This window comes from Balearica regulorum, chromosome 5 (assembly GCF_011004875.1).
Source record: "Balearica regulorum gibbericeps isolate bBalReg1 chromosome 5, bBalReg1.pri, whole genome shotgun sequence".
Classification (NCBI taxonomy): domain Eukaryota; kingdom Metazoa; phylum Chordata; class Aves; order Gruiformes; family Gruidae; genus Balearica; species Balearica regulorum.
The window spans coordinates 59,613,227-59,675,391 of NC_046188.1; the positions used below are offsets into that span (position 1 = coordinate 59,613,227).

A 62,165-nucleotide genomic window follows, 5' to 3' on the forward strand; every position below is an offset into this window, starting at 1 on the left:
TGCATTTTGGCCTGGATAGTAATCAGGGGAAACTGAAGGAGCAATATCTACACTAAAATAAGTCAATTAAAAGCATTTTTAAGTGATACAGTAGGTACCTATACTTCTTGTCTGCTTAAAATTTACTTTGATGACTGAATTTCTTTTTTCTTTCTCCTGATACTCTGAGATATTTACATTTTAAGAAGAAATTAAATTATTAATTATGGAGATAGGACAGTGAAAGTGAGTGCACATTAAGTGTACAAAAAGTGCAAGAATGTGTATTGTAGGGAGAGAGAAAAAGCAGGGAGCGTATCTTTCATTGATTTTAGTGACGATATTGCGAAGACATACCTGTTGTTCAAGCGATTATAGTATTTTGTAATGCAGAGAGCACTTCTATTGATGGTGCTACATTTGGCTCTCAATTTTTTTATCCACTCCATACAAACACAATGACACCTTATGTATTTCAAAGCAGTTGTTGGAAAATCAGCCTCAACTGCCCTTCATTTGAAGTGCCAGATGACTTTTGTAGCATCCATCTCAAAGCGACACTTTACGTGGTCTCTAATAAGTTAATCTGTTTGTGTAGAATTTCAATGCAATGTTGTCTTTTGTCTAGTTTGACTAATGCTTTCAGAGAAGCAGATAAGTGTTGAGCAGGAGCCCTCAAAGGAAGAAGATAAGGTGAGGAAATCCAACAGGCATAGATATGTAAGGAGGAGGAGAGATAGTGGAGGCAAAAGAAAAAGAAAGAACACCCAAACTCAAGGGCAATATTGAAAATCCTCTAGCATATGCGCCAAAAAGCATTGATTTTCTTAACTGACATGAATATGCAATAGATTTTTCCCAAGAGAGGAAGACAGCACCGTTTCCTTCCGTAGCATTCAGAATAGTCAGAGTTAAACCCTTATAAAGCAAGTTCACCATGGAATGATATTCATGCTAGGGTATCCCCGTCTTCTGCTCATCATCCTGAAAGTGGACTTTGAACTTTAAGCTGCTGTAGACTAAGCCAAGGGTAAGACACAAGTTCACCGTTGGATTCTGTCACAACAGATCATCATGGCATCATTGACTTTGCAGAATTTAAATAATTCTAAAACTTTTATGTACTAAAGAGTAGCAGTCTGAACTGCAGAAGTTAGAGGAATGAAAGAATGAGAAAACAGAATACTGTAACTCATGTTAACAAGTAGATGGTGGAGTGGAACGCCTGTCTCTCACTGGGCATCTGCACTGATAGGACAAAACCAGCAGCCTATGGACCGAACAAAGGAAACTGTAATCTGACTGTAAATGCACTGAGTGGTCAATTGAGTGAAGCCATTCTGATTAGAAGGGAGCATTTGAGATCTGCATTCTACTATATTACAAAACTGCCCTCTTATTTTAAAGAGGAAGAGGAAATACAATGTATCATGGAAAGTAACTAAACCCCATTACTTTAGAATAGTTGGAAATGTTAGTTTAATTCCAGTAGCAGCTCATATCTCTGAAAGAATATCTACTTGCTCATAATAATTAATGCAGTTCCTATCTACCTCTTGGCCTGGGGAGTTCACAAGAAAAAAATATTTAATGAAATTGTTTTAGAAATTCTGAGAAAACTGGATCCAGAATTTTACATATGCTGTGGGAAACTTTAGTAATATGCATACTGAAAGATACCACATTGTACCTGGTTTAGAGTACAAGGTAAGTAGTACAAGAAAAATGCTCTTTACCTCGCCTGGTGATCATAAGTCATTGACATCTTATATATAATATAAAGTAAAGTAGCAAATTGGTGACCGGAAGAGCTAAAATGCTGTAGAAATAACAAAATATTTGAAGATGCATTTTAGACCTGTGAGTTCAGAAAAATGAGTGTATTGGAATACCTATTGTGTGAGATATTGGCACACTTATCTATCAGAGCTAGTGCCACCTTTTTTGTTGATACATTTATCGTTTTGTAGTAGTTATGATGGCATTAACTATATGTTCCTAAACTCAACTGTGAAACTGCAGTTCTCAATTGCCAGCAGACAGGTTGAGTCTCCCAGATTTTTTATGTAGCTTTTACTTTCTCAAACCAAATATTTACTTGCAATTTTGATTTCTAATTCATAATATCTAAAATACAGAGTTGTAGACTGAAGTGGAAGTAATTTTCTTAATCTATAGCTATGATTTTACTGTAGTATAATGGTAATGCTTCACAGTCTTGTTAGAACCATTTCTATGTTACTACTTGTTTCAGTTACCTAAGCAATTTTTAAGTTATTTGTATCTTGTTTTCAATATGTATATAAATATTTTCCTCTTAAATTGCAGAAAAGCTCTGGTGGATCATAGAGTGTTTGTAATACATTCTGAAGTTCTAGGCTAAATTTTTCTTACTCATAAATATTCTTTTATGTTAGCAATTTTAAGTTTTCACAAAACTCTTGATAACAAAGACTGTGTTAGGTGCTGTTTACTTGTGGGAGAGGAGAGGGTAAAGGAATACATGAAACTGTAATTCCATCATTTCCATGTGAAGGGCTCATCCATCAAGTAAAATACTCTGCATGATGATTTTTGCAGCTGATGGGACTATATGCCAAATGTCATAGGAACAACAACAAAATATTGAATATATTGTATCAAGGCACCTATTGCTTTCTGGACAAGTCATTTTATTTGGGAATCAGAATAGTGGTTACTAGTTTCTACGAAGAATACCGGAAAGCTATAGATATGGATACAAGTGACACAGCTGTTTGTCCCATTCTTGCTGTGTTGTGCCACAGTGTGGTGAACAATGTTAGCTGCGGCTGCTGTGGATTTGGTTCATAAAGCAATTAGTCTAAGTTTCAACTTCTCCCTAACTCTTTTTCAGCATGAACAGCATGTGTAAACCTATTCACTCATGTCCAGATTTGATTTTGGTGAGCTAGGGTTCTAGGTATTTAGGAGACTCGCACAAGGGTCTTATTTGTATTTTAGGTATCAGAACACTTTCAAAACACAGTCCTTTGGATTACTGCTTGCCCGTTCTCCATTTCTGTGTGTCAGAGATGTAGTGAGGGTATATAAATTTCAGGCTTGTGAGGCATTTGGATACTATGGTAATAAAAGATTGTTAAAACCAACCAACCAAACCACCCCAAACAAACAAAAAACACCAAACAATCCTCCAAACAAACCCCACCACCACCAAACACCCCACCACCCCCACCAAACAAAAAATCACCTCCACCCCTCAACAACACACACCCACTTGACTTAAAAATCTTCAGTGGATACTAGGTTTGAATATAATGTCATGCTTGGGAAACACAATGGGACTTCAAGTGGGTGAAACACTGTGCAGTAGATCGTAGGATCATAGAATAATTCAGGTTTGAAGGTACATCAGGAGGTCTCTAGTCCAGTCTGCTGCTGGTCAGACATCATCAGACCCGGTTGTTCAAATTTGCAGATTTAAAAACCTCCAAGGGTAGACCTTAGGTAAACTGTTCCAATGCTTGATTGCTTTCATGATGAGAGAGTTTTTCTTCTTCATATATCCAGTCAGAGTCACTCTTGCTTTGGATTATACCTGTTGACTTGTTCTCCTGCTGTGCATCCCTTTGAAGAGCTTGGCTCCTCTTCTTGATGACCTCTTAATAGGTATATGTTGTGGTTTAACCGCGCTGGGAACTCTATCCCTGCCCAAACCAGCACAGTATGACTGGTGTTGAAATTATGTGAACTGTTTGACTTAACAAGTTTAAAATGATAATTTTAGGTGATTCAATTTGGAGAGCACAGTGCTTAAGGGAGCAGAGAAAGGAAATATGTCATAGAATGGTTTGGGTTGGAAGGAAATTGGTCAAGTAACTAATTTTGAACATTTCTGCTACTGTCTGTGTCTTTCTAGAGGAAGGATAAAGGTCACATGTTGCAAAAAATTGGTGGAAATACGAGCTGGGAGAACACTGATCTTTCTTTACTACCTAAACTGAAAACAAGCAACAGAGCAGCCAACACTAGTATTGATCCTAATAGTTTTTTCAGAAACGCCTTCAAACCATGGCAAACTCACACCAGGTGAGCATTAAAGAGCTGACAAATAAGGTTTTCTAGTGCCATTTTTTGTTTGTTGTTTCAATGTTCTTATTGCAGCACGATGTTTTACCAACTGCATGTTACTCCCTGGTGTGCTGACCACCCCTCAGGCCATGCTTTGTCTTCCTCTGAATAAGCTCTGCCAAGTTAATAGTGTACAAGTATTTGTACACTGAGATAATGGGTGTATATATACACTAATCCAGTGTTCAGTAGACTTCTGGGTGCAGTTGATGGGGACTCAACCTTTTTTTTTAATGAAAAATATATTGCAATCCTAATTTGAAGCTGGATCAAATAAATGAGACTGAGGGTTTACAGCTACAATCTCTAAGCATTGCTGGGCTATTATGTCTACTGACTTCTGTGATTAGTATCATTAGATTTCAGACTTTCAGGAACACGCAGAGTATATTTAAAGAACACTACAGAGTCTGTAGAAATATTGAGAATCTTTATAAAGAAGATGTAAATGATCTCAGAAACTTAGGGCTTTTTAATCTTCTTTACCTTCGTTTTGAAACATAAAATATTGTAGCCTTGCTTCAGTTGAAAATGATGTGGAGGAGCATGTTTTCAAATATATTGAAGATGTCATAAATAATCTGTAGGCTGAAGCATTGACACTGCTTAATTTCTGTAAAGAACTTAACGTTTGTCACACATTTTTAAATATGCATAGCTGATGTGTGGATAGAGTTTTCATTGGTGCCCAGTAACAGCACAAGAGGTGATGGGCACAAACTGAGACACAGGAGGCTCCACCACAACATAAGGAAAAACCTTTTTATTGTGAGGGTGGCCAAGCACTGGCACAGTTTTCCCAGAGAGGTTGTAGAGTCTCCATCATTAGAGATATTCAAGAGCTGCCTGGATGTGGTCCTGGGCAGCCAGCTCTAGGTGGCCCTGCTTGGGCAGGGTGCAGATGACCTCCAGAGGTTCTGGCCAACCTCAGTCGGTCTGTGATTCTGTGATCAGCTGTATCATGCTTCTTCATTCAGTCAAATATAATTCCACTTTCACTATTTCTGTGTTGGGATGAAACCAACTGACGTGGTTTAGCCCCAGCCGGCAGCTGAGTGCCATGCGCCGCTCGCTCACCGGGATGGAGAGGAGAACGGAAAAACAACGGCAAAGCCTCGAGGGTTGGGATGAGGGCGGTTTACTGGGACAGCAAGGGAGAGGGAAACAATCAACAACAGTGCTGATAACAGATAGTAACAATGGGTGGTAACAGACAACGATTTACCGATCCGACCGACCCGACGCTCAGCCCGTCCCGGAGCCACGCCGAGCCCGCCCCTGCCCGACTGGCCCCCTTTTATGGTGAGCGTGACGTCACATGGCATGGAGTAGCCCCTGGCCAGCTTGGGTCACCTGTCCTGGCTCCTTGGGAAGTTAACTCTAGCCTTGCCAGAACCAGGACACCAACCTTAGTGAAATATTTCTTCTGAGAGAAACATATTTTTTTTCATAGCTCTATAGAATTGCAGGAACAAAATAATATTTTATGCTCTCTACTTTAAGAACTGAGAGTACTGAAGTTTAGCCATTTACACATAAATATTTTAACACTTTCTTTCCTACTGTTATTCAATAACAAAACCTTTCCCTTGAGCATGACATATCTTAAGTTAATAAAAGAAGAGAGTAGGGACTTAGGTAGGCAAAGCTTATTGGTTATTTGAAATCTATCCAATTTCAAGTGGAATGGAAGACAGGGAGATAGCATCTAAGAAAAAAACTGCGGAGATCTGACACACTGATCTGCCATTAGATTTTAAATGGTTAAAGTATATAAACACTTCTATTAATTGAAACTGTCAAATAAAAGTCATGGCAATATGTGATGTTGAAAGAAGTACAAGGACAAGTCTGTTTAAACGCAAGCAACAGAATCACTAAAATGAAGGAAAGCAGCTTGAAAATTAAACAAACTCTTGAAATACTATTTTTGCTGTGAGACAAAGGTAGAAAGGATGCTATGAGAGTTCAAGTTGTGGCTCAAAACAGGGTTGGTTTTTTTTCTTCTTTTTAAAGACAACAGGGAGAGAAGAGTTATGGAGGTCAATCTAATGTGAAAAGACCTCTCAGTTTAAAAAAGTCAGTTTTTAATGGAGGAATAACTGGGAAAAAAAAAAAAAAAACAAGCCCTACACCTCAACTAGGAAAAATTTAAACCAAAAATATGGGAAAAGCATTTAGTGAGCTTTTCTTTTACTGTATCTGGCACCACTCAGTCCAGCTGTGACTTTGCAGCACGCCTTTTTTTATTTCATCTCTAAAATGTAAACATACAGAGATGTTTTTTCTTTTGCATTTTATGACTGAGATTCCAATGCTGGCCATTAGCACAGAGTGATTTTTAGCAAAGGAGAAAAGTGATGGTTTTGAGTACCATCTGCAAGTTGCCAAAGCTAACATGCAGTTGGATCTAGCCAATAGGAACAGGAAAAAAAAGTTAGATTTTTCTGAACAGTTCATGTTTAATATTTAAGGTGTAAATCTGAAAAAATAATGATGGTAGCTTTCATCTAACAATTGATAAGTATTTGCTACCACATTTTCTCTAATTTTAATTCATGGGTTCTGCAAAATTCTCAGAAATAAACTTCCAAAGAACGAACATTTCTTGCATGTAGATCATTAGTGGTCTTTAGCTCTCTCTGTAAAGCTGTTAGGTTTAGACTGTGTCCAAACAAGTAGTTCTGTTGAACTTGAACTTCAAAATGCCTAGCCCACTTAAAACTTAAATTCCTGCTCTTACATTCTAATTTTGTGGGAAACTAGATTCGCATGCAAAGCCAAACTTCTAGCACTCCATTTTATGTGGAGCCAAAAGAACATTAAAAAATAGCCAAGAATTAAGTCTTGAGCAGAAGTCCCTACTTTCAAAGCCCTCTGCTTCATCTTACATGTCACCCAGACTCCTAGCTGCACTTAGTGTTGTCCTGATCTCTGCATGGCGATACAGTGCAAGCTACCTGTCACTTTTCAGCTGCTTACAGCTCTTTTACCCTTTTTAACTTGTTCAAAGTGGAACCAAAAATGCAAATGCTTCCAAAACTTCCTCTCTCCAACTGAACCCACAGATTCCTGATGATGAACAGTAGGTTTCTTGTCACTACAATATTATCTAATCTTCAGAGGGTAGCTGGAGAGACCAGGAGCTTGCCACACCACTAAATTGTCTGCTAGAAGCATGACATGTTTTTTCATATCTTTATATTGCCATTTATCACTAAGAATACAGTATTTTTTTTTAAAAAAAGTATAATATATGGAGCAAGGAGTACATAGGGAGAAGAATTTTTTTGTAATCTTAATGAGAAGTCCTTAGATATTCTTGAAGTAGTTAAGAAAAAAGATGGAATCTGGGGAATAGAAAGTTTGTTATGCTTCTTGATGATGTTGTTACTGATGAGCTGAGCTTAGAATAGCACGCTGTGCAGGTACAATGTTGCTGTTAGCATCGCAAAATTGTGAGTTCTGCCAACAAGCTTAATACATGATTTTCTGACGCTAACAATAACATTGTGTGAATATTAATTTAGTGAGCTTGAAAAGTGAAAGCTAGCTCAAATCCTGTATGGCTTATGTGTACATCTCTCCACTGCCTTGTTCAGAGTAAGTTTCTCAAGATGATTTCAGATACAGTCTGCATGACTATCCAAGAGTGACCTGGCTCAGTTTTCCAGAAAGTGTTCTTGCTCGATTGATTTAATTTGAATTATGTACTAATTCCTGATATTTTAACTTGTGCAGCCAAAACGTAATTGAAGCAGGAGGAATTAAGCCAGATAGATAGATTTTTACCTCTGATACTTAGCTATTTAGCTGGAATCAGAATGTCTCTCTCACATTCAGGAGCAGCAGGAAAGACCCTTGAATAACATCCAAATACCAGAGTAGTTACATTTTGGGTAGTGACATGCTTCTATGTTGCTTTTGACAGCGACTTAAATGGAGGATGAGTAAGCTGTCCAGGTTTTCAATAAATTCTGATCAGATACCACAGGTAGAAATGGAGTTTGATGTGTAATCTAAAGTATGTGGATTCTTCCTAAACAGTACACCAAAGATCATTATTGACCAATGTCATATATGCCCTACAGCAGTTAACACACAGTATATTTCTGTAATCAGCACCTTCATGGGATATAAGACAGAGCACTGAAAAAAGTTGAAAATGTGTATTACTGCTAATTGAAGTAAGAGTGGATTTTGAAAGTTGGAGTGCTTTTCCTGTTTTGTTTGAAGGAGAACTCGTGGAACAGCTTCTTAGTGCCACTTTGGAATATTGCTTTAGTACTCACAAAGACTTTCACTTGCAACCAGTCCTTTTGCAACACTTCAAAGAAGAAGAGTCACAGAACAGCTGAATACTAAGGGAAGGTAGCGGTTCCTTTTAGGTGAGATTTGAGATCAAGGTTAGCCTTTTGTGTATTGCCTGACAGTTGAATGAAAAGCCTTTAGTTACTGATCCAGTAATAGCTTTTGTTCCCCAAAGACAAAACTTGAGTTTTATTTATGGGCTATAATCTTTGGTACCTCTGCACTTTGTTACCTAATAAAAGAAATTGTAATCCCATCACTGAAAGCAGTAGAAAAATAATCTTCTCAACATTTGTTAAAAATAATTGTATTTTTTTATAACTGCAAATTACTTTTTTTTTTTTTTTTTAAATCCTCAATACTCTTCAAAAGCCATGGTTTCCTTATTGGTGATTTATTCCAAAAGCTTTTATCTACTTAAAAAAGGATATTTCATATGTGACAAAAGAAAATTTTGTTGAGAAGGCTATTTTCTCTAACAAATAATACTTGTTTCTAATGGCTGAAGTTGTCTTGGATAGAAATAAAATTTAACAATCTATAACAAGATCACATTGATTTATTAGAAACTCTGTTAGCTTTCAAAATAGAAAATCTGTAGATTTCTATGTGCTGTTTCCTGAAAAGCCCGTCTTTAATTCCAGAAAACTATATTACCGTTTGAAACAGCATGTCTGTTGAAGGGGAGCTAACATGGTCAATCCATTGCGCTGTGCTAGTGAGTTTAGTGATGCTAATATAATATGACAAGCAAAGTATTCAGAGAAAATACTAGGCTGTTATGTTTTAAAAGTGAGGCTCTGAGACTAGCCTTCCTTAATTGTTAATCTGAATCATGTTTCTCTCTCAGCCCCTGTGCTTTACTAAATTTCCTCCCACCTCCATACTGACAGTGTCATTAAAGTGATCTCTACAATGAAACCTTTTGCATATGCACTGCTCTGTACCTGACCAGATGCCTTAATGATGCATGATCTATGCTCTTATATGAGAAAAGCTGTTCATCATTCCTGAAAAGTCATTCTCTTCTTTGATTAATTCTCCTAATGAGGTTCATGCTTTGTCTTACTTCATTGTGTCATATATTCCAAAAATAGTTTAGACATTGAAACAACTCTCATAATAAATTATTTGCAAGTCCCTAAGCAAAGGTGGAGAAAAGAAATCCACTGCACTAAACCTATTGTGAGTACACCATTAGAGGCTGGCAAAACCAACAGCGTTAGGGCAGCTGCTCATCTTACAGTGCAAGTTCATTAGTATAATGGCTAAGTACTTATATAGCATTAGCTGTATGAAGATGCAAGGATCAGTGAAATAGGAGAGGCAAAGAAACTAATTTAAAGAAATACATTAGAAGAAAGTAAATTTTTTTAAAGTCCTTGCATGCTCATTATGTAAAGTTGGTATAGATGGTTCCCTCTTTGATCAATAACATTTGCCAAATTGGAAGTGGAGTGTAGAGGTAACAAAGGGAACTCATATTGGTCTAGAGATGCAAAGATAATTATTAGTTAGTTAGGGTGTTAAGGGTTTTTAAAGTGGTATGAAGACTAATGGAAATTTTAAATGGATTTTTCAAGTGATGTAGTGTGCAATAAAAGTCAATTAAAGCTTAATGACACACTGGCCAAAAAAAAATAATCCTTTTATTCCTTCCCCCCGCCTCCGGAAACTAAAAAGCAATGATCAGAAAGGTGAGAAGTTGACAAGACAATAGAAGGAAATATATTGCAATACACTGTGATGTGCTACAGAAATAGGAATTGCCTCAGGCTAACCTGGCTGTCAGACTAAATGCAAAAAAAAACCCCAAAAAACAAAACCCAAAAACCAACCAACCCCAAAACCACAAACATTGTTCCCCCCAGCCCCCAGATTCCTAAAACACTTACGGTTTGTTCTCCAGTGCTCTTCACATGACAATTTTGGGTATATATCTAGCCTTAAGACATGGTGAGACAACAGAGGCTTGAGCAACCATATCTGTAATTATCATTAACATTTGTAATTATTAGTATCCATAGTAGGACTATAAGAATGTGGAATTTTGAATCTTTTCAGACAATGGTCCCAATAGGTCCTTGAGGTAAGTGAGTATTTTGATGTGCAGCAATATTGAGTTATTCAGTGTGGAGGTTTGCTTAACCTGTAATGAAAGTATTATTATTATTTATATTTATTAAGTATAAATGATAACCTAGATTCATCCTATTCAGAACCTTCCTAAAATCTGATTGCTGTGTTTACTAATGATGGTTTAAGACTGTCGTCACTGTATTTCCTAAATATGCATTGAGCATTGAAAAGGCTATGTAATCAGAATGATGGTGCTTCATTCATATTTTGAAGACAAGTAAATAAAGTGGTCCTAATTTAATTTTGATAGAAAAGGACTGCAAAACATAGACTGCATTTTGCTAATGAAACAGCAGCAATAGCCTCGGAAGACTAGTCTGGACTTTAACTGGACATTTTATCCCATGGATAATCCTTTGTTACATGTTAGGAATGGATACAAGAGGAGTGAATGAAAGATCATATGATACGAATTATAATTTGCATGAATGGGTTGTTTCGTATTCTGAAGACAAATTTAGTGGTTATGAAAGAAGCTACTAGGGCAAACAGTAACACTGAAGTATAATTATATGTATCTTATAAATTTTTTGTGTCCTGTTTTACATATGTATTTCTTGTCACAGAGGAACAGCCAATATAATTAACTTCTGCTGTTGAGAGAGCTTAAGCTCTCAGGATCTAGAAGTTTGATCTTTGGTACTTGAAAATCTTGATGAGTAAGCCTGCTCAACGGGCTGTCTCCGATAGCTCCTTGTAAAATATTTGTTGAAAAACCAAACAGTATCAGAGACAATCTTTCTTGACAGCAGCCTGGGATTAATAGGTTATCTTTGGAGAAGAAAATGTTAGAAAAAGGTTTCTGGTTTGAGAGATACACACTTCATTGGAGTGTTTTTAGGTTCACAAAGCAAGAATCGTTACCATTTACAGAATCAGTGTATTTCTCTGCAGTTTCTTAGACTGTTATGCTTACTACTTCATAAAAAGTATATTCCTGAGATGAGCAGTTTTATACTTTTCGTAATGGGAAAGAAAGCAGATGAATAAGCTGTGATTGAAAAGGCAGGCAGTGTCTGTTAGTATCTTTTAATCCCATCTTCATTTGCATGCTCAGTCTCACTTTTTTAAGTTCTTCATAGTCATGAGAAGGGCTTAGAGGTTTACATGTATATACCTGTACTGGTGTACCATTTCATCTTCTGTAAGCAAAAAGACCAAATCCTGTGTAAACATGTATTGGGTCTTCACACAACAAATCATGTAAATATGGCCAACATGCATGCACCCTGTGGGAATTTCAGGGTAGATTCTAGACTGACTTGTTCCTATGTATATGCTGAAACTACATCATTACATATTCCCTTCAAAAAGATCTTACATGCAGAGTAGGTTTTTTGTTTATTTTCCATGGAAAAATCCTGACCCTTCTTATAGAAAGGATTTTAAAATGCTTTAGGAAGTCCTTCAGATGTTCCAGAGCAGTATAAAACAGGCTTGAAAATGTTCTATATGTGGTGTTCTTAGGAATGAACTGTCTAAAGAAAAAATTAGAGGGTTTTATTACATACTGAAATTAAAAGCTTCAAAAAATTAGTTTTGGTATTCCCTCAGTATCCAGGAGATGATTCCCCGAAGTTAATATTAATTAAAACAAAATTAATGAAAACTATAAATTTTCTAACTTTCAAGAGAGACAAAACTTTAAAGCCTGTTATTACAAAAACTGATAAGATTCTGCACTTTAAGAAAATATGTTCAGAGTTTTTCCCAATGGTAACCTAATACAATTGTTTTTCATCACTTGGAAGAGTCATTTTGGCAACAATCATTGCCTTTGATTAGTAATACATTGTTTTACACAAATAAGCAATCTACTAGGAACTTTTTGACATATAGGAACAGTCTAATCATTTTTGCAGAAGATAAGAGAAAATTATTACCAGATGCCACTGGCCAGTGCTATTGGGATTTAATGTAAAAATCCCATAAAGCTTTTATGTTATTCTAGAGTTCCTTACATCATCCGATTGCTACCCCGGCGACTGTATTCTGTTTGCATTATGGAAACCATAATACTGTCACAGAAACTGAGGCCTCAGTCATCACCTGAAAAGGTCTGAGTAGTTTTATTTTACTATATGTAAAAAAAATCGTGTCAAAAGGTGTCAAAAGGTGTCAAAAAACCTGAGAAAGTAAGTTCTCTGACTGTTCCATTAATTTCTTAAAATGGCCTTTGGATTTTGTTTTAATGAAGCCAAAATAAATTTAGTTTATTCTCAGGTTGACGAGTAACCATTATTCAACATTGTGTATTTTCCACTTAAGGAAGGAGAAAATGAGGGAAAGATACTGCACAATAGAAGAAATCTATAATAAATTAAACAAGAATGATAGTGAACTGATTTGCCTTGAGTCTTGTTTATATTGTGCAAGAGAACTGGCAGCTTGTTGGTGCACTCTCTGGTATCACTTAAGACTGAACTTTTTAAGGCAATGATCAGTTTAAAGTGCAGACTATTTCCTATACGTCCTGGACCTCTCAAACCTAGCAGTGACATCTCTGTGGATCGCGGAACATAACCACGGCTTGCGCAGTTGGGCTGTGTATTGAGTATCTCACAATAAGGAAGTTAATCTGAATCTGTTCTGTCATTTGTGGTGTTTTGCAGCCTGGATCTTACACAACTGATCTTTATCTCATATGGATAGCACTGAACCTCTATGAACCTTGATGCTTCACCATTTTGGATCCATCTAGGGCATAGGGTTTTGTCTCAGAGTTTGTGATCTTAATTCGACTAATATGCTTGTAAATGTCAATGCAGTTTCCACAAACTTTTGTTTGAGCACTTTAGTGTTTGTAATTTACCATAAAGTTCCACGACAATGCTTGGAATGGGTTAGGCTAACTCCCAAAATCAGTTAGCTTAGTTGCTATATAAATTAAAATGGGACCTAATTAAATTACTTACTAGAATAAACATTTACTGTGAGGATTGATAAATAATTTCAAGTAACTACACTTAAGTTATTCAGTTTTAAAAAAAATTCTCCCCTTGCTCCAAGGAGTCAGATCTTGAAATGTTTGTCCAAGACAAAAATATTATGTGCTGATGGCACAGTTTGAGACGATGACAAATTTCGGAAATCATTGCAAATGTTTATTTGAACAGTCTTAGCCCATCATATGCTTTTACTGTGGAAGGACTTCTAAATATACTGGTATGAATAAATCTTCATTTTCTGTACCTCAGAGTGATTGCTGTGCTTGTGCTCTAGCAGAAGGAGTGTTGGAGAATTGCACCGTTTCTTGAAGAGAAACTGCTGTTTTGCCAGCCTTGAAGGTGATAAATACTGTTAGTGTTGTTCCTGAGTTCCTCCAGAACTGGTGGCCATATGCTTATTAAGATACCAGTATTGCTTGTACTACTGTTGTCAGTCAGGTCACTTTTCTTATGACAGTCTGTTACAAGCCAGTCTTTTAAACATATTAACCAGTGGAGGCAATATTATACATTTAAATTTCTCGGCAGATTTAGCTTAGTTCCCCAACCAGACCCTGTGTTTCAGCATCAAAAATGCATGGCAAATTTTATCAAAAAGATGCATTTCCTTTGAGCTGTTACTTTGTTTACAGACATTCCTAATATAATTAACTCAGATTCATAATGCCTGTCACAAATGACAAAAGTAATTAATTCTGAAATTTGGACTATGGGGCTTTATGTGGAATACTTACCTTCAGGGGATTATGTCTCAAAAACATTTTGGGTCATCATTTATTGTATCTGAGTCGAATAGCATGCCAGGTTTTGTAAGGTTTCAATTATAATTTTTGAATAATATAGGAAGCAAAGAAAAAGTAACAGTTCCATGTTCATTGTATTAATTTCAGTCAGCAGAGGAGGAACACTTTGCTACTGGAGGCTACAAACATGCTAACTACAATATTCTGTGAAGTCTGTGAACAAAAGTAGGTTATGTTTCCAAAACTGGGTGAAAATTGCTCATGCAAACAGGCAATTAAATAAACCATTATGACTTGCATGCTGAAATACAATAAATGCACATCTACAAGTTTTGGGGTTTTCCCCCCCTCTATGTCAGAATGTTTCTAAGACCATTGGTGTGTGCAGTATGTGTGTTTTTCAGGTACTAAGTTTACAGTAATGCTTGAAATACATGGCCAAAAAGATGAAGTCTTTCATAAGTAAAGATATGAAGCTGTAATTTAGACTGTTTGCTTCAGACACTGATATCTGTCATAAGTGCATCTCAGAACAAAGCAGAAAGCCCATGCTGGTGTCCAGAAATTTTCCCTCTCACACTTGAGTTTCCCAGTCTCAGACGTGGAACTGATGTTTTCTACTTGTTTGTTCTTTAATCTGGTGTTCAGATTACCTCGTTCAGTGATAGTGTATCCACTTTGAGGGTGGTTACATAACATGAAGTGCTTTAGGACACTTCATTCTTTTCATTGGGAACACCAAGTGTTGTTCGGGTGTGCTGCAAAATGACTGCAGCACTCATCTGCCATGGAAAGAGCAGCAGATGCTGCATGTCCTCTCTCAAGTCTGGTTTAAGATGCTTGATACTATAATCTTTTCTAAGCAAATTTTCTTAGAGCCAACTGATATATTTTTTCAAGCACCAAAGTGGTAAACTATATCTCTGTGTGTGTGTTTTTCTTTCTATTCCTGAAGACTTCAAATAGAGTCTGTCTGTATTTGCTATGTATATATGATATATAATATTGGAGATCTGGATCTACAAAACATTAGTCATCTTGGAAGGTGCTTGTAACTCTATTTAATAACTATGCTACTAGAATGGCAGGAAACTTCTCAAAAGCCTGGAGATAGTATCTCCTGATGTAATAGCTAGAGGCAAAGATTTTTATATTATGAGTTAGGAAAGCTTAGTCTAATATGGCCAACTCATAGTCTGACTGTAGGTTTAAATAATTCATAGAATCATAGAATGGTTTGGGTTGGAAGATCATCTAGTTCCAACCCCCCTGCCATGGGCAGGGACACTCTTCACTAGACCAGGTTGCCCAAAGCCCCATCCAACCTGGCCTTGAACACTTCCAGGCAGGGGGGGCATCCACAGCTTCTCTGGGCAACCTGTTCCAATGCCTCACTACCCTCACAGAGAAGAATTTCTTCCTAGTATCTAAATCTACCCACCTTCAGCTTAAGGCCATTAGCCCTTGTCCTATCAGTATATGCCCTTGTAAACAGTCCCTCCCCAGCTTTCCTGTGGTTGCCTTTAGGTACTGGAAGGCTGCTATAAGGTCTCCTAGGAGCCGTTTCTTCTCCAGGCTGAACCACCCCAACTCTCTCAGTCTGTCTCAGTATTTATTTGTTTTTCTTACTCCAGATCACAAATACTCTCATGTGAGAAATGTGGAAGCTACTTGGTGCAGCTTCCACTCTAGTATTGAAGTCAGAATATACTTTACAATCAGAAAAGAAAGGAACTTCATTTAAATGTTTTTAAAGATAACATAGTAAATGAAGGGTAAGTTTGCAGATACTGAGAAATGGTTTCCAGCTCTGCAGTAAATTAAGTGGACAAAAAGGAATTTGTCATGGGTGGTTTGATGAGATGCTGTCACTCTGGAGTTTTTAAAAAAAAAAAAAAGTTAATGAAAAGACATCTGAGACCATGCAGCAACCATCATGTTTCTAGGGATAAGCAATATAACCCAGAAGACCTTTTTTTTCCCCTGAAATGTATGATTCTGTCTTTCAGTAACTAAAGTAATTTTCGTTATGTTTCTCTAACTTTGCCTTGACATTTTCTTTCTGACAGAGGACTTTCACAACTGTTTCAGTTAAAAGCAAGGAAAGTTAGTGAGAGAAAAGGTAATACTTTATTTTAAATGGACAGATGAGACTTTTTTGTGTGAGTTCCATAGTAAATGCTCAGTCTGAAGAAAAAAACCCAAAAAGTCAACAGCAAGCCCTCACTGTGGAACTTTAGTGTTAAACCCAGACAGCTTCACATGCAGGAACCCACAGAATAATTGTATGCTGCTGATCACTGAGAGAATTTGTGCTGGTTAAATGCTGTCCTTTAGTCAAAAACTGGCTCCAGGCAAACCTACCTGAAATTCTGTTTTTCTGAAGAACAGTTATGCCCAGGGTACATACTTTAAAATGAGTAACTTTGGTCTGGGCAATTCCAAGATGCGAAAGTTAGGGGCTAAGAGAAGCAAAGTCTGACAATGCCAGCATGTTAAACGGCTGAAAGGGCTAACACTGTTAGTGCGGCTCTGCCAGGAATTGTCCACGTACTGCTTCTAAGTCTCTCTGTACAGGGTAAATAAAAACATGATACTAGAAAATATCTTGATCCTTGTGGTGGGTTGACCCTGGCTGAGGGCCAGGTGCCCACCAGAGCCGCTCTATCACTCCCCTCTTTCATTAGACAGGGGAGAAAAGGTACAATGAAAAAAAACTTACGGGTCGAGATAAGGACAGGGAGAGATCATTCTCTAATTATCATCACGAGCAAAACAGACCGAACTTAGAGAGGGAATTCATCTTACTTATTACTAAGCAAAACAGAGTAGAGGAATGAGAAATAAAACCAAATCTTAAAAACACCTCCCCCCACCCCTCCCATCTTCCCGGGCTCAACTTCACTCCCGGCTTCAACCTCCGCCCCCCCCAGCGGCACAGGGGGACGGGGAGTGGGGGTTACGGTCAGTTCCTCACGCGGTGTTTCTGCCGCTTCTTCATCCTCAGGGGGAGGACTCATTGTTCCCCCGCTCCAGCGTGGGGTCCCTCTCACGGGAGACAGTCCTTCACGGCCTTCTCCAACGTGAGTCTCCTCCATGGGGTGCAGACCTTCAGGAGCAAACTGCTCCAGTGTGGGTCCCCCACGGGGTCACAAGTCCTGTCAGCAAACCTGCTCTGGCGTGGGCTCCTCTCTCCACGGATCCACAGGTCCTGCCAGGAGCTTGCTCCAGCGCGGGCTTCCCACGGGGCCACAGCCTCCTTCAGGTGTCTCCACCTGCTCTGGCGTGGGGTCCTCCACGGGCTGCAGGTGGAATCTCTACACCCCCTCATCCTCCCTCCATGGGCTGCAGGGGGACAGCCTGCTTCACCATGGTCTTCACCACGGGCTGCAGGGGAATCTTGCTCCGGCGCCTGGAGCACCTCCTCCCCCTCCTTCTTCACTGACCTTGGTGTCTGCAGAGTTTCTTACATCTTCTCACTCCTCTCTCTGGCTGCAAAAGCTCCCCCTAACTGTTTTTTTTCCCTTCTTAAATATGTTACCACAGAGGCGCTGATTGGCTTGGCCTTGGCCAGCGGCGGGTCCGTCTTGGAGCCGGCTGGCATTGGCTCTGTCAGACACAGGGGCAGCTTCTAGCAGCTTCTCACAGAAGCCACCCCTGTAGCCCCCCCCGCTACCAAAACCTTGCCACGCAAAACCAACACAATCCTGTATCACTGTTTTCCTTTCAGTTAACCAATGCAAGGTCCTGAACCACAGTGAAGGTGCAACTGTACTAGTTACCACAATCCTCAGCAGTCTGTGAAGTTGATACGCCTCCTCCAAAAGAATGAAGAGAATCATGACCTTATGTCTAAAACCAAGTAGCAAGTCACTTATACTTTGGTGTATGTAAGAACATACTTCAGTATAAATTAGTGATTTTTACCTTCCTTGTGAGTGTATGAATTGATTGTGGCCCTATAAATTGGGTTTTCTCTCTTGTTTTGGTCCAGCTGATGTGCCTATAGTGACTGCCTCACTTCTTTTAGGAACTTTAATGCTATTCTTACCGGCTGCTGTTTCAATGGAGGGATGCTTTCTAATGGAATGCAGGGAAAAGCAAAAGTTTCAATGCCATTCCCTTGCCTACTATATATATATATATATATACTTACCCATGCTGAGCTAAGCACAGTATATCCCATGGAGTCATGCGGTAAAGTGAAAAATGACAGAGAGAAATCATTACTATGACAACCCCACAGTGAGTGTAGGGAACATATGACTCACTGCAGCTTTTTGAGTTCAGTGAGTCAAATCCATAAGCAGCTGGCCTTTTTGTTTAGCTCTACGGGTGAAATGGAATAACAGTCCACTTATGCTCTGGAGACTGCTTGATGTGTTTATAGGAAAAAATATCCAGCATGTCTGCCTTTACATGAGTTTTTCTTCTTTTAGGCATGTACAAGGAAAAGTGTCAGAAACAATCGTGGAATTTGTATATCTTTTTTTCTTTCTTTTCCTCCCAAGCAGTCTTTTTCTGTATTTTAGGGCATCTAGAACTCTTTTTCTCTGTTAATGTGCCTATAATTTTCAGTTGTCCTATTTTATCCATAGCTCATGTGACAGAGGCTATTAATGTTTGACAGTGAGTAGCAGATGATACACAAGGGGGCAGCTGCAGACAGTGTACAACAGGAAGCTCTCCTAGGCAGCCACTGTTTCTTCATTATCTGTATGGTAGAATTTCTAAGCAGTCTGTGATGGAGATAAAATACTGACTGTGAAATGGGTTGTGTGCTGCCTGCCTTTTCCTGCTTGAAGAAGCTGCCACTTGATAACACACATGCTGGAGTCCTCTGTCATTCCTTCCTACCTGCAACACTTCTGCATGGGGGAAGACGAAGGAGATGAGAGCCCTTAATCTTCATTCATTAAAGTATTCTTTGACCTATTTTCAGGTACCCTTATCCTCAGCCAAAATATAGTTTTTCTTCTGTTTGGATTTAAACCACAAATAGAAACTTTAAAAGTGCTGTTGATTGCTGTTACAACTTTCCGTTCACCTGATTTAGCCATTTGTCATAATGGTCATTGCAGTCAATTTGCAACTGGCAAATTACTTGCTTTGAGATACTACCTGTGGATTTACATTCCAGAGTAGAATGGCTTGGTTCTGAATAAGGAAGCCCCTGAATATATTTTAGGTTTTGTTCCTTCTCAGCTGGAGACCTGTGTTAAAACACATTGATGGGATGCTTTATCAGATGCTCCCTGTGAATTAAGTTTGTGTATGATTTTTGTCTCAAGATGCAGATGATAACCTTTATGTCAAGGAATCCTTTAACTGGGAAACTATTTCAGATGTTTAATGACTCTATGTTCGTCTGAACACACATATTTGCAAAACAGAATAAAATCATGATCATGAAAACTCAAGTTTTGTCCAAAATCCAGATATTTTTAAATGTTGTGAAGAAAAGATAAAACTGCAGCGACTGCAACCAAAGGAAGTAAGAATATGACTGAACTAATGCCTCTCACTTCTGTGCTGCTAAAGTTAACGTTATCTTGGATCTTGCATGCATACTGATGCTACAGCAACAGATACGAAGTATCACCAGTGGTAGGATGCTAAGGAAAGTTTAGGTTTCAGAGTTTCTAAGACTGATTCAGACTGTTTGCAAACACGATCATACTCCTGAATACACTTAGAATTAATAGAAGTGATAAGACTCATCCATTTGGAAACAAGACTGTTTTTAGGGATGGAAGTAAGGGCTCTTGCGCATGGCCGGAATCACCTTGAGTTGTAGACATGGAGAAGACAAATCTCTATTCTGACTAAGAGAAGAATGCAGCCTTAATCCTGAAGAAAACCTGAAAGACTTTCTGTGGTCAGATCAGGGTTAACTCCTTGGGACTGCACTGATAGCACTTAATGTTCTGCAGCCTCTCATATTAACAGTTGCATCCACTTTTTGCATAGTGGTTTAATAATTAGGGCACATCATAGGATGCCTGTTTTTAATGTAAAATCCTGCAGACATATGAACTGAAGAATTCATCAGCAAAAATACTGTATCCTGACTGGGTAGGCTTCTGTACTTGCCTCTGATGTACCTGCCCTGACCAGGGTGTGGAGTAGATCATGATTCTATGATTCTCATACTTCATACTGTTTGGTGATTGCTGTAAAAGGACACCAGGATGTGATATCAAGTTCTCTGCTGCTTTCCTTGGTGTGTGCTGTAAAACTCTGTTTCAGGACAAATTTAAAACTATGGTGATCATGCATCATATGGGATACTCTTCCATTTTACTTTTTGTTAGCTGTTTGAAAGTGAGTAAATGAATTAATAGACTTAGTTTCAGGGACAAAAGCATCAGAGACCTTGTCACTCTATTCCTTTCCTCTTACTGGAGTTACAAAAAGTGGTCTTCAAATGTGATCTAATTATCCTGGTTTATTGTTTAATATGTTCTGCTGTCTAACTTTTTACAATCTTGTCTATGCAAGTATACTTTCTTAATAAAAAAGCAAAATCAGAGATGAAGGCAGCTCTTGAACAGTGCTGTTCGCACCTGGGGGGAAGGGGCTGAGATGTTTATGTCAGTTAATCCTTCACTGAGTGTTCAACAGGATGCAAAATAGGCATACAGGAAATTATTTTCTCCATTTACTATTCTGAAAGTAAATGAGTTGATTTTTCAGCGTATGTGGGATTCATCTGAAATTTACATGCAGGGCCCTTTTTTACATAAAGCAAGTAAAATCCTGAATTATTCATGGTTATCTAATTTCTTTCAGTGGTTGGTTATCCTGGAAGAAAGGAAACTAGAGTTTATTCTACAGGCACTCTCTCTTTATTACTGTAATGGGAAGATTGCACTGGTAATTACAGTTTTACTAATTATACTTACTCATTTGTTTAATCCTCATAAGAATATTATTTAAGTCTTGTTTGCTATTTGATACTATAGCTAAATTATGAACTGTAAACAGGAAAGAGGTCAAGTCTGTTTGTGTGATCTTATACCTGATTCTCTATTCAGTTTCTTCTGAAAGAAAGCTCAGTCAATTTTGATTTTAATTCAGACAGTCTGCAGACCTTATGCTTGTCCAGTGCAGATACACACAATACAGGAAAAAAATGTAGAATGATTTCTAGCCCTACTCCTGGTTGCATCTTGCTATCACAGTTGGTTTGGTTTACTGCTTTGTTAATAAAATCGTTACTGTCTTTCTGTCAAGTTAATTCTCACAGATAAATGTAGAGGACTGCTCTATTTTGTTCTGCTTAGAGATAGTGCTTTCTTTTTTAAAGTAAGATACGGTCTTGTTCTTTCTTCACAGAGAATATAGAACCAGATCCAAAATGCTTCTAAAGGAAGATGGCATTCTCTTCGTTGGTTTAAGCAGACCTTGGATCAAGCTTGTTACTAGAAAACCTTAGAATTTGAACACATCAGCCAAGTACTAATTCCAGTTCTAGATTTTCATCTGATTCCTGTGGTTGTCCTAGGTGAGTTAACTTGTTTTACTCACTAAGTATTGAAGGTCGAACAAAATCCCTTTAATTGCTTTAAGTTTATGTATACACTTGCGATTTATTTGAATGTTTTAATGTGTGCAAAATAATCAGAATGGCTACAATGAGTAAGACAAAGGGCAAATAATTAAACAATGCCATGTCTAATTGTGTAAAGTTCAGCGAATTTTAATAATTCTTAAACAAGCAAACCTAAACGTACCTGACAAAAAATTTATGCTCTGTAAAAACCACCATTTAGCACATATGTAAAGGCAGGAAGGGTTTCATTCATGTAACACTGTCCGTAGAAATCAGGTAGCTGTTACTACATATTGCCAATGTTATTAATATGAAGTCTTTCATTAGTTGTGACAGAAATTGATGCTGAGGCTGCAAATAATTAACTCCTGAATATCCACTGAGCGTAAGAAGTTTCAAAGATGGTAACCAGACATCCATTTCTGTGGTAACTTTTTAACACCAAAAGCTTAAGTTTGTATTTGAAAGCAGCCCAAACTTTTTAAAGGCCAGTTCTTTTATCTGGAGTTAATGCGACCTCGTAACATCATAGGTTGGATCCTTTATAGGAGTGAACTGGCAAGACTGTTGAAATTGGTGTGGGTGTGCTAAAGCATACCATCTGAAACTGCAAGACCTGAGCTTCGTAAGAATGTGATTGCTGTAATGCTGTGATTACTCTGTTACTCCCTGCGGAAAAAGTGCTTTATTGATAAAGGAAATTCTGAAAATAAAAATAACCACCCATGTCTCTTGATTGCTATGGGTGAACAGTATTAGTAGATGAACATTAGTCTACTCATTTGATGAAAGAAGACAAGGAAGTGCACAGTTCATTATTTAATAAAGCACAATGGTCTTTGTCAGTAAGTTTTGAGGCTGTTTCTCAAGAAGCTTGAATTCATCCACTGAGTTGTATCATGTTAGATAGGTAGATTCCTATTTTCTCACTGAGAAATTTGCCTCTTAAGGAAACTGGCTGAATGATCACTGGATTGCTTGCTTTCTGCTAGTTGTAATTCACATCCTCCCACTGCAGTGCATGCTTGGGTATGGCAGTTATCTAATTGTCTGTTTTAAAATGGGGTATGTTTATTATGCTTCATATGTTAGCGGAAATGCTTCTTGCATTGGCATTTGGGAATGTTCTCACTTTACTTTTTTCTTAAATAATTTGTCAACTCTGTTATTGCTTGCGTGGTCTTTATTATGCCTCCCAAAAGATTTTTCCAGAACCCTCTTTTGCTTTAGAACCACAGGAAGAAGATGAATGAAGCTTGATATTTGACCAGGAATTTACTTTAAGTCTTTTCAACAACCTTTTGTAGCCACTGGTACATTCTTAATAGTCCCAGAGGGAAAACAAAGAAGGTAGCTGATCTAAGTTGGATAAGCATTTAGCATCTTGAAATATGCACTGAAAACTAGAGCCTCAGGAAACCACCTAAATACTTTTCCTAGAAAATCTTCAGAATATGTGACAGCGCGGCTTAGACTCGACAGTATTTCACTCAACTTTGAGACTTGCATGACCTTCAGAAGCTTCTAACTCTCACTGGCTTGTATGTCTTTGGGTCCTGATTTGTTACAACTTCCAATGTAACCCTACTGTTTATCTTGTTTTAATTCTTACGTGGTTGCTGTACGTATGTTTTTGCCACTACAAGAAAATACTGCGAGCAGTGATGCCCCTGGGTCCTTCCGCATTCAGAGAGACTTCTGAATGTGAGAAGTATTATAAAACTACTCAGAAGAGAGTCACCATTTTCTCAAGATCTGTCAAGTAATTCAATTAGTCTGGCATGTACTTCCTGCTGGCCCATGTTCCTTCTTGTGGGATAACTCCTCACTTTTTACCAGGAGAAAGCTGAAGCACTTATTTGTTAAACCTGATAGAAGGGATTGGTGTCAGACCGATGCTTAAAGTTTTGGATGACTTGTCACTCAGATTGACAGGTGCCACCTCTCCTCACAGAAATCAGACTGGAAGTTTTGCTGAGCATGCTGTCAAAATGGCACAGCCTCTGTCTTTGATGGCATTGTCTATGATGACAAGAGCTGGGATAAGAACTGCAGGTCACTAGGGGTGAGTGATGTGAGCTAGAGGGGTTCTTTTGGGTGCGAATTCGCATTGTGCCTGTACGAGACTTGCTGTATGCACTGGAGTACATCATGTTTTCCTTCCTGCTGGAACCAAGATTGAAGTCATGTACTGGGTGCCATTCGGGCTACTCTGCCTGTGGGGTAAATTAAGGTGCTCCAGCAGTGAGCGAGCTCTGTGCGTGGACAGGGTGTGCCTAGGATTGGCAAGTGGCATGAACTTCATTGTGGGTAGAGATACAATGTTGACATGTGGTCCTAGAACCATAAGGGACTGCAGCACATCAAACCCCAACCCCTCCTTCTTTGTACCTCACTATGGTAGATGAACCCAATAGCCTGGAATTTCTAGGTGTTAATTTCAGATTATGCATATGTGAACATATATATAATATACACATAAGTGTATTCTTAAAATGAATTGTAACTATTTGAAAAGTTCCTTCATTCAAATAATACAGATCTTTTCTGGTTTTCATATTGCAACTGAATTACTTTAGGACTTTGAATGCTGTAAGTTTAATTGTTTTCTTCCAAAAACCTGAAGTGGAAGAAACTGAGACTGAGTTTTGAAATAGCTTTGATCAAATATGCACAGTAGTGTTCTTTGGGACAAATTAGGAAAAAATCCCTTAGCTTTTCAACACTGTGGTAACAGTACTAATCAATATGACATGGTATTGAGATGTTCCATAGAACAAGCTTTGCTCTTCTACATTAATGGATAGAGCTTTATTCCTCAGGTATGTCAATGTATATGCATCTAGTCCTAGACCACAGGACACAGATAAGCATCTCTCCTCCATCCATTTTGGTGAAAATACCATTACTCTCTATTTTGGTCTGTTCCATGCAGCAGGACAAATAGATATTTCCTTGCAGGCTTTGTAGCTTTTCTTACATCAGATCCGTCTTGAGTGACCTGTTAGCACTTGTTCAGTTTGTGTCTCTATGTGACCATCACAGTAGTGAAATAGTACTGCTTGGTATCAGGCACGTTTGTCTAAATTGCCATGCTGTGATCTGCCAGCACGTTTTCTTATTGTAGGGCACTCAGCATAGTTTTGGGAACTATGGGAAAGGGAAGTGAATTCTGAGAACTGAGACCCGATTTGGTGTGGGGAGGATAACAGAATCTAATGGGATCATTCCACTGTATAGTATACTTGATTTCTGAAGGACGAGAGAGGAGTGCCCCTAACTCAATCCTATTTATGGAATATCAATCAATCAACAAACCACTACTTGCAACCAGTCAGCAATGTGAACATGTATTCTTTAGCATTGTCTTGTGTTTCCACATTCCAATTTCTTCCTGAATTTTTTTTTTTTTTGGTCTTCAATGTCTTCCACAATCCTGCTGCATTGTGTTCCATTTTCTTATTCTCATCATCTGTTCTCGGCTCATCTCCATTCAACTTGTAATTTAATCTTGCATGCTCCCTCCCCCTTGGTACTCTGCCTCTGATTTCTTCAGTGGTCATTCCTTTTGAGTCTTCTACTTCTGTTTTTTGAATACTTTAAGGAGAGAGAAACTTGTACTTCCTGGATGTAGCTCAGTATGAATTTTAAGTCGATAGCATCCTTTTGAATACATCTATGTATGACAACTTTTTCTCATGTGGTAGGGACTGTGAGTGCTGCAGAAGCCTTGGAAGAAATTTCACACCCAGGCATTCAACAGCAGCAGCATTATTAAAAGTAACTCACCTAATGGATCACCTCTCAGGCACGATGAGAGTAAAAGTAATACAGACAAGTAATCTGTGCAAGAAAGGTAAAAGATCCAAGAGAATGAAAGTAATGACATCATTAAAAAAAATAATGCCACTTCGGTGCCTTTAGAGTTAATTTGTAAAGAAAACAGGTTAATGATAATCTAGACAAAGGATGAGATGATATTGGTTTATCTAATTAAAATCATTGCAGTGAATACAAAGCTATAGAAGTATGCCAGATCAGAAAACCTTGGAATCTTCATTCTTTGTTTATTCACAGAAGAGGAGCATCATGACAGAACAATTTTCTGTTTCTTATGTCTTTGGTATTCCTTGACACAAGGCTTAGGAAGCCAGCTTGTTTCCCATGTTTGCTCACGAACAAATTCTACCTGTTAAAGAAGAGGGTGGAGAAGGGCAGTATTTCCAATTTATCTGCATAGGCCGCTAACAAGGCTGCTGAGTCCTAGGAGGGTAGGAGTTACATCTCTTTCCTTTGCCCTGGTCTTGTGGGCTGTGCTGTAGCAGGATTATTGAGACTGGAGATTTTTGGGTACCAAACATGTTCAGCATCACTTCTGAGATGCCCTTTAGAGGCTAATTATTAGAAAATACGGGATTGCTGCCTTTTCATGGCATCCTATTCTGTGTACTTCAGGACATTTCTGGTGGCTTCACTGCTGGTAAATTCACCTTACACCTAACTACCAGGCAGAGCTGGTTAGCAAAGGTAAAGATAGGAGAACCTAGTGATGGTTCATCTTTAAACCTCTTCATACAAATCTACATGATTTGGGAATTACTGTGTTAAAGGATGATTTATTTTATTTTTTTAGGATTTAAACTCTGTCTTGAATTTTCATAGCACCCTTGAATAACAGCACGTACTTTGACATGTCAGAGATTTGGGATCTACTCAAAGCAACAATTTGATAAGTTCTGTGCTTAAGCTCTTAAAAGAAAAAAAAAGAAAAACTATTTGTGTAATAGGAGACAGAATTTGTGTTTTAGTAGTTATCCTCTTCTAGCATTTTAGAGTTCTCGTAGCTCTGCTTATCTGCTGAGGTACATTCAAGGAGAAACAAACAGTACTTTCTAGATAGCCTATTATTATGTGAACAAATATCAGAAGCAGAAGGAAAGATTAAGTCTGCTTCTAATCTTTTACTTTTATCATGCTTTCTGTCAAAGCTGTTGTAACAGGAAGTTCCTGATGATAGTGGTTTGGTTATCAGGTATATAGCTATGGTTATATATGGTTCTCTGAGAAGCATCTGCAGCTACAGCAAGCTCAGTAGACAACTGGGCCTTTATAAAAAAGAAATGTTTGTGCCTGTGTGCATGCACGTGGATGTATGTATTGGGAAAAAATACTTTTTAAAATAAACACATTTCAAGGCCATTCTGGTAATGATGTCTTACCAAATAATTTTTTTATCCATAAGACTGAAACAAAAACATTTTAATAATTCTTCTGTAAATCTCTCCTTTTAGGAATGGACATTGAGACTATAGAGAAAGTCAAACATGTACAGTCATACCCTATTAAAATCACAGCATCTGCTGTACTTCAAAAACAAACTATTCTAAAATTGAATAACATTCTAAAAAATTCTGGCAAAATGTTTTCACTTGACTACATGTAAAAATTGCTACAAAAGGGTTCATATTATTGTTTTCAGTATTTCAAAGGGGCTTTTAGGCATTTAGATGTATATCTTCTACTTTTAGTTACATTTAGGAATTGATGGAAAGAAATGTGTATTTGTTTGTATAGTTTGCTGTGGTACCAATGAACTGGGATTTCAGGTTAGAGTACTTTGCTGAATCAAATCTTTTAAAGTAGTTTATCTATTCTAAAATGTTAGCAAATGCTTGCTTTGTGCTAATGGAAGCTAGATGTTTGATTAAGAGGTTTTCGAGAAAGTAAAGTGTTAACACTTTTCTATGGCTTTATTGAGGTATAAAGGCAGATCTAATACAACTGCAGCATAAGATCAGAGGAGGTTTTTTTAGCTGCATTTGTTTTTTAGGTACTCTGAAGATGATCTGTCTCCATTCAATAAAATTGGCTAGTATTGTGAAGGAAAAATAAGTATCTATAAGTATTTAGGCATATATGAGTGAGATGAATTATAGATTGTAACTGTAGAGTAGCTAGTCCAAGTGTCCTCTTGTTCTTCACCTGTCTTGAAAATGGCTTTTCCCATACTGACAGAGCATCAGCATCTCAAATATCCAATTAATGTTCTACATCTTTTCTGCTGCTTTTTCTGGGCATTTGAGTACATTTAAGTATGAGTACTTAACTGCATTTTTTTATGAGACTGCTAGGAGGCAGACCTGAGAAGCGGAACTTTTGTACAAACGTCTATTTCATAAACTCTTGGGAAGTGAGTCTATTATAAAAGCTTTTGTTTATTGACATGGCTTAATGTTGCTTTTGAATATTTTAAGAAGTATCCCTGCATTAGAGATGCACTAGAGTAACATTGAAAAGGTTTTATATAGTCAATCAGTTATAGAATTTGTTCTAATTCTTATTAAATACTCAGATTTTATTGCAGAATAAAAATGTCTTAATGGGGTAGTTTGTCTATACCTGCTGTATCTGTGACAATATCTAAAAATCGTTAAAAGATTGTTTAGATCAGCATGTTCTTCTGGGATATAAAAGAACTGTCTATACTGAAAGCTAAGCAGATTCCTGTTGTTTGAAGTATCTTTTTTCTACCTTCCAGAAGCTCAAAGGTGTTTATACAGACAGAGCAGTCATTTTGGAATGAGCCTGTCTGCTGAAATTCTTTATATCTATCCCTGTCCTACAGAAATGGAAGTTTTCTCCCCTTTCACGTTAGATCTACCAGCCTGCAGGCATGTGGTGTCTACATGATTTGTTTCGCAAGTAGTGTAGTCAGTGTTGCCTGTCCCAAAGGGTGTGTGAGGAGAGTGCAGTGAGGGCAGTCTAAAACTGGTGGAGAGACAGGAAAAAGAGGGTAACAGTTCTTATAAAATTTTTTCCCCTCCATTCTCCCTTCCCTCTGCCTCTACAGTGCACATTAGGACACTTCACCATTAAGAAATGTTGACTGCTTAAAGTTGTGCTTCCTGGTAGACTAGGGCTATTGTCTTTTTCCAAAAACATACAGTGATTTTTTGGAACTTGCTGTGTGTTTCAGGTAGGCAGTGAGGAACTGAAGTCTCAGTGGACAGTGGCATGTGGGCTTTTTAATGCAGTGTCCTGTAAAGGTACCACAGTTAGCTCAAAGCTGTCTTTTGTGCTGGTAGCAGTCATGGTGGCAGCATTTGAACTAACTACTCTAAAGAGAAGCTTCCTTTGGGTGTCATGGCTGTTGGCTCTTCTGCTTCCAAAGCACGGACTAGTGTTTTGGAGACATACCAGGCAATTTGGGGGCTTTGACAGATGGACTTGGGTGACTTAGTGGGAGCAGTTAGGAGTTCTACTGCCCCCCTTCTGCATTCCAGTCCTTGCCAGAAGTTCCTGCCCCAGACGAGTGAGCTGTGTGCTGGCACTTCTGCCACTCTTATTCACAGCTTAGCATTTCCCTTGATGCTGTTGATACTAATATGCTGTGCGGTGAACTTGGGGAGCAGGGTTGCATGCGTGTACCCTGCTATGGTCTGGTGTGGAGGCAGTAATTTCCTCTAAAAGGGTGAGAGGGGCACCTGGGAACCTAGTATCTTTTGAAAATAGTACCCACTTCAGTTGCTTAGCTAGAAAGCTCTTTGCAAAATACATATCCAGGTGACAATATATCACAGTGTTTCTTGTGTGTTCACTGTTGCTGTCTTGTGGGATAATAAGGAATAAGAGAGAGGAAGTGTAGGGGGGGAAGGATTGGAGCAGGACTCAAAATGGAATGCTGATAAGGACAAATGCTGGTGTTGGCAAAGAGATGATGTAATTGCACTTTGATAAGTGACATTTATGGGTTATGACATATCTGCAGAAAATCTCAGAGAAACAATTGAATCAGACATTTCAGTTCTGATGATCTGTGAGCAAAAGATTCAATACTCTGTGGTTTACACAAACATAAGTTTGTGCTTCATTGTTTCATACAGATCTAATGATGAGCTGACTTTCAAATTATACAACATGCACTTTTGATATATAGTGATACAGACTGAGAGATTTTTATTCTGAATTTCAAATTTCTAGTAGCTTTGGATTTCTTCATATCCTTGTCCCTGTCTAATTCATGTTGTTTCTTTACCCCATAGAGACTTATTCCTTCTTAAAGAAGACACAAGGCCCACAAAGATTCACATATGCCTAGCTCCTTGGAGAGGATGAAATAAGAACAAGGTAAGTGGAAAGATTTCTTTATCAAACTAAGTAACAGCCAGACTCAGATTAAGAATTGGAAATTATTTTCTACAAATTTGCTGTTGTGAGCTGTGGACAGTCTGGACCCACTAGCTCCCTGCTTGTGGCCAGTAATGACAGCAGAAATTTTAGAGTAATTGGCATGAATGAAATGAAGAAAGTTCCCAACCAATTACCAGAGAAAAATGGAAAAGCACATGTGCCTTTTCCATCTGCATCATTTCAGACTCATTTATTTTCTTGGTATAATATTTCCATTTTCTTTCATGGTAACATGAATTCTCCTTTCCTCCTCTCCTTATGATTTATAGTTAATGCTAAAGTTATAATTACATTTCTTTTAAATGCCTCTGGACAAATTGTGTAGATTCGGATGAAAAACAAATACAGGTATTGTTGAATTCAATCTGTGGGAACAGATAAGGTTTTATAATATGTACTTTACTGATGACATAAACTTGATTTTTTTTCAATCCTAATTGTAGTTGACCAGAGCTAGTTGGTGAAAAGGAGCACTGTTTCTCACCATTTTAAAAATTGGAATCTATTCCTTATTTGCTAAGGGATGAAAATCACAAAAAAGCAATAGGTCTGGAATACTGTCCAATGTGCAGTAAATTTGTACAATGGAACTATAGAACTATGGAAAAACTTTTATGAAGGCCCTGAATTTAGTTTCTGTGTTCCCAGCCATCCCTAGTTCCTGGGATATGTTTTAAAACAGTATGTATCTTCAGCCTTCTATTGGCATAAGAAAGGCTTCTGTCCCAAAGTCTGTATATGACATGGAAAGCATGCGTTTCCTTCACAGCCATAACAGCAGGAAGTCATTTACTTGGTTGTTCCTGCTGGAGTGTTCAGTATTATTTTGGAAATGTAAAGGAGTCATCTGTTTATGCACGATTTTGTTGATACTGATGGAATATGTCCTTTTCTAAGACATTATGCCTTCTTGCTTGTACACCTGTTAATGTCCCCTCAGTCTTCCCTTGGTGTAGTTCCACAGTGTTACTCTGATCCGTGACCTTTCATTTTGCTTCTGACAGTGCTGAGAAATGCAAATATTCGAATTTGGTGTGGCAGCTCAGTTACCTTCATGTTGCTAACGTTTTAGGATATAGCCCCTAGGCGTGCCTGAACACTGAGGATAACCTGGGGAAGAAAATGTAGGTATGTGGTGTGCACATCTGGAGAGTTCTGGAGAGTAAGTACTGTTGTTTGCCACTGCTTGCTGTAACTCGGTATATCATTCAAAGAAACATTATTTATGTTTAAACCTTGCTGATGCTACAAACGAGTTTCTGTTTTACCCAAGAAAGCGGTTTAGCCATATACTGTTCTGACACTTTCCTTCACAAACCGAAACTCCTAATAATTCTAAGATTTTTGTAATGCTTTTCCCTAAGCTCTTTAAAATTGATCCCTTTCTACTCTGTCATCAGATCCATAGTATGGTGTATAACTGAAACTGTAGCTGGGTGTTTTGAAAATGTATGAACTGGTTCATTTCTGAAGCTGTACATATTTACCATCTTCTGTTGACTTGTGAATCATTGGTCCTGGCGCACTTCTGAGAAGCTGAACATCATCTTCTTTTTTCATACATATATCACTGTAGATAAGTCTATATATGTTTATTTGTAGACAATACAATGGAGTTTTTTGTTTCTTTTTGGTTTTAGATTTTTTCAGTTATAATTTTAGAGGTACATAAGACTGAGCAAATAAGATCTCTTTCCAAATATGTTCAAAGTTTACCAATGTGGGGAAGAATGAAGGACAAAGGCAGTATATAATCTTTGTGAGATGAATTGTAAAAATGAAAAATATGATTTATTTGAATGTCACCAGTCAGTAAGATACAAAACAAAGTGAATGCAAGGACTTGTAATTCATTATCTGATAGTTGCACCAAGGTCACAATGGTAGAGAACAAGAAGGATTGAGGTAAATCATATAATTTATTTATGTTCCTAGCACATGTTGCAAAATATACCTCCTTTGTTCCATTTATGTGGTTGATTTGCACTAGAAGCCTGTGCTCCTGTCAAACAGAATGTCAGCTCATGTGGATGTTGCATGGCAATGGTACAGCAAAATAGCTTAGATACTGTTCCTTCCTGATGTAGAAGAAAGCTACTAACAAAGCCAGTGAAGAGCTATGAAGTTTTAAAGAACTGTAAATATAAATTTAAAAAAAATAGTATTCTGTATTTTGAGGGGCTGTTTCATATTTCTTTGGCTCACATACCGTTGTGCTGATTACTGATACTGTAAATGAGAAGAACAGGGAATGACCAGCAATTCCAGTTAAGGAACATACAAAAGGTCACAGTAATAAAGTTTACTGCCATCTTTCAGAGGTAAATGAGACACTAAACGCTGGCTCCTCTTTCTTGTGGCAAAGATAGAAACAAATGTAGGACGTGCCCTTTCTTGTTCCCATTTGTTTGACGTGAACGACACAAGCCTGTTTCATTCTCACCTTCTAAACATATACTTATCAGTGGCTCTTTTTAAAAGAAAACATTAGTTTAAAAAAATTCAGCCGTCTGTCCTTCAAATTACTAAACTGCTAAGTACAGACAAGAAAAACAAGGGAAGGCTTCTTAGATTTAAATATATTCTTGAAGGAAAAGCTAAAGAGATCTGGGACTAGGAAGCTGACTAAAGGAGAATACTACTTAGTTAAATACTCATATGGTTCCCACAGATTATTAAAAAGCACGTGGCTTTGTGAGCTAACAGTCTGGGTCCTGTGAGTTTGTGCTATTAAGCAAAAGTGTCCTGGGAAAGGGACAGGAAACTGAAGGCTCTTTTCCCCAGACCGCAACTGCCGGCCACTGAGCCAAGCTTGATTTTATTCAATCTGAATATTGGCTTGGATTTCTGAAAAGGAAGTTTTGGAAGCCTGCCTCGTTCATCAAAAATAATTTAAGGTGCCACTGCAGAGGCAAGAGGGATTCTCATTATTGTTTCCTGTATTTTATGATGTTGGCACTCTTCCTGAAATAATTTGAGAATTGCAGATATAGTAATTTAGAGTGTAGAAAAATAGATCTCAACAATGAAATTCATATTTTATTTAGATTTTGGTAATATGCCTCTTGCTCAGTAAATACAACTTTTTCTGGAAATCCTTACTCTGAAAAATAGCATCGTTATTTCAGGCACTTCTGTACAAAACAAGTATAGAAATTAGCAAGAAATGAAAAAGATAATGTCAGTGCTGTTACAAACTTCTATGGGCTGTCAGCAAAGGATTTTAAAAGCACAACCTACTGAACTGCAGATTCTTAAAATAAGCAACTTGAACATTTGTGTGACAAAAAACATTTTTTGTTCCTTACAGACATTTTCCAACTGAGCTTAACAGTGAGAACTAAAGGAAATATTTAGGAGAAGGGCAGATATATAGCTTCATCCCTGGATACATAGCTGCTTTGGAGAGAGGGAGCACAATGAATGCAGTCTTTTTAACTGTTTCCTTTTCTCATTCTACAAATGTGACTCATACTAAGAAACTTAATTACAAATAAAAAAAATCTTGCTGCATACTTTGCAACTGCCAGTAGTATGAGAGTAAAGTTATTTAACTTAATCACAACAGGCCTGAATATTTTAATTACAAGTTGTCCCCAGCTGAAGATAAAGCATGGAAAGCAGCTATAAGGCAAGCTTTGAAAGGTTTAAGTTTAAATGATAAAATATTTTAAAATCTCTTTTTCTTTGACTGAGAGTGTCAACCTTTTTAAAAATTGAACTGAAACTGGAATTTTGGGAGATCTGAGAGTAAGACACTGAAGATTACTGAATGAGAGATTCAGTGATGACTCCCAGGCTGATAAAAGGGAGCAATGTTTTCATTTTTTCTCCATGTCATTTAAGAAAATGGGAATGACTCTGTTGTGCTTGACTGCAAGTTCACATATATGAGCATCTGTGACCAAAAGTGAAGGCTGTAAGAATAAGCAAAACCTGTAGTAAAACCTTCTCTGACTCCTCTCCCTGTTTTCAGCAATTTGCCAGATTTATATAATTTCAGTAATCTTCAGTGGCTTTCTATTTCATGGATTTGTCCAAGCTCACGTTAACCCTGTTCTGAACCTGTAAGATGCAGTATGATTGCCAAAATTAACAACTTGCTAATAAGCAGGCCATTTTCTGAGGCTGGTGGTGTAAATGAAAAAGATTCCATTGACATCTGGTACTGTGCCAATTTACGTAAATAGAGAGATTTTCTCAGTGTTCTTAAAAAGATTGGGTAGAAACAGAGATCATTCAAAATACTTATTTTGAGATGAGGAGACCACTTCTGGCATAGGAATGATATGATCTTTCTATAAATTACATAATCTGGGTGCGGTATGTTGACAAGTCTGATGGAGATCCTTTCATGATAAACAGTAGAGAATATAAAATCAAGTAAACTTCAGAAATTCTTCTGAGAGAGTAAAACAAATTGTCAAATTGTTGCAAACATCTTTTTTAGATCCATGAAGTTCTACTCTATTTTTAAGTACCACTTTTATTTAGAATGCTAATATGTTTTAAATAACCTCCTGGAAGGTTACTCCTCAGTTAATTTGTCACTAACAGTGGTCCTGGTTTCCTTTTTGGGTGAGGCAGTTTGCCATTCTGCTATCTGTTAGATAGCCAGAGACAAGGTCTTATTCTAAACGTATTCGTCTCTCTTGAACTCAATGATAGTGCTAAACTTCTTAAGGGGATGATTTGGAATTTCTTGACTACAGTGTTGCAAGAAAACCACTTCTCTCTCTTTACCATCTTACATGTCAGAAGACCTTTGGAACATCAAACTATTTCTTACCTGATTGAATCTGACAAACATTATTGTCATCTAGGATCCAAATTGCATCACAGCAGAAGCTGAGTTTATAGGTATGCTAAGAAATGCCTGCAAAAGATGAGCAGTAGCTCAGCAGTGAAAAACAAGAAGCAATATTTAAAATAACAGAAATTCAGCATCTCTTATTCCTTTGCTCAGTTTAACCAGCTAACTGTACTATACTCTATCAATACATAAATTAGCTACACAGATATGGCTTTCAATGTTAAACCTACTGATTATGACTAATCACATGTGATCCATGTTAGGAAAATTCTCTGGGACCCCAGAAAACACAAATTACTTAGTTCTTGTTGCATTTATTACAGATGAACCATAGGGTTTTGGACAAAAATAAGAAGAAAACTCATACTCGTTCTTGTTTTAGAAAGAGCAGTGCATTTAAAAATATGCTTACTCATGACAAAAGAAGACAAAAGAAATTTAATTTCATCCTATCTTAATTCTTGTGGCTGGAAGATGTTGACTGATGAAATGTTTTGTGATTTTAGAATAAGAAATCCTTCAAAACCTTACAGATGCCTCAATCATATCCTAATGAAGAGAATCTTTGGGTAGGATTGAAATTTTCTTGGTTACTTAAAAAAGAGATTTGCTGGTAATTCATTTTAATTGATAAATTTAGCATATAAAGATAACAGCAAGGAAACCTGAGCAGGCGCTTGTGGATTCCTTCAGTTCAAGGATTTTTCGTTCACACTTCATCTCTGTCTCAGCCTGTGTATATCACGATTACAACATTCCACTGCTTTTTGCTTGTTAATGTTGTAAAACAGACTCCTGGAAAGAAAAGCTAGAACAAGTACGTCTTGTTAAAAATAGCTCCTTGGGCAATCAGACCCCTAAAACATAAAAGAAGAAAGGAGAGAAAAAGTGGAAAAGACACATTCAGGGCCAGTAATATAATCGTAGTGGGAAGTGGAAATGAAAGCTAGCATTTTAACTGAAGTTCCATTTTGTTTTCTGTTTCCCTGCCTGCAGTTTTCTTCTTTATCATCAAAACATCAAACATGTTCCACTTCAGTCACTCTGTAACTCTGATAGCTGAAGCAGGGTGTCTTTTTAACCAAAAATAGCAAACAGATTGGTTTTTGTATATCACTGGAGCTGGAATAATTCATTAAAGAGTGAACCTGTTGGCCTCAAACGGTAAGTAGTTGCATGATTTGGTGACCATTCTATTCTGTATCTCATGAAGGTCAGTAATACTGAATCATTCATCTCTGAAAACATATAAAGGACACAGAGTTCAGTATATAGACAACTCATAACATAAAATCAAACAGCATAAAAAGGTTGTAACAGATTGTAACCTAGCTGCTGAAATACCAACAATTACTTGCAAGAAACAGTCTTGTCCCTAGATTTACTCAGTATGCGGAACTCAGGAGATTATGGAATTTAGGTCAGACGTAGTAGCTGTAAAGTCTTGTGACTTTTAGATTTTGAATTAGATTTTGTCCTAAATGGACTAGCAATAATTATTCTCCACTGCAGTTGGGTAAATTAATGGATTCTCCCACTCAATAATTCAAAACAGCATAATCCCACCACCATCATTCATGAGGTAGTTTTGCACACTGAATTATTCAGAGGCAGTAGATGACAACCTCTGTGGACTGATGAAATGCACTGTCATGTGGGAATTTGCCCTATCAATACATCCCGTCAATTTATAAACTTACTGTGCAGGGTTATAATCTGTATTTTGGATTTTCAAGTTCTTTCTGTTATCTGTACTACTTTATTCTGTGAGTTCCCTTAATCAGGAATTCTTTTTCTCATGTTCAGAGCAATAATAAATGTTTCAGTAGGACGAGATAAGCTGGATGGATTTGTCTGGAGCCAGATTTGATGATGACACTCTAGATAATATAGTTTTAATCCAGTTTTTCTTTGCTAAGACATTTTTAAGTAAATACATTACAACAGACTTTCTTCATAAGAAAAGACTAATAAGATTAGAAAGCTGGACTTCTGAGGATGCTTTGTGTTTTCCTCTCTAGCCCTTTCAAGATGTTGATGATAAGCTGTCTTGAGTCAACGTGTACAATAAAATTCTGTCTTAATTTTAAGAGTCATAGTAGGGTATGCAAACACATTATGAACACTGTGACTGTCAGATGTTATGTTAAAGCATTGAAGTAACTTAGTTTAAATCTCATTTGCCAAAGTGACATTGGCAATAACCTTGTATCCCATTGTTTTTCACTGAAACTCAGAACTTGTCTGTAGCAGTGTAAAAGCTACGTGGTGGTATGCAAAGCCGTACGTGGTGTCAGCTAAAGTCATCTTCCATTTTTAGTCCACACCGAACAAAAATGTTTATCCTAACATAAACCATTTGACTGATTAATTTCAGAACTCCTTTTACTTTCTTTCTTTGCATTTCCTTTTCTTTCTTTGACTCTCCTGGACAATCATAGGTTTCCCTGCCTATGAAATTTCAATATTAATTTTTTTTAATGAAATGGGGAGAATTTTAAGGTTTTTGAGAGTAGAGCATAGTATCACCTTAAATAGACGCATCTCAAAAGCACATTGCATACTTAGTTATTTTTAACTGTAATTAATGTCCTATGTGCTTTTCACATTAGCTTATTATTTCGATTTCTAAGAAAGATGGCAAATTCTAATCAGTAGTCAGTTTTATCCTTTTTAACTCCTGAGGGAGGGACTTTGCTGTGCAAGAACATTCATTAGCTGTTATACAAACAAACCACATGACATGCTTACCATGTGCCATTATTGCCTGCTAAGTTCTTGTATTTCCTATCTATCAAGATTCCTGCCTTCCTTTTCAGTTGGCATGCTGCGTTATCATTGCAACGCTTAAAGAAAGCTCTTCCATTTCTACCCTAGAGCCATAATTGCATTTAGGCGTTGAGCCAGAGATAACCCTGTGCTAGCAAAATGTTTGTGTGTACCTTGGAAACATAATATCAGAATGGTGTTAACTGGGTTCATGTATTACATGTGATACAGACAAACCCGGCAGCCTTATTCTTCCCCAAAGCAAGTGTTTATCATCTGATTCATTCTCCAAAGAATTGCCAGATTCAAGAGTGATTTGATAACCAGTGAAAGGGATGTTGATGACAAAAGTAAGTTACAAGGCCAAGTTTCCAATCCAACAAAAGATGTTTAATGTATAATTAAAATAAATGGGACAATTCATATGTTGAGATGTGTTTGCTGGATCGAGGCTCAAAAGCTTAAGCTAAATATTTTGAAAGGTGTGACTTGTATGAAATACATGGGGAAACAGATTAATATTTAAGTTTCAATGCCCTATTGTTCATCATGTGCAGATATTAAACTTACATATTTTGATTGTTCTTGATAGCAGCATAACAATATATTGCTACTTAATCTGTAAAAAAGGGGAAATTTCATTGCTTAAGCTTTTATTTCTGTTTTTGTCAGAAAAAATACTTCAGTGTCTATAGAGGTTGTAGTGAATTAGACTGTGGTTACAAAGGTCAATTATAGAGACTTTCTTCTCTGAGCACCTACAGAAGTGGCAAGACTGTATATGGACAGTTCTTACCAAATAGTGCTCTTCCATCTCAGTTGGAATAAGACTGATGGATGGACATAATAATGTGAAGAGAACACTGGTTTCTCCAATGCACTCACCAAGTTTTCTGTCCATCAGAGCAGACAGAGGAAAAAATAGTTCAGACCAATGTTACCTCAGCATCCCCAAAGTGGAAGGTGGCACATGAGAGAAAAAGATGGACTGCGTTCATAAAGCCTGCTCAGGTTTTTGGATACTAAATGATGGGGAAATGGGAGAAGGAGAAGACTGGAAGGCAGAGGAATTGTATTTTAATTCTACCAAAAATAGATAAAATTTAGGCTGCTTGTACTGAACTGTTTTCCATTAATGTGGGTAGAAGGCATAGGACTGGATGTATATGACAGCCCTCAGCTGGGAATGATGTGAAGTATCTGTTAGCATATTAACTAAATTTTGTAGGGTAGGAGAAGCCTAGTGATCTAACTTCAGCACACATGTAAGTGCTTGTAAAATATGTGGTTTTTTCCCTTTCTTTGCTTCCCAACTAATGTGATGATTGTTATCTGTTCTTAAATTTTAAAAATAATTTTTTTATTTGCTTTTAGCTTGCCCAGATGTGTGTTAAGAGCAATTTCAGAACAACTGATTGAACCTGAAGTGTTCCATTCTGTTGAGCAGTGATTCTAAATGTGGTTTGACTATATTTTCTTGAGATGACTGGCCTTCACATTTCTCTTCCTCAGGACAACCAAAAGGTAAGAAAGGCTATCTCCACATAGCTATCCATCTGACACATAAAATTGATAGTTTAGGGGTTGATAAAGAAGAAAATATCTTTCACTGTTAGCTGGGAAAGGTATTTGTGTGTCTTGATATATATGGAGTACATGGTCAGACTCAGGGATGCAAAATGTTTGATAGAGGGTGTTCACTGAAAGAAATGAAAACTAGAGAACATTGTTCCACTGTGCCCTAGAAGATGTTGGTTTTTTTTATTTCCTGCTCCCTCTGAAGGGCTTTTCAAAGAAAAGATGTAATTTGACACAAAGGAAAACTAGGATGAGAGAATTACTCGAGCAAAAAGGATGGATTCACTGATGTTTTGATTTAAATCAGAAAATTAAATCCTAATTTATTTTCCAGTACTTAATTTTAAATCCAGTTTATGATTTTTTCTGGCAGAACAGCAGTGCCTTGAAAAGTGTTGATTTAACAGACACAAATTTTATGTCGATTCATCAATATTTGAAGGGAAACTGGACAGGTGAGCCAGCTGGCATGAAACAAGAATGTCAAGCTAGTTGGCTGGTAGGCTCTGTGGTTATCCAGAGCTCCGAGTTCTCTAACTTGCAGCTATGCAGGCTCTCCAGTGCTGCAAGTGGCCTCATGTGCTGGCTGCCTGACTGCTAGGGGCTGTGTGGCTGCCCAGTTGCACAGCAATACGGTTTATCAAAGGGATAATTTCTTGTACCTAAAATTTTCTTTGTCCGAGGGATTCTTTTGAATGTGAAACCAGTAGGTACGTGTTCAACTGCAGTAACATTAAATCTGTTTTTAAATGCTGATAGATTAAAGCCAAGTAAAAAATATAGGAACAGCATAAAAAAATAACTAGTTTCTTCAATTAGAAATACCTTCAGTAGGTATGATGAATTTTGCTTATTCTGGCAGTGTGCTTTTCTGGTGTCATTGGACTTCTTATGGCTAAGACCACAATATAAGGAACTGGAGTTACTAGAAAAGACATTACACAAATGTATTAGTACCGTTGAAATCAATACAATGAGTCATATTCTCACAACATCTGCATATATATTAGTGCTTCCTTGTGTTCGATTCAGGGAATTCAAGTTAAATAAAAGGTGTAAGTGATACAGGAAAAAAATGATCCTAAGTCTTGTAAGCTACAGGAAAAAAATGATCCTAAGCCTTGTAAGCTGAAAGTATATGGGAGCATAGGGAAGTCTTTGGGAAAGAAACACAGTATTTATGCTGTTCTTTTTATTGTAATATTTTGTCCAACTAAAAAAATTCACATGCCTTGTAATGAACATTTGGAAAAGGTAAAAGTAAAATTCTTTCAATACTGGCTAAAATTTCCTAATATAACATAAAAAATACATAGTTAAAATGGATTGTGCTTTTGTCATCTTTGTTAAATCTTTGAAATTGAATATATATGCTTATGGCTTTGCATTAAAATGGAGATATATATATGCTTTTTCTGCTGGAATAGCTTTCAAAGAAAATTGTGCATGTTCTTGTTTAAATATACAAATTGGATTCTATTTCCTTTCAATTTGAAGAAATTAGTGCTGCTCTAGTAGTCATAGAAACTGCAAATAAGAACAGACTGTTGAATATAACCATCGGCAGAAATTCTGAATATTGAATACTTTTTTTTTTTTAAGTTCCTAACTACATAGGAAGCTGAAAGAACATTTCAGAAGAAAACTTTGTTAGCAATCTATCAAATATAGCAGCAGCAATTTGATTGTTACTGAAGTGTTAATGGTGGGAACTGTTAGGACTTAAGTAAAAGGCTACTCTCCATTTGCTGTCCATCGTCTCTCAAATGAGTATTGATATATGTTATCTGACATTAACAAAAATCCCTCTGATTTGTAACATGCTACCATTTATGCCTTACAAACCAAAGAATGATAGAAGTTGCAAGTACTTTTCTACAATTAGATCAAAACTTTTGTTATGAGCATATGGCCTTATCTTAATATCTGAAGTATAAAAAATGAGTATTAAAACTCTATATTAAGTATATATTAACTCTATATTAAGTATAAAGTATAAGTATAAGACTCTAAAAATGTACTAGCTGTCTGTAAAATGTGTAAACAAAAATATGTCAGATTTGTACTTCTAAATACTGCAACTACTGACACCAATGAAGTAATTGCATATGAAATTAGTAATCATATGATTGTGTGGAATTGCCTGATCTATTTTACATGCTTGACTGTGAAGAATTATGCCCATGAATCAAACTTAGTAAATAATTCATACCTTATCCTATAGCTAACTAATTTAACATCATTTTTCTTTTTTGTAATTTGTGTAGGAGTGCAGTATTCTCTTGAAATTAGCAGTCTTTCAATAATAATTACCAATATCTAGGAATAAGTTCTGGTTTGCAAACATTTCGGTGCATAGTAACTATTACTCATTCAGTATATGAATAGTGTTGGTTAGTTCTAATTTGTCACATAAACCACCTCCTTTTTCTGTTTTTATCACCTGATTAAAATAGAGGTATAGAGTACTGGTGTGAGTACATGCTTTAAAAACAGGTTTTCTGCATATATTGAATATGTTTCCCTTGCCTCTAAATCACTGCCTTTGATGTCCTAGGGAGTCAAAATAATTGATAGTGGGGAGGGGAAATAAAGATCAGCAGCTTGGTTATTGGCCATAGCAAATACCTACAGTGAAAATTAGTACTGGAAAAATGTTTTCATGGGTTTAACAGTAGAATTTGGCTTCAGGTAAGTAATTAGTTACCAGTAAGGTTCACAGTATTTTAGGGTACCTACTGCTATAAATTGGGCAATTACTGGCATCTAATGATATTGCAGAAAATGCGGCGAAATTATTTATAAGGTATAGAGTTGACTACTGGGGCTTGTCAGTAAACAAGAAATCTAAATGAGACAGTTCACTAGCAAGGTGAGGGAAAGTACGTGAAAGGCCCTTCCACATCTATATTTGCTACACCCTTCAGAACATGGGGGCAAAACTAAAATACTACTAAATATTGTAAAGGATTAAATTTTTGTTCCAGAAGGCTTGAAATGTAAAACTAAGACAGGCTTTCGATAAACTCCTCGCAGTAGGGTACAGAGTCCTTAAACTTTTGAAAGCAGTTGCAGGAATTTGGATTACTATCTGGATTATTTGCAAGATTTTCTTAACCAGGAAATATGTCAAAATAGAATTTGGTGGTAGGCAAGTAAGTAGCAGGATGTTAATACCCTTACTTTCATATTCCATGTAATTAGAACTGTATTATCTTTTCATCTTGGAATTGTAGATTTATTTATTTCAGAGGTTATCTAGCTAGAAGAAATACAGTCTTGACAATCTTATTAAACTGATCCAGAACACAGTCATCTTTTTATGGATTCAGACTCTCCTCATGAATTAAAACTCCTAGTATCACAAACTAGGGCTAATTCTGTACCAACAAGTTAATGTGTCAAGCATACTTGAATTCCCCAGTGTAAATGCAGCCAGGGGTCTCATGGTCTGCAATTGGTCAACATTGTTAAATTGGGGTTTGACTCCTATTTATACTGGTCTGGGAGCAGAGTTCAATGTGTACAGCTGGAAGTATGAAAAATACTGAATGTTTATTGACAAAAGTAGTCTCTAGTACTGAGGCATCTGGTTTCCTGGCTGGCAAAAAGGGATGCATAGACCTCAGTGTCCTTAAGAGAGCTTGGATGGGATGACTTTGTAGTACTCTGAGTCCAGAATGGCTTGAGATATGCCAGAAAGGATATGTATCCCCACAAACTAGAATTTTTTTTAATAAGACAGCTGATATAGTTGCAATAATTTCCCTAATTAATAATGAAAAAACCCCATAAAATGTTATTAGTATAGAATTTCTCTGGCAAGAGAGGGATCACTCTTTACTGGGAGAGCTATATCAAGTGAAATCAACATTCAAACAAAATCAACATTCTCTTAATGAAATGTATGTTACCTTCATGGAGGAATAAGGATTTTTGAAAAAAATATAACCAAGTTTTGAAATAACTTTCTAATCGCAAAGAAGAGATGAAGGAATAACCCCAGCATACCCTTCAGTTATGCTGCTGCAGTGCAAATAGTGAAGAGACTAAAGAACTTCTCATTGTGTATCAGAGGATTGACAGCTTGGTGTTCAGACAGAGCTCTAAGTTCTAATCTAAGCTTAATAAACATGGAAATGCTCACTCTTAAGTAGAATACTTGTAAGAATCCAATCCTTTACTTATGTAATTGAATGTTTGTTTGAAATGACTAGTGTATTCCAACTTAAGTTGTCAAGTAGTAAAATTTGTCAAATTTGGACCACTTACAGGCTGTTGCAATTGGAAGATGTTTCAGCAAACTACAAGTTACATTGGAAGATGTTTCAGCAAACTACAAGTTACATACACATGCTCTTTTGAGACAAAGAACCATTCTGAATATCAGGTGAAATAAAGTAGGTCATAAAGATGCAAAGTGTGAGTTACTTATGGTATTCAATATTTTTGAAACAGTGTGTGCCCACAGCTGTGGCCTCACATATCTTCTCAAGTACTGCAAGTCACTACTTCCTATTCTGTACAAGAAAAGAATGGTACTTAGCATTTGCTAGTGTTCTAGAACCAGAAATGGCTCTAATTCTCTGTGATGTTAAATATTTGTTTATTATAATCTCATTTTTGCAAATAGGAAGGTTCAGTCACTCTTCAAGACAGAGCAAGGGAGAATACCTTGTCCAAAATCGCAGTGAGAGCTAGGTTAGTGGGCAGTGGCATGGAGTGCTGATTTTCAACGCACTTTCTCTAGGATGATGCTCAGACCTATTTAAAATTGGAATGTCTTTTACACTATGAAAACTTATGCATAATAACATAGAAATTTAACTTGCCTTTTACATTTTCTTTAAAATAAAGTATCTGAAGCAAAGTCATCCAGTACTAGATGGGGTTTTTGCTTATGAGTATGAATAGATCTATTTGTGAAGAAAGATGTCATGTACATTGAAAATATCTCCAAGCACTTTGTTGTCATAGCTGTTTAGCTTGAAAATAGGCTTTTTGTTAACGGATTTTATCTACTCTTCAGGCTGCAGTCAGGAAGTTCAGCAGAATGGAACTGACATCATAGGTACTTTTTTTTGAGGTGTTGTGGTTTAAGCCCAGCTGGCAGCTAAGCACCACGCAGCTGCTTGCTCACCCCTGCCCCCCAGTGGGATGGAGAGGGGAATGGAAAAAACCCCTCGTGGGTTGACGTAGAGACAGTTTAATAACAAAGGAAGAGAACAATAACAATAATAACAACAACAATAATAAAAATATGTATATAAAACAAGTGATGCACAAATGTAATTGCTCTCCACATGAGGAAGAAAAAAAAAAACAAACCCTGATGCCTGGTCTGTTTCCGAGCATCGATCCCGCCTCCCGGCTGGCTTCCCCACTTATATCCGGAGCATGATGTTCTATGGTAGGGAATATTGCTTTGGCCAGTCTGGGTCAGCTGTCCTGGCTGTGCTCTACCAGCTTCTTGTGCACCCAGCAGGGCGTGAGAAGCTGAAAAGTCCTTGACTTAGTGTAGACACTACAACTACCCAGCAACAACTAAAACCATCAGTGTGTTATCAACGTTATTCTCATCTGAAATCCAAAACACAGCTCTATACCAGCTACTAGAGAGAAAATTAACTCTATCTCAGCCAAAACCAGTTTATAGTGGAACAAGATACACATACATTCAGTGACAGTCTGGCTTGTTTATTTTGAATTTGTATCTTGAAAGGGAGGGTGAAGGGTGAAAAATCAATTTGCGAACCTTTTCACTAAGAAAATACTGTAGAGAAATTATTCCTTTGCAATCTACTGCTCATGAAGGGAAGCAGCTTAGAGGAATCTTAAACCCAATGAAGCAAGAGGCTATGAAATCATCCCTAGGTTAGACAAGAAGGCTTATAAGATTGGAATTTCAGTTAAACAAGTTTGCTGTAAGTTAGCAGTTGAATTATTTTTCTGAGTTTATGTATTTTGGATGAAGAATGTAAAAATTCTCCCTTCCCAGTGACATAACTGCTAACATTGTGGATTCAGGGTTTTTTTTTGTGTTCCCATTTTGCATTTTTAGAATTCCATTGGGACCTGCTGCTCTTGCTGATCAGCACCCAAAACTTCTGGGCAATATCAGTTCTGCCCTAAAAGATCTGCAGAACTGATGGTTGGCTTAAAATATAGATATCTCTCTAGTATGTTTCATGCTTAAAATGTGTGACGTTACTGTAGCCCTTAGTCAGAGGTATGAAAACAATACTATTATCAGAAAGAATGCTAAAAGTGGGATTGACTAGATGATTGACACTTGTCTAAGGACATCTGTTGTAGCTGTGTCAGACCAGATTAGGCTGTTCAGAATAGAGAAGTGATGATCGGTTGAATTAGTTATCCTCCCTCTGTTTTATAGAAAGGCTTAGGGCTGGAGGGGAACTGAAATACAACAGTGAGATGCAGAAATGTTCTGGCTATGAATTGTCCAGTTAAAATGTAGACAGGTAACATTTCCCGTCAAAGCTTGAAGTTCCCTCTCCTACTTTTTCTTCCCCTTCCACTACCACTAAAGCTATAAAGACCTTTCAGACCTTTTCCAAACACAAACCAGGTTATGTTTAGTCTGGATCATTTCAATCATCTGATTTACAGTGTGGCTTCAGAAATAGCTGTGTCACTGCAGCTAAGAGGAGGGAACTGAAATGCAGTGGGAGGAAAGAGTGCTCAGGCACAGGAATATCAGGGCTTCTTAACCCAAACTCTGGACACTGCAGTCAATGTCTCAATACACCACAGCTGTCACATTTTGTTAAGTCACTTGATTTGACAGTATATCTGTTTTCCTTAATGTATGTAAGTGAGGCGGGGTGAAGATCCTGACCCATATCCTGCCCTCTCCTACAGGCAGTAATCAATCTCCTTAGAGAAGGACGGACTTTCACTGTGTGCTTAGAACAAATTGGGAACTCAATCTTCTCTGGAGCCTGTATGAATTTTAACAGATCAAGGAGATCATTTATCTAGGACGATAGATATTTGGAAAAAGTTAAACATAATTTTAATAAACCCACTTATATAAATACGTTGTGGTAGGTTTATAAAGCTGATGGGGGGGTTTTGTTTTTGTTGTTGTGTTTTGGCTTTTTTTTCCTTTCCTTAAAGGAAAACCCATTATTTAAATTCCAGTTATGGGAAAATCTCTCCTAACTGCCTTATGCCCCCCCCCCCCCCCCTTTTTTTAAAAAAAAAAACCCACATACCAATGTTTTAGGAAATATTAGGTTCCTTGTTACAAAATCTTCTGTCTACTTCCCTCCGGAAATGTTTATAAGGGAACTAACAGCGACCTATGTGCTCCATAGAGAGTCATTTCAGTTCTTAGTTTGGGCATAATTTGTTAGAAACAAGGCTGGTTTTCTGCCTGTCTTTCCTTGATCTCTGAGGAGAAAATGATGTATGCAGAGAAGCATTTCCAATTATAAATTATTCCAGGTTTTCAACTGACTGGTTTGAGGCTTGATACTCTGTCATGATTCAAAGATGAGAGAATTAGGTTAAACAAACCTTTCTTTTAACAGCAGGTAAGCAGATAAGCAGAATAGTAAAGTAAGATGGTTACTGCAACTTAAGTGGGATTTTGTATATGGTGAAATAATTTTTTGACAGTTACTCTGAATTTGAGAAGCAGGTCAGAGAAATAGTGGAAAAAATATTGAGCTTTTTCTATTTACTTTATTGTCAGTGGAGAAGCTGTTCCTTATCGTAGTTGGGGAAAAAAAATTTCCTCCACAAACTTATGCATTTGAAATTGAACATGAATTTTGAATAAATAAACATGAAAATGCTTAATCTTAAATAGAAGACTTGTGAGAATACACGCCTTAGCTTATGTAATTGAATGTTTGAAATTACTAGTGTATTCCAACCTGTAAGATGTGTTTTGCTGTGTTAAATTAAACAAGCAATAAGTGAGATGAAGTAATGCAGGACCACTGGTAAATGAAAGCAGACAGAAATATTTTTCATATGCTTTGAATATTTTCAAGATGTTAAAATACTTCTTATACTACATCAGGCTGGTATTTTCAACATAAGAGTGAGAGGGGATAGCCAGAATGTGGTGCGGTGGGCATTTGAACTCCACAGTTTAAGGGGGATTGCTCTAAGGTAGCCCAAGGCTTTTTAAATACTTTTTTTCCTGGCTGTCCTGAGGGAAGCAGAGGGACAAGGGGAAAGATGGGGCCTGACATATTCATGCAAGTGCTGAGGGATGGGAGGGTAACATTTACTGGTGGAAGAAGTCTTTTCTCTCCATGCCACCTCCTTGATAAGCTCCTGTGTCACCCATTGTAGCTTTTCCCTCCCCGTTGGCAAAGGCAGGAGCAGGGAGGGAGTCAGCTAGGGCTCTGGTGGAGGGGACTTAGGCCATGGGCCCTGGGTGGTGTGTTGCTCCCATCCTCCATAGCACCAGGCAAGCACCTGCTTTGTCCACCCCTAGAACCAGCCCCGGTTGTACCAGCCAGGTGCTTTTCTCTTCTCCCCACTCCTGTGGATAGGTATCTTTCCATATGACCACACATGGATCTTTCAGTCACAGCAAACTGAAAAAAAATTTCCTTAAGAATCAGCATAATCCAATATTTTCTAACAAATAAAACCAACCATCTCATTAAATGTTTCCTAAGCTGCATAGACATGATGTTACATGAAAAGTGGGACCACATGCAAACCAAAGTTATGGGGAGAAAAGGGACTGCTCGTAAGATCTCAGATGAATGATATTTGGCCCTGAGCTTATATGACTATTTTTAAAAAGGCAGGACAGATTATGAATGTTTGATTTAAAGCCTTAAATATATGCTTTGTTATCTTCATGATATCAGTGTAGCCTTGTTTCTGCTTGCTGAGGAATTACATGAGCAATCAACATAGCGCTCATTTCTAAAACCATGCTGAAGTTTTATTTCACAAATTTGCTGTTGGTCATAGACAGTTTGTGAGCAGAAGAGAGTTCAGTGTTTTAGCAGTATCTTCTTAAATCTTAAGTTTAAATCTACGTATTTGTGTTGTGGAGTCAGGATATTGGTTTTGTGAAACTGCATAAAACTGATGTGACAGAGTGACAGTCAGGCCTATTAACATCAATCAGAGATGTAATCTTTTCTTTTACAGAGATTTTTATATGGAGAGGTCTAGGTTTTCACACTACTCTTATCTAAATTTTGAGATGAATGACAGTAAGAAATTTATTCATTTGTTTCAGTCAAAAGGATTCAGTAAGAGATCCATATAATTTATTTGCTGAATCCAACTATTTCATACTAACACCTAACCATTTAACAAACATGTAACATTGCCCTAAAATTAAAGCTATTGGTACATAATGAGAAAGAGGAAAAAGAACTGTATGTCTTCTTGCCACATAGCCGTGTTTGAACTTTGGTGTCTTGTGGTACCACACCTAGTTTGTAATGTTCATTGCTGTTAACTAAATCTGCAGCCAGGAGCAACTTACAGAGTTGCAGCAGTAATTTGCAGAATTGCCTGAAAATGAACTTTCTTAGGAGCTTGCTTTAATTTGTTCATTTGCATCAAGCAATTTCAACAACAGTTGGATTAAGGAAAGTGGCGTTTATCTTCCATCCTCCTCTGGCCAGATAATTGTGCAGTTTGACTAATCTTGTAATTCATGCCTCTTACACCCATCTTGTATGAAGATCAGCAATTTTCTTTAGGAAGAACTCAGATGTGGTAAGAGCCAACAAAGCTGGAAAGGATACACTGTGAAAAGCAATGTGATAAGTATGCCTAGTTTTCAACAATTGCTTATAATCCTGTGGCTTTCTATAAATACTAATGGAGATGATTATGAGTTTGTCACTTACTGTTTTGGATTCTAATTAATGTAAGCTAATATATTCAGTGTGCTAACCTAAAGGATAATATGAACAAGAACTGAAAAATTCTCTCTAGCCACGGGGATAAGACACTCCCCTGTAGTCTTTTAGTAGTTTGCAAAATTTCCAGAGGCTGTAGGATAAAGCCAAACTTCCATAGATGTTTTTCATAGAGGCTGTCTATGAAAAGACTAAACCAATTGAATTAGACTATTTCCAATATGGTGAAGGAAATGAGAGATTAAGGAGGACTCAAATGGTAGAAGTGACTCTATGACCATGGAAAAATAAGGAAACAAACAAAATCACACTGATGAATACATAGCAACTCTTACCCCTTGAAAAGTCCTTTTTGTAGAACATGAGGGCAGTAGTACACTTCCTGGAGAAGTGGTGCATTTCAGGCTGAAAATGAACAACGCGGACGTGAGTTGTAAAGAGAGTGATTCCTTGACTTGCCATAGAGGTGATCAGAATGTTTACTGTGAATTTGTTTTCTTCATTGCCAGTGGCTTTTTAATGAAAAATCTTAATACTTAACATTTTAACCATTTTCTTTTTTCATGTAATATTAGTTGAAAATTCATAGTCATTACCCCAACACTCAGGGACATTCTATAATACAATGACAGTAACAAAATTTTTACTGTTATTTCTGACTAAAGGAATAATTCAGAGCATAATTATGATAGCGATTTTCACACAAACACAAAATAATTTTATTACAGTGGCAATGTTTCAAAATGTGTCTTTTTTTAAAAAATTGTTTCTTTTGAAAAGAAACATTTCTTGTTCGTTCACATGAAGCAATTTCAACAATACTTTCATTAAGGAAGATTCCTCTCCATTCCACTCCGTTATGGAAGAGTCCCCTGGCAGGCAGTCCTGAAGGACAAAGGAGTCCAGGAAGGCTGGGCATTCTTCAAGAATGGTATCTTAAAGGCGCAGGAGCAGGTGGTTCCCATGTGCTGAAAGACAAGCTGGTGGGGAAGACCACTGGCGTGGCTGAACAGAGAGCTTTGACTGGAACTCAGGAAAAAAAAAAGAGATTTTATGACCTTTGGAAGAAGGGGCAGGCAACTCAGGAGAACTACAAGGATGTCATGAGGTTATGTAGGGAGAAAATTAGAAGGGCCAAAGCCCAGCTAGAATGTAATCTGGCTACTGCAGTAAAAGGCAATAAAAAATGTTTCTATAAATACATTAGCAACAAAAGGAGGGCTAAGGAGAGTCTCCATCCTTTATTGGATGTGGGGGGAAACATAGTGACAAAGGATGAAAGAAATTTCTTCACTGAAAGGGTTGTCAAGCACTGAAACAGTCTACCCAGGGAAGTGGTTGAGTCACCATCCCTGGAGGTATTGAAAAGATGAGTAGATGTGGCGCTTAGGAACATGGTTTAGTGGTGGACTTGGAAGTGTTAGGTTTACAGTTGGACTTGATCTTAAAGGTCTTTTCCAACCTAAATGATTTTATGATTCTATGATTTTAATTTGAAAAGAAACAGTTCTTTTGAAAAGACAGTGGGTGACTGAGAACTGGCGCAGGTTGCTGAGAGAGGCTGTGGAGTCTCCATCTTTGGAGATACTAAAAAGCTGCCTGAACGTGGTCCTGGGCAACCTTCTCTATGTCGCCCTGCTTGAGTGGGGAGGGTGGTGACAAGATGACTTCCAGAGATCACTCTTGACTTCAACCAATCAATGATTCTGTGAAAAGTCAATTAATCGGTCAGCATGGTTTCAGAGTATGCAAAACAACAATGTCTAAGTACATGCTGATCCTCTAGTATAGTTCTTCTCTTTGCTTTTCACAGCCCACTTAAGGTTTTTGTTATTCTGCTTTCACGTGTCCATCTCCTTTTCTCTCCATCTTTTCTTTGCCCGTCATTTTTTTGCCTTTCATTTCTGTTTCCTATTTTTTTCTTTGTTTGCTTTTATTGAAATGTATTGTCCACTTGTTTTGAATGCAATAAGGCTTGTGGCTCTGCTCTGGTAAAGAATTTCAAAGCCTGCTGCTGCAGAAGACCAGTCCCATCCTTGCAAATTTCAGTCTTGACTGTGAAGAGCTTCAGGGTTTATTGCTTCGGGAATTAATGTTCTATCCTAAGCTCACTAAAAATTAGTGACAAAGCTTAATGACTTTAAATGCAGGATCAATTCATCACAAAAGGCAGAAGGAGAGTGATATAGCATAGCTATCTCACTCCAAAAAGCAAAATTTGATTTAGTGTAAATCCCTTTTTTTCTTCTTCTTCTTCTTTTTTCTTCCAGGACATTCTTAAAATGAAAAAAAAAGAAAAACAGCGGTGAACTTTCCAGAAAGCCTAATGAAGCTTGCTGTTGAATGATTAATGAAAATGACTAGTATCAAAGCTTGTCAAAATTACAGCCTCCATTCCAGGCTTGGTATACCTTCAAATAATTTAAAATAATATCAGACTTTGTAACTATGGTTTAATTATGCTATTAATATTACCACAGCTTTACTGCTTTATCAGTATAGACTTGCTGATCTTAGAGGTAAAATTAATTTGTTTATACTTTCCTTCTGATTCTATTTGTTTCAATAAATTGCAAAATATGAGCCTAATCAACCGTCAGGCATTCAACTCAACTGCATTTAATTTCTTCAGTAGAGCAAGTACCCATATCTGATGGGCCAAAATAGACATTTTATTAGTTTACATTCTGAATGCATATAGGATAAATAATTATAAACTCAGTACAGTGTGAAATGTCTAACAAAAAGTGTTGTTTCCCAAAGAATATTGGAAGAGGCAGTATAATAATACCCTTGCAAATTTATTCCAAGAACTGGATTTTTTTGTGTACTGTAAAAGGATGAAGAGTTGGGAGAGCTGTAAGAATTGTTCCATATTTGCTTCCCTTTTCCTTCTACATGGCTAATATGACAGCAGAACATACTCAGGTATGAGTAATTGTAGTGGGCTGACCCTGGCTGGGGGCCAGGAGCCCACCAGAGCCGCTCTATCACTCCCCCTCCTTCACTAGACAGGGGAGTAAAAGCATAATGAAAAGCTTATGGGTCGAGATAAGGACAGGGAGAGATCACTCACTAATTATCGTCATGGGCAAAACAGACTGAACTGAGAGAGGAAATTCATCTCATTTATTACTAAGCAAAACAGAGTAGAGGAATGAGAAATAAAATCAAATCTTAAAACACCTCCCCCCACCCCTCCTGTCTTCCTGGGCTCAACTTCACTCCCGGCTTCAACCTCCGCCCCCCCTCAGCAGCACAGAGGGACAGGGAATGGGGGTTACGGTCAGTTCATCACACGTTGTTTCTGCTGCTTCTTCATCCTCAGGGGGAGGACTCCTCTCATCGTTCCCCTGCTCCAACATGGAGTCCCTCTCACGGGAGACAGTCCTTCACGAACTGCTCCAGTGTGGGTCTCTCCCATGGGGTGCAGACCTTCAGGAGCAAACTGCTCCAGCGTGGGTCCCCCACGGGGTCACAAGTGCTGCCAGCAAACCTGCTCTGGCGTGGGCTCCTCTCTCCATGGGTCCACAGGTCCTGCCAGGAGCTTGATCCAGCATGGGCTTCCCATGGGCCACAGCCTCCTTCAGGTGCCTCCCCCTGCTTTGGTGTGGGGTCCTCCACGGGCTGCAGGTGGAATCTCTACACCCCCTCATCCTTCCTCCATGGGCTGCAGGGGGACAGCCTGCTTCACCATGGTCTTCACCACGGGCTGCAGGGCGATCTCTGCTCTGGCACGTGGAGCACCTCCTGCCCCTCCTTTTGCACTGACCTTGGTGTCTGCAGAGTTTCTTACATCTTCTCACTCCTCTCCAGCTGCAAAAGCTCTTCCTAACTGGTTTTTTCTTCCTTCTTAAATATGTTATCACAGAGGTGCCGATTGGCATGGTGGGTCCATCTTGGAGCCGGCTGGCATTGGCTCTATCAGACACAGGGGAAGCTTCTAGCAGCTTCTCACAGAAGCCACCCCTGTAGCCCCCCCCGCGCTACCAAAACCTTGCCATGCAAACCCAACACAATAATATACCTTGAAAATTATACAAATGCAAACAAGATAAGGCAAAATGTGTCTTTGTAAAACAAGCTTCTGTTTATTTTCCTCAAACTGCTCTGCATACTGGCACAACATGATGTTAGAGATTATTCATTCTAGAAAATTTCTGTAATAGTTTCTGCAATGAAATCTATGCAAAACACTTATTATTTTAAGATAGATATATCACATAATTTAGTCTGCTGGTCTTTATAGCTTTTAATCATTTTATAGGCATCTGCCTGTTCTAACTTTTAGAAATTTACTGTAGACTGTTATGACATTTAGATATCTGATGATCACAATAGGATCCGGTGCTGCTTTTAATGAAAAATTCTTTCAGTATTCCAATTTCCTTACTTTATGCCATTTTAGGATCTTCACTGACTCATTGTTTCCTGTAGAAGAGCACTGAATCACCTTTATACTATCCAGAAATAGACCCCCTAAGGTCACCCTAATCAGCCAATAGATTCATCAGCACTGAGTAAGTACTTACAAAAGTGAGACCTTTCAAATAAGGGTTCAGACTCTGCTGTAACCCTTTGTTCTTGTGCCTAGCAACTCTAGGAAAGATTTGAACAACAGATACCCTTTAGCAATATGCAATCTACAGGTCAGGCAAAGAAAAACAGGATGAATTGAAGTTTGTTTCATTCAGTCTTGCTGTGGTGGGGCTGGACTCTGAAGAGTATTTTGTTTATATTGTGTTACCTTTGGAGGTAGTCAGCTTCTCTCTGCTTGTGAGTCACTTGTTTTCTACAAGGCTACAAGGCTGCTGTTTCTACATATGGGCCAAGTTGGATAAAGAGCAGTACTGCGTGTACTTGTCTTGACTCTTCTGATTCTCCAAAGAGACAGACTGAACCCTTCAACAGTCGCCCAGTGCAAACATGTGCACCCAATACGACCTTCATTGTCATCTTCCTCAGTGGAATCTTAAACAACTCTTAAGAAATGTAGTTCTTGGTAGAATTCCAGTCAGTTTCAGCAGAGTGGTTTCTTTCAAGGAGTAATGGGTTTAAGCTGAAGGAGGGTCGATTTAGATTAGATGTTAGAAAGAAATTCTTTACTGTTAGAGTGGTGAGGCACTGGAACAGGTTGCCCAGAGAGGTTGTGGATGCCCCATCCCTGGAAGTGTTTAAGACCAGGCTGGATGAGGCTTTGGGCAACGTGGTCTAGTGGAGGGTGTCCCTGCCTGTAGCAAGGGGGTTGGAACTAGATGATCTTTAAGGTTCCTTCCAACCCAAACCATTCTATGATGATTTCTTTCTTTTTTCTTTTAATTTATTTAAATATCGATCTCTCTGCATTGTTCTCTGTCATGAGTCTGGAAGGTTGGAATTGGGTGAAGTAACAATGAATAGCAGGCACTGTATTTATTTTAACCTAATAGTTTTACTATTACTTGTATTATTATTTACAAGTATTATACTATACTTGTATTATTACTTACAAGGCAGAACTTCTCTATCATTTATAAAGTTTGTGCAGCCAGTTGAAGTAGTACATATGTATCTGTGTGCATGTACATATATATTCTTAGTCCCAGTCTTGTGCTTTATGCATACCCATGCTATTATTTGACAGATTATTTATGTATGTTTTCAGTCTAAACAAGCAGAGTGTATGTCTGTCTTCCCTTTAGAAGTGCTTACAGCATGAAAGATACTGTAACGGATGATGTTTGTGCTTTGCAAGATGCAGTATGAAGTAAATCCTTAACTGTCTTTGTAGATCACAATTTTTTTAATGTTTTTACAAAACTGCGGCATCATCTATTGTGTGCATATCCAGAGAATTAAGGGAAAAATAACCTCTTAATTACACTTGTACTGAATCTTTTACAGTGTATTTACAAACTGCAGCGGGATAAGGTATTTCTGTATCTTCTGTTCTCTGCATTAAAGCCAGTAGAAATGTCCTGCATTATTAGCCACTCTAGCATTGCATTTACTCTGTAATTTATTTTCAGCTGAGAGAAGGCAGATGATATAAGGCAGGATTTAATTTTCAATTTGACAGTGGGAGAAAAACTTCCATTACTTTCTGGTATCAGCTTCAAACCTTCATGTTGAAATAATGCTTTTAATGCAGCTAGAGCTCTGTGCATTATATTCATGTTACATTTGTTTAACTCCTTGATGTGAAGTGTGATTCAGACCTGATTTTCATGTAAATCAAAACCTTGTTATGTTGCTGGAGTGATGTAAAATATCATTTGTCCTGGATGAATGTCCTCTGTGGCATCTGTGTAGACTTCTATACTTAAGACACCCTTACAGTTGAATAGAGAGATGAGAGATGATGAATGATTAACAGTTGGAGTCACATTCTGTTGCAGAGGAGGACAAAACTGTGGAAAACCGCTATCTCCTCATTATTGCCTTGCAGGTGCAGGAAGGTCATGGCTGAGCATGCACAGCTGCATCTTACATTTATTTTGTTGTGCTTTGCACTGGCATTCTGTGGTTCTTGGCTGTCATTCTGGTTGAAGCAGATCAGGCAGAGAATGATAAATTTCTTATTAAATGTAGCTCTCAGACTGCAGGTGAGGGAAAAAACTGTACAATGTTCTGAGGTGTTCACAAGGCATATGCCAAGCTAATGGAGGAATGGCACGCATGGATATGAAAACATATTTCTACTTTGCTGCTTTTTGCTTCAAAAAACTTTGTGCAATCTACTTGAGAACAGTGAAAAGTCTTTGAACTTTAAAGACTGGGTTTTGGAAGAAAACGTTATTATAAGAAGGAGTAAACTAAAACTTCCTAGAGGATTTCTTGATGGAAAAAGTTTGAATTCAAATCTTGAAATATTCTGTCTCAGTCCAAAGGAGAATGATGATACTAGCATACATAAGTAGCAGCGAACTAATGATAATACTCCCTGGTTATGATTAGGGCTTTATTTAACTCTGTTTTGCACATACTTGTTTTATGATACTTTTTTTAGCTTGCTGTTTCACTTAGCTACATGTGCTATTTGGCAGTCTTAGCTGAATACTGTGAGAATTTAGTCGGAAAACAATTTTCAGTCTTACGAAGTCAAAAGCATTTTTTTCTGAATGTTTGAAGGAACTTCTCTTCTGAGAAAGTAGTTTTCAGGCCAGATTTTTGCTTTCTAGTTCTCTGTCACTTTAGCTTCAGAGTAATCTGAAGTCAGCCATTATTGATTCATTTTTAAAAAGTATTTTTCATAGTCATAAATGCTCAAATTTTCTAAATCAATTCATTGTTGATAACATGCATTACTTTATTCATTACTTCTAGGAAATATGCTGAAAAAGTTTTTAAGCAAGATGTGACAAAGGCTTAAGATGAAAAATACTTACACATACTTAAATTTTCAATCTTACCATAATAGCTGGTACATTCTGTGTGTACTAGGAGAAGCATATGCAATCCTGCTAGTCATTATGCACATATACAACTTCAGATATTTAAGTAATTGTATTTGCTTCAGTGGGACCATTACATGAGTCGAACTATTTGGCTACTGTAAAAGTCTTTGCAGGACTTTGATCAGCCCTCAATGAAATCTTTATAGAGTGGTTCTCATTGAAATTAGAGGACATTTTAATTTCATTGTAGGTTAAAAAACAAACAAACAAAAAAAACCCACAAAAAAACAATGGATGAAATTTGTTGGGATCCCAAGAGATTGTAATGGGCTGCATTTTAAAATCCTGCCCTGGAATCTGCACTGCAGAAGAAATGATACTATATCTACTCTGACATAGAGTTCTGAACAGAAGTATACATGCATAGAATTACAGTGAGGAGGCTGCAAAAACCTCAATTGCATCTAGAATATCAGAGGAGATGGAGGGAAAGGGCACGTAAGGTCCTCAATTCAGTAGTAATGATTCCAAACATGAACATACATTGAGACAACCTGAAGTCTCTTAAATATTCACAACTCTTTAGCTGCCATATTAATAGCTTATGTTCCCTAGTACTGCAGCACAATGGCTCATATTTCCCCTTCATTGTAGATACATTCCACTTGACCTGAATTATCATAGAATGGTTTGGGTTGGAAGGGACCTCTAATATCGTCTAGTTCCAACCTCCCTGCCATGAGCAGAGACACTCTCCACTAGACCAGGTTGCCCAAAGCCCCATCCAACCTGGCCTTGAACACTTCCAGGGAGGCATGGGGCATCCACAACTTCTCTGGGCAACCTGTTCCAATGTCTCACCACACTCATAGTGAAGAATTAAATGATCCTGAATTTGACTGCATCAAAAATTTCAATACACATGCCATAATCAAATCTGGATGTAAATAAATTTATATTCTCAATGAAACAACAGTATTGCTCTCTGTGAGTGATTTTTGTTATGCACAAATGTTCATGCGTTTCTAGGTGGACTAAAGAAATACCAAAGTCATTACAAAGATTAGGCTAACAACAAGCTTGAATCCTACTACTGTACACTGTTGTAATGAAGAAAGTTTTGCAGAGGACAGAAAGCAGGGCAGAATAAGTAGCATTAGAAAGTTCTCTCTAACTGGATGTATAAGTAAGATGCCATTCAGATGGGAAAACTAATATTCTAATGACACTCTCTAGAAACAGAAAGTTATCAGTGGGATGCTTACCATATGTAAGGAAGGCATTAGTCATAGTTTAGACACTTTTTTTCCCTAATAAAGGTGATATTGGTGGAGGCAGGAGATGGAACGTTGCACAGAGCTAATACATTTGATGCCATCTTAAGTGCATAAAACATGGGGCTACACTGAACTCCTAAGCTCCCTCTGTAAAGAAACTGCTTTACAAAACTAACATAATGAAGAGTAATTAGAAATGTTTGTATTTTCTTAAGGATCTAAGGAGAGACTAGATTTTGGTCTAGATGTTTTTCTTGTTTTACAGCTGCCTGAATCAAAAGGAAATAGTGAATAATTGTTGCATGGGACCACTGCCTTGACAGCATGTGTTTGTATTTTCGATGTTCAAAGAATGCTATAGTCTAATCTATGCTTCAGAGGTTAACGGGAGGATTTCAGTGATCATGTCCCTTACAGGAGCACTGGAAGTGGAGAGTTAAGTAATTTTTATGCAGAACATTTTGATTTTATTCCTGTGTAAAAGTACCTATTGATGTAATACTCTAAATATTATGAACTCCTTATTCTTTGTATTAAAAAACAAATCCCTTTTTGGTCCCTTTTAATGTCTCATAATCTCATATCTTTCTTCCCAAATAGATAGAAGCATTTTTACTGTGTGATGTCTCCCCACCCAGAGTATTTGATATTAAAGATTGATTTGATAGGTCTTCCCAATGCTTCAGAGCCAATATGCCTCCATTTAGCTTGCATATTTGTTTCATGAAATCTTCTTGTTGGAATGTATTTGCTTTTTCCCAGGTTTGAGCTTAACAAGCAAGTATATGAGATTACCTGGGGAAATAAAATGCAAATGTGCTGAAGTGTTTGACCAATAATGATACAACAAAGAAGGTAAACCTCCTCTTCCCCCCCCAAATCTTTAAGATTGATTGCAGATTGATATCACTGCAAAAATGAGGCCTTCTATAAAGTTAGCACTTCTGTATAGTTCCAACAACTTGCAGAAACAATGAAACTGAGACTGAATGTTCAGATGTCTGGTAACTTCAGTAGATTTTCATAAAATGTGAAAACTTCTCTGCAGTGTCATAATTTGGGGTATACCTGTACACCTGATCTTGATGGCAGTGCTATAACAAAGTAGAGACCTTTTTATTAATTTTTACTTGGGAAAAAATCATAATAGAATCTATAAACCACATTCAGTCAGAACAAGAGCCAACAGCACTGTGTCAGAAATAATTTAGTCTGTCATGCCCATGGGTCTGTTGGCATTGCACTCTGGAGAATGTTCGAAGGACAGGTTTTCCCAAGAGCTAACTACAGTCGAGCTCTTTCTTCTTTTCTTACAACAAAACAGCAAGAAAGAGATAAAAAGCCCTTCACATTCAGAGCCCAGCAGGTCAACATGTTTTGGTTTGGCATTGTCTTTAGCTGTTTCAAAATAAGCCATGCAGTTTTTGCTAATGCTTTCACCTCTGAATACTTTACTGCTTCCAAAGGAAACTTTTACAAGTTAGAGTTCATGAAAAACAAACTTCAGGTGGAGGGGACAGTTGTTTTTGTGATGAACAGCATTTCAGAAATTGCAAGTTTTTGGAAGGCAGAAATTACATTTTCTTCCCTCCTTGATTTTTAATCTTTGTTTCAGTCGCCCTGGAATTAAAGGAAAAATGGAAATGTTAACAGGCTGGAACAGGATGGATGAGAGCAGTATACATTTCACTCCTTGTCTGTGTTATTTTGCTCTTCAGTTTCTTTTGATTCTTCAGCAGATACTGATAGAGGTGTCACATGTGGCTGGAATTTATGTGGATGACAACTAACACAAGGGTTGCTCAATAGATAATACTCAAGAAATTCCTCCTCCGCTTCACAGTAAAACAGTCTTATTTGTCTTGACTGGTAGCACATTGTGTTCTAGTATCAAAGACAGGCTCTGTTCTGAAGAGATATTTAATATTACTAAACTATGTATTATATCATCAAAGTGACTTTGTGATTCAAAGCAAAAAAAAAAAAAATCAGAGCAGTAATTAACCACTTTATAATCAGACACTATAAATTATGTTATGCCTGATGTTAGATCTATTTGGGTTTCATTTTGTTTTTCTTTTACACTAGCTAGTCCCATAAAATAGAGGTACTTCTGGACATATGTGCTTATACAGTTGTTTATCCCTTTTGTTAATTTCCAGGAGTCGAGACTATTGATCAACAGAAAGAATAGACCTAAAATTACAGTAATTTTTTTCCACCAGAGGCTTAATAAAATACCTGGTTTTGTGGGGGTTTTTTTGTTAACCCACAGCTCTAGGTAATTGAAAGTAGCTTCCATTTAGAAGCATGTGTGTGTTCAGAGAGTAATGCAACATAGCAGTTTTTACAAATGTAATATATACTCTTTGGCCTACTTTAGAAATGGATAATAAGAGTCAACTTCTGCTGAGGTCTTTCAGATGAGGAAGGGACACTGGTAATTTAATATTACAAGAAGAAATGGAGTGTACAGATCTAATGGAGTGAAATTTGTCTATTGGAATTTAGTAGCCCTGATAGAAGCAGTCTAATGCTCAAACTAAAATCTTCATGAGTGCTTAAATAAATGAGATGACCATACATTTTGTTTTCCATGTCTATGTTGACTTGACTTTTTAAATTGTAGTATGTATCATATTGAATGTTCCTGACAAATGCTATTGGCTTTCTAGTTACACAGCTTTTTACATTTGCTGTATCTGCTAAACATATTGGCTGGTTTGATCCAAAGTTTAAGAACTTCCTGATCCAAGATATTTGCAATTCAAGTTATTTTAATTTCTAAAAAGATTAAAGCTTTAATAGGAGTACCTTCAGAACTGAGAGAAGATAGTTCTTTTGAAAGCAGCTGGTGCCCTAAAGGGAAGGTGTAAAGGGTTGCACATGCCAGTTGGTTCTGAAAACTAAAGAGACGCTGCAAGAAGGGGAAGCCACTTTAACCCTTTGCCATGGTTTAACCCCAGTTGGCAACTAAGCCCCATGCAGCTGCTTGCTCACTCCCCCCATGGTGGGATGGGGGAGAGAATCAGAAAGGTAAAAGCAAGAAAACTTGTGGGTTGATATAAAGACAGTTTAATAGGTAAAGCAAAAGCAAAGCAAGACAAGGAATTAATTCATCGCTTCCCATCAGCAGGCAGGTGTTCAGCGATCTCCAGGAAAGCAGGACACGTGTAACAGTTACTTGGGAAGACAAAATGCTGTAACTCTGAACGTTCCTCCCCTTTCTCCTCCTTCCCCCAGCTTTATATGCTGAGCATGATGTCACATGGTATGGAATATCCCTTTGGTCCGTTGGGGTCGGCTGTCCCGGCTGTGTCCCCTCCCAACTCCTTGTGCACCCCCAGCCTGCTCACTGGTGGGGTGGTGTGAGAGGCAGAAAAGGCCTTGGCTCTGTGTAAGCACTGCTCAGCAATATCGAAAACATCCCTGTGTTATCAACACTGTTTTCAGCACAAATCCAAAAAATAGCCCCATACCAGCTACTATGAAGAAAATGAACTCTATCCCAGCCAAAACCAGTGCACCCTTTAACTGGTATTTTAATTTTTTTAGCTGGATGTCTCAGAACTCCATCCAGGTCAGGGGACTGCATAGTTACACATAAGACATATATAAGGGTTTGCAGTCTTGAAGAGATACAGTCTAGACAACTAGACAGAGCAGATAAATGAAACCAACAGATGGAAGGAAGTGTAGGATGAGAACAAGTATCAGAAATAGCTGCATATTTTAACATAAACAAATTGGATTCACTGTTCTTGACATATCACTGTCTGTGACTACAACAGCACCGCATGTTCGATGTAGGTAATTAGCATCTCTTCAGCCACTAAACCAAAGTTCACATGGCATCTTTTGCTAAATAGCATCGTTTAGTTTTATATTTCAAAATGTTGCTTTGTCCTCAGTGCCAACACAAGTTGCTGACTTTTGAATGTAAAAAGTAGTGATTGTGGAAATTTTTAGCACTAGCTTTTGATTTACCTGAAAAATGTCAGCTGGTGTTCAGGAAGGGAGACTGGCTGTCTGTTTCTAGCTGAATTTGCAGTTCTGCTTTCATTCTAGTAAGATACTGTCACAGGATACTGGATTCATGCCAAAGTTAAAGGTTTCTTAAAAAAAAAAAGGACCTGAACCACTGACAATACTGTGTTATTGAATGTATCATTATTTAAGATGACCAAAGAGCTGTAAATCATTGATAAATAGGAACACATTAGAAAGACAGATATTTCAGTGTTGAGCCAATGTATTGTAACAATCTGCAATAGCGCAATTTAGGAAGTGATTGTGTCAAAGAAATTCTTCTGGAGATATAGAATACTGTTCTAATGGAAAAAAGACTGGATAAGCACACTGTTTTATAAGCATGCCATGTTTATATATATATAAGCTAGTTTTTATTTGTATGTAGCCTTATATACTTTCAGAATATTTAACTAGTGACAATAATACCAGAGAAAGCTGGCACTAGACTTGCTCTGGAAGTGTCTTTTTTC

At 37.6% G+C, this 62,165-nt stretch overlaps 2 long non-coding RNA genes across 3 annotated transcripts; both read left to right on the top strand.

The window, feature by feature from the left end:
* Nucleotides 1–21,574: 21,574 nt before the first annotated feature.
* LOC142602107 (uncharacterized) lies at nt 21,575–31,137 on the top strand. 2 transcript variants are annotated; one of them, XR_012835799.1, is made up of 3 exons: nt 21,575–21,737; nt 29,828–29,912; nt 31,048–31,137. It is a non-coding gene; the product is annotated as an uncharacterized LOC142602107 (long non-coding RNA). The 2 variants fall into 2 exon arrangements; XR_012835800.1 differs by lacking the exon at nt 21,575–21,737 and adding an exon at nt 25,521–25,641.
* A 4,787-nt stretch (nt 31,138–35,924) lies between these two features.
* Nucleotides 35,925–53,530, top strand: LOC142602108 (uncharacterized). The gene is made up of 3 exons (XR_012835801.1): nt 35,925–35,952; nt 38,932–39,081; nt 53,419–53,530. It is a non-coding gene; the product is annotated as an uncharacterized LOC142602108 (long non-coding RNA).
* The last annotated feature ends 8,635 nt before the right edge of the window (nt 53,531–62,165 follow it).